This window comes from Olea europaea, unplaced genomic scaffold (assembly GCF_002742605.1).
Source record: "Olea europaea var. sylvestris unplaced genomic scaffold, O_europaea_v1 scaffold1380, whole genome shotgun sequence".
NCBI lineage: Eukaryota > Viridiplantae > Streptophyta > Magnoliopsida > Lamiales > Oleaceae > Olea > Olea europaea.
The window spans coordinates 46044-118132 of NW_019231314.1; the positions used below are offsets into that span (position 1 = coordinate 46044).

The 72089-nt window shown below is 37.0% G+C and overlaps 2 protein-coding genes across 2 annotated transcripts; one reads left to right on the forward strand and one right to left on the reverse strand.

Moving 5' to 3' along the window:
* Positions 1–11567: 11567 nt before the first annotated feature.
* On the forward strand, positions 11568–12728 carry LOC111375511 (protein FAR-RED ELONGATED HYPOCOTYL 3-like). The gene is made up of 4 exons (XM_022998345.1): positions 11568–11739; positions 11795–12147; positions 12237–12449; positions 12597–12728. The coding sequence occupies exons 1-4, from the start codon at positions 11568–11570 to the stop codon at positions 12726–12728; spliced, it is 870 nt and encodes a 289-aa protein (XP_022854113.1).
* Positions 12729–32694: 19966 nt separating this feature from the next.
* On the reverse strand, positions 32695–35136 carry LOC111375512 (60S ribosomal protein L35-like). The gene is made up of 2 exons (XM_022998346.1): positions 34855–35136; positions 32695–32969 (listed from the first exon to the last, which is right to left on the reverse strand). The coding sequence occupies exons 1-2, from the start codon at positions 35134–35136 to the stop codon at positions 32895–32897; spliced, it is 357 nt and encodes a 118-aa protein (XP_022854114.1). The 3' UTR covers positions 32695–32894.
* Positions 35137–72089: the final 36953 nt, after the last annotated feature.

Below are 72089 nucleotides of genomic sequence, written 5' to 3' on the forward strand. Positions count from 1 at the left end.
TGACGCTCCTCTCATCCCTAGGAGAAAGGTAATTGAATTTGTTTATTCGCAAACATACTTTTCTATGTACTAATGGTTTACCTGAATTTCTCAGAAAAGTTCAGCCTCTCCTTCGAAGGCTTTGCTTTTGGCAACTTCTGCTTCACCATCTTCTTCTAAAGCTGCTTCGTCCAAATCAGCTGATGAAGGGACTATGCTTAAAGAGAAACCCTTAGTCCCAGAATCTTCATCACAACTAGTAGAAGGGCCACCTTCTTCGCAGGGCACCGATCCCCCAAATGTCGAACCAGAAGGTAATACATATTTTGATATTTTACCTTTGCTTATGCTACTAGTTTCTGATTCGTTGCTTCTTGAATTATGCAGAGGCTCCCATGGGCCTGCCCGTTGTGGCAGAGTCTTCTCGCCCAGATAAGGGGAAGTCCCCACAGGTGGTAGAGCCAACTGGTGATATGCCTGAACTTCCCAAGATTGCTGATGAGGTAACCTTTTGCTTCACTTTCATTTTCGCTTCGTTTATTGTAGTGAAAACCCTCAATGGCATTTTTCTTTGTAGGGTGCTGATGACATTGTGCATTCTATCAAGGATTTGTTCACTTCCTGGGGACAAGTCAAGACGTCTCGCCCTACTTCAACCGGTCATCCTTCTGCTTCATCTTCTACTTTTTCGGAGGAAAATATGAAATCTCTCAAGCAGTCGGTACTTGAGTATGTGTCTTTTATGGACATGGACATCGACCAGGCTAGTGCTACTAAAAATAAGGATAAGTTTGAGCTATTGAGTGCGAAATTGGCGCAAGCACTTACACTTCCGTCGCTCAATGTTTCTGCTGACTTTAAAGCGACATTGAAGGTTGTCCACTCTGGCATCCTCTCCTTGCTAGCTAAGAATGTTGAACTGAAGGCCAGGAGTACTCAATATCTTCATGCTGCATTTGAAAGAAAGTCTTTACTTTTAGAGATTAACAAAGCCAAGAATGAATTGAAAGAAATCTCTTACGGCGTTATAATCGAAGACTCTTTGATGGTAAGCCTGGCTGCAGAAATGAAGGAGCTTCAAGCAAAGATGAACGACTGTAGGGCTAGAATGACTGCTAAAAAGCGTAATGCTTCCCAAGGAATTGAATGAACTAAGTCTTTGGTTGAGCAGTATAAAAAGCTAGAGGTTGATGACGATTTTGTAACTGAATTAAATGTCGCTTCTTCTCAACAGAGCGAAGATTGGGGAAGACTTAGGGAAAGAATACGTTCGGCTTAGGGTGAATTGTAATTAAGACATCCAATGCCTTAACTTTCCTTTTGTAATTTCGCACTGATTGCCATTGCTAATTTTGAATATAACAGCAGCTATTATCATTAATGAACGACTAATTTGTCTACTTGCATATTAATTGACGTCGTCCTTAATCGTCAACCCCCAAGCATTTAATTGCTTTATGCTAAGATTCATGTACATTTTTTCTTAGTATTCCCATCTCTTTTTCGAAGACTTTGGGCCATTTGATTTCAGTTATTAGGCACGAATGTGGCCGTTCATATTCTATCATTTCACCTTCACGCCTCTATAAATGCGCATGTATTTCGCATTTATCATTTTCATTTTCATTCTTTTCTTCAAAAACTAACTTTCTATCATCGTTTGGTATCTCAACAATTGATCCAAAATTTTCGTCTTTCATAGAAATGGATCATTTGATCCGCCCATTTTGCTATCTGTCTTGACGTCACCTTTGATATGAGAGATACAGGAAATATTCTTTGGCCAGCAAAGGTCTTCCAATCTTCTCCATATTCTTTATAAGGAGTTCAACGATGGAAAGCGATTTTTGAGGATGCCTTTCAAGCCACTTTGCTTACTAAGAGTGCTTCTCAGTTTCTTCGCCCGTTATTGCAGCAATGCGATTAGGCATGCAATTTGAGGGTGCATTTCTTCCTTTTTGCTTGTTGAGAGTGCTTATCGGCCTCTCTACCTGCCCTTGCAGCAGTGTGATCAGGACGGCGATCAAAGTTGGTTCACCCTCTTACTTGGTGATCGACCGAGAAATTAGTTTGCTCTCAATTGTAGCTCATAAAGCTTTTAGTATTTTTGTATCTCATAATTTTTAATGAATATTTGATAACAAAAGAATTTATTTGAATGTATTTTGTTCTTACCTTATTTATTTACGATCGTTCAATGTAATTATATTGATTATGCTTTTATTTGTTCACTTTCCCATAATGAATGAACATACTTTTTTAAATATTTGCTATTAATGAACCTCATGTGCTTGGTGCCATCTAAATCTTCTAAATGATAGGCTCCATTAGGCAACACACTATTTACTTTATATGGCCCTTCCCAATTCGGTGACCACTTGCCATACTTTAGATCCTTCCTATCCAAAGGAAGTATTATTTTCCAAACCAATTTGTCTAGGTTAAATGACTTGGCTTTAACTTTTTTATCTTAGCCGTCTTTTGTTTTTGAACTCGCAATCTATCTAGGACGTTCAACTTTAATTCGTCCAACTCCAATAAATTTCGAACTAGTGATTCAGTATACTCACCATTACTTAACTTATGTTGCAAACACACTCTGATTGATTGCACATTGATTTCCATAAGCAAAACGGCCTCCTGTCCATAAGTAAGTTGGAAAGGAGTAACTTTGGTAATTGACCGAGGCGACATCCTATAAGCCTATAAGGCCTTGTTTAGATATTCGTGTCAATTTCTGGGATTTTCATGTATCATTTTCCTTATGATATTTTTAGAATCTTATTAGAAGATTCTACCTATCCGTTGGATTGAGCGTAATATGGTGTGGAGTTCACTAACTTAACTCCAAACTCGCTCAAGAATTTCTTCACTTGATTTCCATTCAAAGAAGTTCCGTGATCTACCATCAAAGTTTGTGGAATCCCAAATCTATAAATAATATGATTACGGATAAATTCTATGACACTCTTTTGGGTGATCTCCTTTAAAGGTATCGCCTATACCCACTTAGTGAAAAAATCAATTGCAACTATAACAAATGTATGTTGCTTGGACGATGGGAGATAAATCTTCCCTATCAGGTCTATCGCCCAACCCTTGAACGGCCAGGGTTTGACAATGGGTGTCATCTCTCGTGCTGGGGCCCTTTGTATTGGACCATGCTTTTGGCACGCTAGATAACTCTTCGCATATTGAACACATGATTCTCCCATCTTGGGCCAAAAATATCCATTCCTAATAATTAACCATCTCATCTTTTGGCCAACTTGATGAGCTCCACATATCCCTTCATGCATTCAGCCATGATTGTTCTGACTTCTTGCAAACTTACACATTTTAGTAATATACCATCAGAGCGTTTCTTAAACAACTCTTCATCTATCAATGTATAGTTTAGCAAACACAACTTCATTTTTCTACTACCTCTTATATTAGGTTCTTTAAGGAATCTTTTAATCTCTGCCCTCCAATCTATTGCATCTCCATCTTGTATGCAATGAATTTCAATCATTCTCGCCCTTATTTGGACTACGAGCAATATTACTCCATATTCATAAGTAGATTTCCAATTTAAAGCCTTTGAATACCCTGAGTCCATCTGGGCCAACTCATTTGCTATGTCGTTATATACCCTATTAACACATTGAAGCTCTACTTGGTCGAATTCTTCCAATAATTCTTGGGCGATTTCGTATTGACTTATAATGGAATCACTTTGGCACTTAAAATCACCGATCAATTGGTGAATTACCAAGTGAAAATCGCCTCTAACAATCACATTCTTTATCTTCATATCTATCATTAATTCTAAACCCACTATTAAGGCTTCATATTCGGCTTGATTGTTGATGCATATCCTATCAAAAGTAAATGCGAACTTGTAACAAATCCCTAAAGGATTTATCAATGCTACTCCTACTTCTGCACCTTTAGAGGTTTTTGACCCATCGAAATATAAAATCCAAGGTTTAAGTCGAATGAATCGATTTCTAATTCAATTTCTTCAGGCATGTCAAGGCATGGATGATCGGCCAGAAAGTTAGCCAAAGCCTGATTTTTGATTGCCTTTTAGGGTATATATTGTATTTCAAATTCTGATAACGCTAAAGTCCAAAGGCCTACCCTTTGGTGTAAAATAGGGCGAGAGAATATATACTTAGTCAAATTTACTCTAGAAATCAAATAAACGGTTACAAGCTGTAAATAAACCCTTAATTTCGTAGATGCGAAATACAATGCAAGACATAATTTTTCAATGGTAGAGTAATTACATTCACATTTTGTTAACCGTCTACTCAAGTAGTAAATCGCCCTTTCTTCACCAAATTGGTCTTCTTGCACGACCATTCCAGCTATTGATTCTTGTTCAGCCGATATATACACTTTCATTGGCTGTCCTTGGATTGGTAACACCAACACTGGTGGACTTGATAAATATGTCTTTAGGCTTTGAAAAGCCTTTTGATGCTCTTCTTTCCAGACGAACTCGTCTTGATTTTTCAGCTTTAAAAACGGCGAAAAAGTTTTAATTCGCCCTACACAGTTAGAAATAAAGCGTCTTAAAAAGTTTACTTGGCCTATAAATCTTTGCAATTCTTTTTTATTGTTAGGTGGTTTGTCTTCTAAAATGGCCTTCGCTTTATTTTTATCAAGTTCAATCCCCCTTTTGTGTACTAAGAAATCAAGGAAGTTTCCTGCATTGACACCAAATGCACATTTCAAAGGATTCAATTTTAGTTTATATTGCTTTATTTGCTCAAATGAACATCTCAATTGTTCAAAATGGTCCTCTTCTTTAATGGATTTGACCACTATATCATCTATATACACCTCAATAAACTTGCCTATCATATCATGAAAAATCAAGTTCATTGCCCTTCGATAAATCGCTCCTGCATTTTTCAGGCCGAAAGGCATAACTACCCATTCAAAACATCTTAGAGATCCAGGACATCTAAAGGCAGTTTTGTGTATATCTTCCTCAGCTATATAAATTTGATTGTATCCTGAATACCCATCCATGAAGGAATATATTACGTGTCTGGTAGTCGAGTCTACTAAAGAATCTACCGTAGGCATTGGTATTCATCTTTGGGTGTGGCTATGTTTAGGTTCCTAAAGTCTATGTACACCCTTAATTTACCATTCTTTTTTTAGTACTGGCACGATATTGGACAACCACTCGACATATCTGGCTGTTCTAATAAAATCTGCTTTTAATAGTCGCTTTATTTCTTTCTTAATCTCAGGAAGTACATTAGGAGCAAAGCGCCTAGGAGGTTGCTTATAAGGTTTAAAATTTGACTTGGTTGTCAATTTATGTTGGCAATCTATGTTCCACCAAATCTCTATTTAAACCAGGCATATGTTCATATTTCCAAGCAAAACAATCATTATATTCCTTTAATAAAGCGATTAATTTATCACTAACCTCTTAATCGAGCATCTGACTGACGAATGTTGGGCGATCTTCCCCTTCATTGCCAATATTCACTTTAATTAGAGGATCTTGTACTTGAGCGTATCCAGGCTTGGTGATCCTCATTACTTCATCATCCATTTCCCTTATAGGCACTTCTTCTTCTAAACAATCCACCTTGTTGACTTCTCGGCCAATACTTTGTTCCAACTCGAACACTGCCAGTTTGTCTCCCAATGCCTTCAAGGCTGCTTCTTCTTTCGTCTTATCTTTACATTCTTTATTGAAAGTCATTAATTTGGCTTTGAGGTCTGAACATCGGCCATTTGCCTTTGTTGCTTACAACTCATTTAAAACTCCATGATTATTTTTTTGCCAATTATTGGCTTTTCTAGGGTCACTATGTTTGGCCTCATCTGACTGAACATTTCAGTGAGTGCATCTACTGAAAATGGCTCTTCGCTCTATGCAACAATTTGAGTTTCTTTTCCATCTTGGACTACTCTGACAGGTCCGTAATTTCCTTCGTACATGAACCTTTCTACTATATTTGCTTCTGCGACAAAAGATCTATGATCTGCTTGTACCACTTCTGCTTCACCCTTGTCATTCCAGAAAACCAGGCATTGATGGAGCGATGAAGGTATGCAGCGACTTCCGTGTATCCAATCCCTTCCTAATAACACATTGTAGCTAGTAAGACCATTTATTACGAAGAAGACTATGGTCCTAGTAGTTGTCCCTATAGTTATGTCCAATGACATAACCCCTTTAGCTGAAGTTGCTTCTCCATTGAAACTTTAAGGATGACTTCTGTTGGAATCATATCACTTTCTGTCTTTACGAATTTCCTCATCATCCTAGATGGAATGGTGTTTATAACTGCTCCATCATCGATAAGTACTTTTGCCACAGGTATACCGTTAACTAAAGCTTTAACGTACAATGGCCTCAAGTGTTTAGTTAACTTCATGGCTGGTCTCTTAAAAATAACCTTTTCGGCAGCTTCTATTTCCACTTCCTGCTCGTTCTCTGTTGGATTTTTGTGATAAGTCAACGTGCAGTATGTCGCACTGAGCTTCCGCTTCCTGAATTTCCTTTTTATTGTTTTCTAATGCTTCTTCTTCGATTACCCAACCTGTGGGAGGAGGCAATATTCTTGGAGGTGACCCATACTTTTCAGAGTGAGGTACTCTCCTTTTTCTCTTGGGTGTCCCATACAACACATAATAATCGAAAGAACACCCAGATGGTTCTCCTAACAAATCCACTTCACGAACACCTTCTCTATGTAGTTGCTTCAACAGGGTATTGCGCGATACTCCTCTCTTTCTTCTTTCTGCTTTTAGATGAATTTCCTCTTCGATGTCCGTCATACCATCATCCTCTTCATCATTGTAGGTCCCTCTAGAAGTTTGGCCTTTTTCACATTCCAGCACACATCCTTCTTCTTCGTTATCCTCTCTTTCTTCTTTTTCGTACATTTTGTTCTTGAACTCATTAGCTAGTAAATAGTTATTAGCCATGACAGGAGGTAACATACCAAACTGAATAGTAAGAGGCTGACCTAGATCTTCTTCATCCCTTCTGTCTCGGTCAAACTTCGATCTTCCAAAAGAACTCTCTGGCAATTCTTTCATCGATTCACCTGTACCAGTCTCTTCACTGTCTTCGAGAACATTTTAATTTGCTACCTCGAGTAGTTTAGGCGCCTTAGGATGTGGCACTCCCTGTTGTTGCCTCATCATTTGTCCATAATTTCGTTGAAAATGCCTTTGTTGGGTTCTAGTCATCTCGTTGAAGAGTATCACCCTTCTTGCATTATATTGGAACGACTGCCATACATTTGGTTGGCGAGGTTGCGGCCTGAATATTCTCCCATTATTTATTGACCTGAACTGCCTCTCAAAAGGTGATCCTCTATAGAATGATGTACCTCGCCCTCTAACAGGCTGAGCGTTTGGGAAAAAACTAGGGCGATGGTGATGTTGCCATATCCCTAGTTTCTCTGTATTTGCACTCACTTCTCCTTTACATCTTGCACATAGGACGTCTTCATTCTTTTTAGGCTCCTTCCCTTTGATACGTTCAAAGACATTGGGGTATGGCCCAGGGTCCTCCTATCCGTCGTCTATAACCAACTTGAATTTTGGTAACCTGTTTTTGAAACCAGCCGTCACCATGTTCAACCCAAGTGGCTGTAGAAAACGGTTTTCATCCACTGCCATCTTCTTCTTATCTTCGAACATAATTCGTCCTGATTCAATGGCGTCCTGTAACACATGGCGAAAAACCAAACAGTTGTTAGTCAAATGTGACCATGTATTATGCCACTTACAATATTTTTTACACTTGATTTGTTCAGGGCTTTACAACTTATGTTTATTGCTCAGCTTTATCTGTTTTTCCTTATATAGTTTATCAAATATAAGTTCAGCTTTGGTTACATCGAACGAGAACGTTCTAGCCTTTTTGTTTTCATCTTTTATAGGCTCATCCTTACCCGACGATCTAGGCTTAGCCATTATAGGACAAGTATACGCATCTCCTTTGATTAACTCGACCAAACACATTTCGGTTTGATCGTAATACTCGCCATTAATGGTATGAACATCAAAATTTGGGTCTCTATAATAAGTCCCCTTGCTAGAATTTTTCATTTGCTCTTCTTCTCTTATTAATCGTTCATACCTAATCACGTTTGCGCTTAATTGGAAAAGATCAGGAAATTCCCTGTTTTGGAATTTCTTTTTCAAATCAAAGTTTAGACAGTTTTGAGCGATTTTGACAAACTCCTTTTCGGGCAAAGGTACAAAACATTTACTTCTTGCTGTCTTTTGAACCTTTGAAGGAAACCTTCTACCCATTCATTTGGGATTTGATATAGATTCGTCAAATCGGCCAAATTAACTTTAGACTCAGTCTTATAAAACTGAGCATGGAACAATTGCTCCAATTGTTGCCATGTTTGAACAGAGTTCGCTGGCAAATTGATGAACCAGGATAAATCTACTCCTGTTAATGAACTAGGGAACAACCTCATTTTATGGTAGTCGGTTATTTCACCACTTTGCAGTGTGAATCTCCCTATGTGTTCTAGAGTAGATATCTCTCCTAAGCCAGTAAATAATGAGAATCCTGGCACTTTATACCCTCTAGGCCATGGATATGCTTAGTCTACCCAATCAGGATATGGCTTTGTCTAAGTCGACCTTATGACGGGAAGTACTCCAAAAGCCATTTGATCCTGTATTTGATTTCTCAACATGACGTTGGGGTCATATGGAATTCCTACAGGTTGGTTGATCGGTTGATTTGCTTGAGGCCTGATGTTTGGTCTTTGGTTGGCAACAAAGTTGCCATGATTTGGGTCATTGTTACCATTAGCCTGAATATTTATTCCATCATTAACACGTGGGGTGTTCTGTCCATTATTTAGGACATTGTCTCTTACATTTAGGTTACCCCCCAAGTTAGATGTACCATTACCACTATTTTGATTTGGCATTACACCATCCCCTGGTTTGAAGTAGACGGACCAAAAGGTGATTCTATCCCTTAATTTGGACTTAGGATTGGGGAATTATGTCCTACAATTGTCCTAGCTTGAAAGTGACTTGCAATAGGCACAACTGGCTGACAAATTTGTTCTACTAACTTATTCATTATTTCATTTAATGTATTTAGTTGTTTGGCCATGTTGCCATAATGTGCATTCCCATTCTGGGTAAATCTTTTCATATTATGAACATTTCGTAGATTTACCTGTTCAACGACATCCTATGTGAGTTCTCCAAGCAATGCACGCATGGTTCGAGGACTCAACTCTATCATTGGTTCGTAATGACTGAGACTGCTCTGACTCTGTCCCTCTATTCGTGGAGAGCTCTGCTACTCCTCATATCGCTCGATCACAGACTGAACTCCTCCCTAACTTCTGCTTCCTTATCAAATTTGTGAGGCATATTGTTTCACTTTTTGTATCCTCAACACCAAACACCAAGGTTCCACTGGGCGTGCCAAATTGTTTCGCGCGGGTAGTCGCTAACAATTAAAAAAGGGATCAGACGATTGTGTAAGGAGCAGACCTCTTGAGATAAAGTCCAAAAAAGGGGTGTTTTATTTGCGATGATTTACAATTGGAAATAAACAGAATGCCTTCAAGGGGGCAGGCACACGAGTACTAAAAGAAGTGTTTAAATTTAAGCTAAGAAATTAAAATTACATATTCTCTGTTTGAGAGTGTTTGATTCTTTTTTTTTTCTCTATGTCTTCTCTTCATTTTTATATTCCCTTGATGATTTCCTCGTGACAAACCGCTTGGAAACTGCTTGATCGTTTTATAATTACCCACTTTTTTTATGGTGGCTAACTTGTCGTGGAACTACCGTCTCTAACTGTTGTCATTACTCTTTGTCGTTCAACCGCCTTCAGCTGGGCTCCTTGAATCATGGAATGTGATAAGATTACTCAATAACTGCTATTCTGGATAACCATAATATTTTATATTTGTTAAGATCCTAGGCGATTCGAAAGTTTGGGCGAGAACGGGGTCATCGCTCTGGGCGACCGTAAGGCACTCCATTCGCTCAGATTCTGGGCGTCTTGCAAGTTTGGACGATGATGTTACTATGTTTGTGGGCTTCCACTGCATTCATCAATAATCCTGTCTGGACCTTTATCCTGGACTCCCCAATTGGGCTTCACTCTTTAGGCTATTTGATTTGAGCTGCACTTTTAGTGTATCAACAAGAAGAAAAAGTCAGAACCCGATTGGAAAACACATTTCGCCGTTAATTAGTGAGTTTCTAATTTCCTTTGGTTCTTGAAGTAGTAAGTTTCTTATTCTGTCCCCTTTTTCAATTAGTAGGGTTCCTACTTTATTTGGGTTGGAAACTAAAAAAGACATTAATACTGCAGAAGACCTCAACCATTTCTTATTGCGTTCAGTTGGAAAACTAGAGAATAAGGCATTTAATGTTCATTTAATAAACATCAATTCTCTCAAAAGGCAAGCTAGTGGGATTGACATAAATCAACTACTTTATCTCAAGAATGAAAATGTAACAATTGTTAGGACCTATAGATTTTAAATTATTTTAGAGCACTAAATTTTCATTATGTTTAAATTAGATAAGCAAATGTACTCTAGTGTTATTATGGATTATTGATCGTGACCGATTATCTTATTGTAGCAGAGTAAATTATGAATAAAGTGCAAAATGAAGATGATGGTGCTTTGGCGGAATCTAATGATGAGAAACGGTATAAATCCACTAACATAGTGGATGGTGAAACCTCATTGGGAGACAATGTAATTGTGCCTGAGGTGGATATAGAGTTTAAGGATTCATAAAATATATTTGACATGTACAAAAATTATGTATATGCCATTGGGTTTCCAGTTAAGAAAAGAAATTCGAAAGTGGAGACGATTGAAAGTAGAGATATATTACAGTGACATGTAGCTGAGAAGGTCGAGAATCGGTAATATAATAGATCTTTGAAGCCACAACCAACAATACATGTGGGTAGTAAAGCCAGAATTTTTGCTTCTACGGATATTTATGGAGTGTGGATAATTAGCACAACCTACCTTGACCACAATCATGAAACTAGCCCTTCGAAGTCCAGGTTATTCCGATGCAACAAAGAGTTGAGTACACATGTGAAATGCAAGCTACAAGTTAATGATTTGATAAGAATTCTATAGCATAAAAGTTACAATTCTGTAGTTATAGAAATAGGTGATTATTAAAACATAAGTTGCATGGAGAAGGATTGTTGAAATTACATTGAAAAAGTGAGACGATTAAGACTTGGAGAAGGAGAAGCTACAGCAGTACAAACATACTTTTCAAAAATGCAAGCACAGTGCTTGGGATTTTTCTTTAGTATGGATTTGACGATGATTCCCAGCTGAAGAACGTAATTTGGACAGATAATTGTTGTAGGGATACATTTTGATACCACTTACCTGACAAACAATTATGACGTGCATTTATCCTCTTTTGTTGGCGTCAATCATCAAAGGCAATAAAAACTTCTTGGTTGTGGATTGGTATAAAACAAAGACACAAATACTTTTGTCTGATTGTTTAGAACACAGCTCTAGTGTATACATGGTCAAGCATGGCATGGAATAATTACTGATCAAGACAGGGCAATGCAAAATGTAATTCAGTTTGTTTTTTCAAACATAAGACATAGATGGTGTTTGTGGCACATTTTGAAGAAGTTGTCTGAGAAGTTTAGATACTACGATAATAAAGGATTGATATTTGGAGCAATACACAAATTAGTATATGATTCCAAGTTTATTCAGGAATTTGAAGAAGGTTAGGTTGCGATGATTGATACTTATTGCTTGTAGGATAACGATTGGTTGTCCAGGCTGTATGAGAACAGAGGTGTTGGATTTCTTGTTCATAAAGACTAGTTTCTGGGTAGGGATGTTAACGACACAAAGAAGTGAAAGTATGAATGCATTCTTCAATGAGTTTGTACATTCTAAGACATTATTAAACAGGTATGAACAAGCACTGTGCAATAAAGTTGAAGAGTTCCAAGCTAATTTCAAGTCATTTTTTCAAATGTTGCCGTGTGCCACACAATATGAAATGGAGCAGCAATTTCAATCAATTTACACCATTTCTAAATCCAAAAAACCTAAGGCTGAGTTTACGGAGAAGGTTTATTGCGACCTCATCTCTACTTCAGAGGGAAACTTAGGGAAAACGTATGAGGTTCGGGAGGACGTTATGTGTGGCAGGCTATAAAAGAAGAAAATATTCATCGTCTCATTTGATAGACATAATTCTGATATTGTTTGTAGTGCCATTTGTTTGAGTTTTGGGAAATAATTTGTCGGCATGCAATTACAGTACTGATTTGTAGTAACATCACGTTACTTCGCGAGAGGTGCATAATTCGGAGATGGAGGAAAGACGTTAGTAGAGCACACATGAAAATCGTAGTGAATTATGACAATTTGTTTAGTAATCCTAAACAGTTGAGATACGATGATATGTGCCGTGCTTTTGAACAGGTGGTGGACCTTGCAGAAAACGATGAAGGTTGAGCATTTGTGATTATGGACTTGATAAAACTTCAACATCAAGATCTCATGATGTCAAAAAAGTTGTTTAGTGAAAGCAATGCCATGTCTAATAATCCTATTCAATAAGCCGATTAGTGCAGTAATTTTCAAAATCATGATAGCGTGACTGTACGTGATTCGATGTCATCGTGCACAAAGGAAGTGCCCAAGAAACTTCGGAGAAAAGGTCCTTTGGAGTTGAGTTTGAAGAAATGCAAGGTGCATTAAATGCTTAGACTATGAACTTCAAATGTTTCCAATAATCAATACTGATCACATTCTATGCACATTCAGGGAAGTTCAACATCAAACAAAGGAAAGCGACCGAAAACGAGGTAAAAGGGATATGTTAGAGAGTGTTGTCGACATTCAGCAAGCTTAAACACAACAACATTTCGTGCAGACACTGAACTCATATTTACAATACTCCATGTCGGCAACATTCTTGTTATCCTAGTATTCCATCGCGATACCATTCTCCCTTCCAAGAGCATTACCGTCTTCAAATTTGGTCCCCCTTCATCAACAAACTTTATGTATAGTTCACAAGATAAGAACAATGTATGACATTTCAACTTCAGATGTATAGTTATGTCATGCATACACCTATTAATGTTCTCAATGTATTGTAGGTTAAGTAATGCCATACTGTTTTTTGCCTTTATTGTTATGTCATGCATACACCTATTAATGTTCTCAATGTATTGCAGGTTAAGTAATGCCATACTGTTTTTTGCCTTTATTGGACCAAGGTAGCTCAGGCAAGAGAGGGTCAATTTTATTTTCACCACCAATGACAAGGAAGATAGCATCGACATTTACATGCTACTATTCTTATTTTTTTGGATATTGTATGATGCTATAACTTATGGTAAAGTATATATATGAAAGTATGGCTTATCATTTTTTGGTTATTTAGTCTTTTTCTATAAATTGTGCGATTGTTTTGTATTTCTGTGTTTGGTTCGAGTTGATTTTGTATGCATGGTTGATTAAAAGCTATTAAGAAGTTAAAATCTACAGCTGGCCGAGCTGATTGGTTTTAGTACTGCCTCTCAGCAACTTAACGGCTGCATATAATGAAATTCAGTGGCACAAATACTAACTCTTGCCTCTTATAGTTTGGGGAGTTAGATAGACAGGGCCATATATTGAATCAATTTTAGTTAGATAGACAGGGCCATATAGACAGGTAGTAATTTTAGCTTGCCATATCCTTGTTGTTATTCTTTTGGTTGATATTTGAATTTGGAGACGGAAGCTTCGAAATTTGAAGAAAGATTTGGTTTCATACTTGGTTCATTTATGGATTTTGATTTGGGAATGGAAGTTTTTGTGGTGGATTTTTCTCTAATTTTGGGAATGTAATTATTTTGACAAATGGAGTTTTGTGTAGCTCGAAGTTTATTTGCTTCGTTTTCCTTTACTCTGGGTTTAATTTCTCAAATTATGTACTTAATATTTTGAACTTTGCCTGTGATTTTTACATTCACAAATTCAGGGGCACTTACATTTGTAAATTTAGATGCACAACCTAAGATCTAGTGTTATGTTTATCTCTTACCTACTAAGTTTAAAATGGGAAGTACACTGGTAATATAAAGTAGATTGTTCACGAAAATAATATTTCAATTTAAACCACCGTATCATAACAAGTAATAAAGTGAAATTTAGAGTTTTGAATATCGTCTCTTAAAGATTGACTTAGTTAAATTTTACCTATCTCGACCTTAATCGAAACCAAATTATCAAACTTGATTTGTTGTAACTAAATTTAACCCTACTTAGACTAAATAAGCAAATATGTATGATTTGAATGAATTAAAATGCAAAGTGAATGTGTTGAATGCAAGTCGATATACTCAATGAATATGAAGCACACTAGGATCATGAATCCCCAAGCAATCATCACCTTTAACCCTAGTTTCACAATTTGACAACACATTGAATTTTTGAAGAATTAATACTCCTAAATCTATCCAACAATCTCTTTCGAGTAATGTTGAATCTATTCACATATACCATCAGCTTGTATCTCTATAACGGGTACAAATATACAAGAAGACATGTAATATTGTGAGCACTTAAAGATTCACACAAAACATAGCAGTATATCTTTATCCCCTATCGGATCCTACGACATTTATACCCTGTCAAACTTATTCCCCTTCTCTCGAATGCATGAAATAAGTCACCACACTTATATAATTACGTGCACGTAATTATGGAAGCAATTAATTGTATATAAATCATTCAACAATTGCATAACATGTTTACATTTAAATCTAGTCTAACATAGCGGTGGAATTAAACAAATAAAGGGGGAATGACATCAGTGATAATTTGACGGAACGTGATTAATTTTCCAATTTTTCGCAAAAGGATAGATTGATTTTAAACGCATAAAAATTTGGAATTTCCTTCTCCCATGTTCGCCGCCCGTCTCGTGTCTCTGCCGTCTCCTTCAATTGTGGTGCGTAATTGTGTCTTGTTTTTTTAAAATTTTTAGCCTCCTGTTTCTGTATTTTCTGTGCTTGTAAATGTCTTACTGCCCTTTTTTATTTCCCCAAACAGCTGCCCAATGTCTCTCTCCCCAGCTGCGACTTCTATGTTATAATTTTTCCAACTTTCGGCAGTCCACCAATTTTATTCTAATTTTCTCCCCTCTAAAGCTGCCATTTTTTCTGTCTGCATATATGATAATCCCCAACGGCCATTGACTTTACTTGTTCAGCACTTAATTTCCAGCCTCCTCCAATCTACCGACTTGTGTATATGAATAATCCCCAAAAGGGATTCCAATTTTTTGTCCCCATTAGCTTTTTGCTGTGTAGCTGTATATATATATATATATATATAGTACAAGTTGCAGCGGCCAATTGTTTTGTGGAATTAGAATTCTTTTCTTAAAATCCCACTAATTGTATCATTTTTAATTCAGCCACCAATTTTATTATTTAATTCAAAACTCCAATTCCAACCTAATTTGTCTTTTATTTCATCTCCTTCATTCGACAATTTACTTTTGGTTTTACAATTCCCATAGGCCTTTGTGGCCTAAGTGCTCTCAAGGCCCAATTTCAATTCCAATGTATTCTTTCAAGTAATGCATTTTAGTCCTTCGATTTCTATAGTGTAGACTTTGATCCACAAAATTGCAATTTCATTCAATTTCATCATTCTTTCTTTTGCATTTCTTTGTCTACCGAGACCTCGTGTCTTCAATCAATTGGTACTTAACTCTTTCACGTCCTCGATTTTGCTTTTGGGGTCATCTTTTGGTGATTTTTATTTTGGTCCTTGAACTTTTGTTTTCTTACTTTTTGGTCCTTTTTCGTTCATTTTCTCTTAAATTGCGCCATACTCATCAATCTTGTCCTAAAAAATGAAATTATACAGAATTAAGTTATATTCAAACACTTTTGTCAACAATTAGTCATGTTTTTGAACCCTTGCAGGTTTCTTTACTCAAGTTATAAAGACTCGATAAGATGACTGTTTATTAACTTCTCCCCTTTGTGCTTTCTATATGATCCCTGTAGCGAGTTTTAGGCTGATGACTTCCAAACCAGTTGCCTTTGGAGCTCCAGGTTTTTAAACCCTTGTACACTTACTTGCTCGACTCATAAAGGATTTGAAAGAAGTTTTATTTTTACACATATTAATTTTATGCCACTCTTTGTTTTTCTAGACATTTTGTTTTCAAAACGAACCCCCAATTTAAGACTTTCACATAGTTTTCATCTCACTGGTCTAGGCAATCCACACAATAAAAATTCATGCACGAAACCCCTACTTATCTCAAAGTTCCCCTGTAATTTTTCAACCATCTCCAAACTATTCTAAAGTGGTTCACGGGTTAATACAATAGAGATTTTTCTGGTTTCTCCCAATATGTTCATGTATACAATCACTAACCTAACATATAGAGCATGAGTGGCATTCGCAAAGAATGTCAAATCTTACATCAACTATTATCAGTTAATGAAATCATGAACCATATCCACAGTTCCTAACGCATACTTATTCCAATATTCATATCATTGCCGACAAGACTATTAAGCCCACACATGCACACAAAGTCATACAGGAAGCAGTAAATCAACCACATTTACTGATAAATATCAACGGTGCCTTTCCCATATTACAATTTTCCTCCAAATCTTAACCCTGTTCTTCTCCAAGTAGCGTGACGTTCTACCATCACCCATTTCGAACTCAACAATATGCACTTCAATATCTTCATAAGGTTTAATCACAAACTTAATTTATGAGCAAACGATAAAGTCGAGAGATTACGTGCTAATTCTCTCTTCTTTGAATGCTACTAACTCTTTTTGGTCCGTTATGATTAACTTTTCGATCTTTTCATGTTTCTCTTCATTAATCGAAGTTTTATCAAGCTCAATGTTCGTATTCGAAACTTGTGGCAAAGAAACTATGACATGCTCATGGAAAGTCTCTTCCTCTTTTTGTATTTGTTGGAAGGTCAGTAGACATGATTCCCTTAGCTGCGGTTCATTAATGATTGGTGCAAAAAATAATCCAATAGGGAAATCACCCAAATCAAATTGTGTTGGGAGAAATAATGTAGTAGGCAAGTCACCCAAGATAGCTTTATCTAGTTCACGTTTCGATTTTATATCTTATAATCGCTGCCTATAATGAAATCTCCTAAAAACATAACGCCCTCATCAATTTCTTGAGTTGTCAGTTGATGTTGTCTTATGATGAAGTCGCATATGAGCATTTTATTGAAATCAACCACAACCAAGATAAATAAAGTCAAGCTAAAACGCAATCCCCGATAACGGTGCTAAAAACTTGTCGACGAAAAATATATTTCGATTTAAACCCCGCAAGTATATGGCTCGTTAACAAGTAATAAAGTGGATGCTGAGTCCAAGTACCGTCCCACAAGGATTGATTTAGTTCAATTTCTATTACCATGACCTTAATCGAAACGAGAATGATGAGAATGTGTTTGTTGCGAATTGATTATACCTAAACTAGGGTATGTACGCAATTATGTATTAATTTAATGAAATTAAATGTAAAATGATATTTGAATGCAAGTTTGATGAAATCAATGAATATGAAGCGTATTAGGATCACAAATCCCCAAGCAGTGCTTACATTTAACCATAGTTCCACAATTCGACAACACATTGAATTTTTGAAGAATCAATGCTGCTAAATCTATTCAAAAATCTCTCTCGAGTAACGTTGAATCTACTGCCATATACCACTAGCCTATATCTCTATGACGGGGGCAAATATGCAAGAATGCATGTAGTTTTGTGAGCACTTAAAGATTTATGCAAGGTATAGCGATAATCTCTATTCCCTATTGAACGCTACGATGATTTATATCTGTCGAACTTACTCCCCTTCTCTGGAATGCATGAAATAAGTCACCATACTCACACAATTACGTGCACATAATTATGAAAGAAATCAATTGTATATAAATCATTCAACAATTGCATAATGAGTTTTGATGTCAAAATTGCAAAACTAGAGATTAAAAAGTTATATAACAACTTTCATCGATCTCCTAGTACATAAAAATCTAGCCTAGCATGATGGGAAGAAAACAAACTAACTAATAAAGAAAAGACATCACCAATTTAAATCTTGAACTGAATCCTTGCGTCTTCATGTTAATCTTCACGTTTTTGCCTTGTTCTATGCTCTCAAAGTCCTTAGGAATATGTTAGAATGCGTAGTGAATGCTTAGGGGTAGCCCTGGGTTGTAAAATACCTTCCAAAATTTGTTTCCATAAGAATTTCAATCAGAATAGGAAACTGGAACTTTTACATCGCGATTGGCCTAGGGATTTGTCCAGACTAAATTTTTTGCCTCAGTAATTGTTTTAGCTGCCCACTCAAACAATTGGGCTGTCCTCAGTTATAAAAACTCCCGAATGTTGCATTTTAGTCCCCGAATTCAATTCCCTATTCTTTCAAATCCTTTCTCTTTCATTTTCAATTTGACTTTTAATTGCATCCAATTGAACCCACAACATCTTTAATCTTCATTTTGTGGTCCGAATCAACTATTGAAATGTTGCAATTTAGTTCTCATACTTTGGATTTCCCCCCATTTCTTTTCCAATTGCTTAGAAACGAGTCCAACAATGAAATAAATGAAAAGTTACCCAAGTAACAATCAATACTTTCATGACTTAAAAACTTAGTAATACGATCCAAATAAGTGCACAAGATGTACTTATCATAGATTTTAGTGCATTTACTGGTTTTAAGCATTGTAGTTTTATGGTAAAGTTGTGTAACACTTGCAGTTTCTGTTCGGTAGCATTTCAAGTTTTATGTCTATCTAATCGAAATTATCCATATTCTTAATGTTTTCTAACCGCATTTCTATCCATTTGTATAGCCTGTATAACTTCATTAAATGTAACAAAGTTGGATACAATTTAAAGTTATCAGTAATAGATGCAAAAAGTAGCCTTTTAATCAACAACAAAAATAAACAATTCAAATCTCACAATGCTTACATTCCTCATGTGTTGCTTCAGAATTGGCCTTGCATCTTGCAAGGAATGCAGCCTAAGCCTTTCCAATATTTTCGTCCTTTCCAGCCGAAGCCTTGAGGGTGCTTTGCTACAAGCATGCCCAAAAGAGAAAGAATGGGGCGATGATTGAATAGAGATGTTGAAAAAGTTACACGATTTTTGGATACTGTCATGATCAACCACAGTTTTTAGAACTTCCCAAATCTACTTTATTTTTCTTTTGCTGTCAATGTGGTAGCAATGTTCAAAGACATGTATGATTTTGTTCGAAGAAGTGGCAACAACATTAAAATATTTTTTATTATTTTTGCTTCATAATTATATGAAAGACTTGTATTGTATATTGTATACTAGACAATTGCACATCATATATGCAAGGCTAAAAATATACAATGCAACTAGTTGACCTTCAAATAGTTTACAGAGTTCAAATAGATTTGGTCATAATAATCCTACATATACAAAATTTTATGTAATAAACCGTTCGAATCATAACTGTTAATCAAGTCGACCCCTTTCCTTGTGCATTCCACTTTGTCCTACCTTCTGTCTTGCATATCGTCACGTTCATTGAAATTCGAAGGTCTACTTCATCATTGAAACGAATATGAGATTGGAGCATACATGACATATCGTCAGCTCTTTCGTTTGTCGCATGATTAATTGAGAAAGTACTACTAGAGGATTGACCGCTTGATTTTTCTTTGACGACCTATTTCCAAAAACCACATTTGTCACTCCAGTAAAGAAATAAATGACTTTTATTGGTAGTCTCCTTCTTGACCACGAAGCACATCTTCAATCTATGCTTGCATGATGAATATCGGCGTTTTCTTGGGCATTCGACAAAGAAGTGAGTTTTAGATCTACAACTATGACAGATTCCATAATTTCTTCCAGGCATTTTGAGATGGGAATAAACCACGGATTTGGTATAACTAAACCCATATAAAGCTAAAAATAAAAAAAAAAAATAATAATAATAATAAAAATAAAAAATAATGCACGCTAACTCCTGTCGTTGGAATTTTTGAGTAATTTATTCAAATTTCAACAATTTGAGAGTGAAAAAGACGTGAATAGGAACTGCAAAGATAAAAAAAAAAAAAAAAAAAAAAAAAAAAAAAAAAAAAAAAAAATATTCAAATTTCAACAATTTGAGAGTGAAAAAGACGTGAATAGGAACTGCAAAGATTAAAAAAAAAAATCTACAACATAAACAAACAAATATTATTGTTCAAACCCAAAATGTTCACAGCTTAAGCTCCACATCTCTTCTCGATTAAAAAATTTGCTCTTCATAAAACAAACACTTTCTGAACTCTTCTCAAAAAATTCTAAGCAAACTCCATAATAATTCAAAACTATAAAACTCAATCAAAATCTTCTCTTTCTCCTTGTTTAATTCACGAGAAATCACTTTGAAATCCAACTTTTTTACACAAAATTGATAACCCCTCACTTTAAAATTATTTGATATCACTCCTTAGTAGAAACATCAACTTTACAACATTCCCATCCATCTTCAAAAACCCACCTGTGTAAAGCATAAAAGTTAAATTTGTCGTAAGTGAGGGAAATCTGGTGCTGACTTAGCTACCGGCCAGAGATGGTCAAGCGTGCAGATGTGAAACCATGGATGGTAGAGCAGCCAAAATGGACGCAAAAATTCTGGTGGAGTGCAACCGTATATCCAAAATAGTCAAATGATAGAATAGTAGATGGAAGTGCCGCGGGAGGAACAGTAGTACCTTCGATTGCAGCCGAAGATGGTGAGCCATGGGAGAGGTCTTGGCAGTGTGTGAGTTCCTTCGGGTGAAATGTATTGTGTGGGCGACGGGTGTAGAATTGAGGGAAAGAGGCCAGGACGTTGAGTTAGATTAATTGGTCATTTTTTTTTTTTTTGGGCCAGGTAAGCCAGGATTTTGGACCTGGCCTTGTAATGGGACTGGTCATTAAAATCGAATTGGACCAATCGGTCCGGATCGCGAACTAATAAATCAGACAATGGTCCTTTCTTGTTTGAATTAATTAGTTCATTATCATATTTAACTGTACTAGTCGGAGTTAAACGTGCTTTGCACATTATTGTAAAATTAATTGATGTAAAAATAATATTTAATATCAATTTGTTTGGAGGATTTTATGAGTTTCAAATGAACTAAAGAAAATAAAATTTAGAACTGAAATTTAAGAGAAGAAAATTAAAATCTCTAAACTAAACTTCTATGATTTAAATTTTTTGTGATGATGAAACATTACAAACGAGCAACCTTTTTTCTACATTTCATACATAAGAATTAATTGCTTATACATGAATTTAAGCTCCCATTAAATTCCTAGATATATGAATATAAATAAATTCATCAATAATAATTTTAGACTCATGTAGATCAAAATTCATCAAATTAAGATTCATTAAGTATATATTAATATGAATGTTAATTGATTGAAAATTATAACACGAAATTCATACTTGACGAGAATTTTGTAGTACTTAGAACATATCGAAAAATGAAAAATAGGATATTATTTAAATAATTGAGTTGTAGTATGATTAAAATCTTCTAAAAAATAATTCTCAATTAATGTGATATTTAACATATTAAAAATTAAAAATGGCACAAATGATCACATGCAAGACATACTGCGTCACACTTCTACACCGTTATTTATCTCATATAGATGGATGATTTGGCATAACTCATACGTTTATAATAAATAGAAAGAAGTAATATAATGGAGAGGAACATCCAATCTTATCCATGATTACAAAGTGTGAACTTACAAAAGATACACACACACTCTCTAAAAATACCACTCTCATTACATGATTCCTAAAACATAATTAAGATTACTTCGAAATTTACTAATAGAGCTATTTAGTAATTGATTTTCTTCAAGAAATTAGTTAAGTAAATTAGTTGATTTGCGTCGTAACACTTGCTAAATTAACTTTTAAGTTAAATAATAACTTGAGTAATGCTATTTAGTATCAGTTGTGTCATCGGTTTACGTGACAATCGCATGACACTAAATGATAAATTCAATTAAATGCAATGTCATGTAATTCATTTATATGAATCTGTCAGTTATGACCACCTAAATTGATACTATAGCATCACTGGTACTAGATGATATTATTCTAACAAATCACATTGGAAAATCTTTAGATAAGGAGTCTTCTATCATGACTCAAAGGTCCTTTAATTCTTCAATTATCTGTTCGTCAATTATTACTTTGTCTTTCCTATATATAAATATTCCTCATAGTAAGATAATTAGAAGTTGAGTTTATTTCTATTAATTTGGGGAATTTCCCTTTGTGATTGGGTTGTTTTGCTTGAAAGTAATAATACATCTTCATCTCCACAGGAACAAGTTGTTATGAAATGGGGAGGTTATATGAAACAGTATGAAGTATTGATCGTACAAACAAGAACAATATTAAAACCAAAAGAGAGATTAGTGAAGGAACCTAGTAATTTATTAATTGACAACAAATTAAGAGAAAAATACAATTTCAACAATCTTAGCAATATCAAAACTGAATGAAGAGGCTACTATTTAATGGGACATGTCAAAACCCTGTAAGTAATTTTAAAGATGGAAATTAGGTCAAAATACGAGTAAAATCGATATATAGTGAAATACCCGGACGGTTCTATTGCTCAAGCGCCGTCTAGCAGTAGGTGAGATACAGCCTTGTCACTCAAGCGAGAGCTTGGTGACATGCAGGCGATAGTTCCCTCTCCAAAAAAGTTTCTTTCTTGCTCGAGTGGCTAGCTAGCGATAAGTTAGCTAAAATTTGACGACTTTTTTTCTGATCCATAACTTTGATCTCTTCATAACCACTTCAACTAAAAATTCAATACTTACTAAAATTTGGGTCACATTACAACAAATCTGCACCTTGAAACAAATTTTGGTCAACGATAAAAGTTTCAAAATTTCTCTACTAGAAAAAATAAGTCCGACTGCAATGAAATAGACTGAACTCTTTAATCAAAACCAAACTTCTCCACTTCACAAAAAATTACTCTTCCTCTTCCACAGTATCCATAAATGCTACCCAAACCCAAACAATGGGTTCCCAAAATTTTCACGAGGAATTCAAGATTTACCAAACAAGATCGAAACACACTTCGTAGCAGAATCAACTTCAAATGTTTTAACTGAAGCCCCTTTGCTAGTATCGACATCTTTAAAAAAAACATACTTAACCAAATCAACATTCCTATGCCTATCCTTAATGGATCCTTCCCTAGCAGTTGAAGACGATTGCACCTCAAACAATGGTGGCAAAGCAAAATTATCCATATCCTCCGAACTCATCCAAGTAGTGTTTTTCAATAATGACCCAGAGCCAACTCCCAAAGGTATTGTACCAAACTATATATCTAGCACGACACTAAATTTGTGCTAATGATTCTTTATCGATTCTGCACAACCTTGCAAGTTGTACAACATGGACTTCTCTCGCCATTACAGTACCGTATGAACATCATTCCGGGCCTTCAAGACTCTACCTCTTCCAGAACTCATAACCCTTAGAATCAAGGGTACTTAGTAAGATGAAATTCTTCTTCAAATATGGAACATTTCGAACCTAGCCATAATGTTCTAATTGTTCCATCCAACAACTTCAATCTAACCCTGCCAATATCAGCTACCAAACAAGATCGGTTGTTACCCGTGACAATGACACCTTATGTCACCACTTCATATATTTCCAATAATCCTGATTGGAATACATATGAAATGCACAAACTATATCCAAAAATTCACTCCTCGTCAAGTTTGGATTGCACCTCAAAAATCATCAATCTCCATCATTCAAGTAGTTCTCAGTTATGTTGGCCTTGTCCAACGTATTTGATTGCTTCCCATAAGTTACAGTAGAATTATCTTTGCTTTGCAGCTTCTCGCAACCCCTCTTGATATGTCTTTTCTTCTTGCAATAAAAACATACCAGATTGCTGTAACTCGACCTCGACTTACCTCCATCATCGATCACTATAAACACAAGAGCTTCTTCACCTCTGGACTCATTTCCAACTAGACGCTTCATCTTTTCCTTAGAGAACAAAGCATCATACATGTCTTCATTGGTGAGCGTGTCAAGAATGTACAAAATTGTATCACTGAACGATGAAAAGGAAGCAGGCCATGAACACAAAAGGATCAAAGCCAAGTCCTCTTCATCATATTTTACCTCTAACGTTTCCAAATCAGTGATGATCTCCTTGAACACGGCCAAATGGTTTTCCAATGATCCTCCTTCTACTATGCAATGAGAATTTAACCTATGCTTCAAATGCATTTTACTCATCAAAACCTTTGGTCATGCACAGTTGTCCCAACTTCAACTTCAATGCAGTAGCTATCTTTTCCTTCAAAATATCCTAAAGAATGTTATTAGATAAATGAAAATGAATCTACGAAAGTTCCTTCTGATCCTTCTGTTGCTAATTCTCTGTTGTCCAAGTTATGTGCATCTCGTCAAATTCTAACAACGCATCATCCAAATCCATCTTTGGCAATACAGCTTGCATCTTCACTTGCCACAAAGAAAATCGTGTATTGCGATCCAAAAGTAGAATTTTATAATTCATGGCTGCCATTAATAACAGAAACTTTAAACAAAATCACAACCTTACTCTTATATCACTTGTAACGAGACGGGGAGGTTATATGACACAAAATTATATTCTCCCTGTACTCGCCCCATTACCTGTTTAAGGCAGGACGATTTGAATGCTCTATTTACATACCCATTTAATTTTTTATAATTATTTTAATTACCCTCATTCATTTAAGCGAGACAATAATATAATTATTAAAATTTTTAATTAATTTTTAAAAATTAAATTATTCAAATATATTTGGTAAACTAAGGATTTTATTATTTACTATATTCCTTAGATAATCTTAGTTGTCATGTTCTATTAGAATTAATGAAATTTCGTGGAGTTATTAATTTAAAGTATTGAATTCTATATAAAAAAAATTAAACGCGGCGGGGGCGGAACGGGCCATAAGTATTGAGTTTGACGGATATTTTTGTTATCCCTACCTAAATTGAATGAAGAGCCTACTATTTATAAGAAACATATCAAAACCCTAGAAGTAACATAAAAGATGAAAATTAGGTCAAAACACGCGTGAAACCGACATAAAGTGAAAAACCTGGATGGCACTGTCACTCGAGTGCCGTCTAGCAGTAGGCAAGCGACAGAAATGTTTCCCAATTGCTCGAGTGGCCAGCTAGCGAAAATTCGACGTTTTCTTCTCGATCAATAATCTTAATCTCTTCATGACAAATTCAACTTTTAGATTCGTGTATTTTAATTTTTCGTAACGAGAAAATATAAAATACAATAAGAAAAGATGAAGAGTGGATTTATAGAAGAAACCCGAAACACTCAAAAGTACTGATTTTCGAAAAACTAATAAACTGTTGAGACAAACAGTACTTTATAAAAATAATTAATCCATGCTTCCATTCGTCTACTGCTTATGTTTTAAATTAACAATATTTACATCATATATCTTAAAACCAAGGAGTGCATATTGAAATTGCTTCCATTCCTCCATATGATCCACAATCTATGATTTATTAAATATCACATCACATCAAGTGAAAAATATTTTTTAAATGATTTTAATTCTACTACATTTCAATTATTTCAATAATATTTTACTTTTTGTTTTTCAATATGTAACAAATATTACAAAATCCTTGTCATGTATGAATTTCGTGTTATTGATTTTCAATTAATTAATATTCACATTAATCTTGACTTAATGAATCTTGATCTACTTGAATCAAGAGTTCTTATAAATGAATTTATATCTATTCATATATCTAAGAATTTCAATGGGTGTTTAATTCATGTATTAGAAATTAATTCTTTTTGTACCAAATATGGTAAAATGTTGCTCATTTGTAGTATTTTATTATCACAAAAAATTTGAATCATAAAAGTTGAATTTTGAGAGTATAATTTTTTTTCTTAAATTTCTATCATAAATTTTATTTTATTTAGTTCGTTTGAAACTCATCAAATCCTATCAACAATTTAGCATCAAAATTAAATTTATAACATTTATAAAGTATTTTAGAATGACGTACAATATACACTCAACTCTAACTAATCTCCTATAATAATGAGAAAAAAATTACACATAATCACCACTACGATTAATTTAACCACTTCAAAATAAATAAAATATAAAATTAAAATAAATATCATTTCTCCTTGAAAATACCAATATCCTCAAAAGTTGGATTTTCTGAAAAGTATTCGTGTTTTCTCACTTCTTCAATTTATAATTAAATATTATTATTCTTCGATTCTTAATAACAATAATGCTAAATCCACATTCTTTCTCTTATATTGATTTTGATATCTCCTTTATTTTCAGAAGAGTAATGCAATTTAACCTCAACGGTTGTATTCTCAATTTAGGTGGCGCTTATGCGACATTAATTGATAGATAACATTAAATAACTCATTTAATTTCACATTTTATTTAAACTATCACTAGTGTCATCTAGGGATGTAAACGAGCCGGATCGAGCCGGCTCGCAAGCCTAAAGTTTCGGCTCGGGCTCGGCCCGATTAAAATGGCCGAGTTTTTTTGTGGGCTCGAGTGCTCGGCCAAAAAAAATAGGCTCGACCTGAGCTGGGCAGGCTCTCTCTCTCTCTCTCTCTCTCTTTTTTTCCCCCTTCTCTTCCTGCTCCTAAACTGCTGCCTTTTAAGGTAGCGAATGGCTGCCTTTAAAAGGCAGTAGTTTAGACATCAAATTTATTTTTTTTATTTTTTTAAAAAGCTCGCGAGCTCACAGGTTGGCTCGGACAAAGCCCGTGTCCCCAAAATGGGATTCGACCCGAGCCGAGCCACGGGCGGTCCGAGCCGACGAACTCGATTGCCATCCCTAGTGTCATCTAAACAGAGGCTGCAACTCCAATGGGGCTATATATCATTACTCTTTTCAAAATATTGTGAGCAGAAAATCTATTCTTTTAAAACTGTCCAATGGTGTGTTGTTGTGTGGCACAATATGTATAATGATGTAAAAGATGATATACATATAGTATGATTGTTTTAATAAAGGGTAAATAGCACTTAACGTCCCTACTTTACATTGTCATTGTGCAAAACGTTCATACCTTTCATTTTTGGCATTTTAACTCCTATTTCCACATTTCAATGCGCAAAAAGTCATTTTCATCTATTTTTCCAATAAAAATATAATTTTACCCTCCTATTCAAATAATAAAAAAAAAAGAAACTAAATAAAAGGATAAATAACTAATTGCAACAATAGTCCCAAATTTTCAAAAAATTACAAATTAATCACAAATATATAATTAAAAATCAAAATTAAAAAAGAAAAAGAATCATTCATTTTCTTCCTCCAATTTATTTATTTACTTATTATTATTATTATTATTATTATTATTATTATTATTATTATTATTATTATTATTATTCTTATTTTGGATTTGGATTCTTCGAAAATAATATTGAAAGGAAGGGATATTTTGTGCTATTTATCCTTTTAATAAACTTATCAATCTCACAAAAGTCACATCATGACTTGACTATTTCAAGCTTTTTATCTTTCAATTTGAATCATGTTATTTGTACAAATTAGTCTAACAAACTTGATTTAAAAACTATGTGTCGGCAAACCTGTTCCAATTATTTCAAAAACAATTTCTGAAATCAATGAAAATAAATAACCTAAATCTTGTCAACACTTAATTTGTAAACAAATTTTGTAATTTGTACAAAATTTGTACAACTAGATTAATTATTCAATTGAGCCTCGTACAAGATAAGCACTTCATGTAATGAGATTTGAGAACTTTCCAGCATATGCTCTATTGACGTGGCCGACGAAGAATGTCTCGTCATGGTGATTTTCGAGTGCTCTTACCAAGTAATCAAATAGTGCACCACCTTCTTCTATTGCAAACGCATACGTCTACACATTTTTAAAATTTTCGTCATTACAAAGTACTAACTATCCAACTAACTACCGTATTGCCTTATCTTTTATACCGTTAACTCGAAACCATTGAGTTTACAAGGACACCGCATCATTATCTCTTTGTTAAACATTTTCATTATGCATAAACAACGTCAAATTGCCACATTGTTGGGGACCTTGACCTTCAATCCAAGATGTGAACTTTTGTGCTAGATGTTTGATATCATGGTAGCTTGATGATAAATTTAACTTTTCTATCCAACATTCTTGATATTCCATCCATCTTGGAGTTAATTCTTCGATGAATTTCCATTGTTAAAAACTCGTGAATGTTGCCAAGATCTGAACTTGCCTCGTGAGATCAAGCTGGACCGGACCACCCAAGTGGAGCCACAAGGTAAAAAAATAGAAGGGTCTGAACTGCCAACACATACATTGAGGGAGAACCAAAGACTTGAGTTTAGACGTATTTAGCCCTTGTTTGAGCCACTTTTTGAGAGAAAAAATGAATTTTTGAATAGTGTATTGATCGGAAATGTTTGCTTAAAAAATAAGAAAAAGTTCTAAATTTACGTGTAATATTATTTTATTGAAGAATATATTGTTGAAATTATATCACACTTTAGAAGAATTCATTTTCTCCAAAGAATGGGAATCAAACTAGGGCTTAATAAAGAAATTAACAATTCCATTAAAGCAAAATTAGTAGATTCATCATTTCTTGCACTGTGATTTGTCCCCTATGACGGCTCCATAAGATAGGTTATTTCTCGCTTTTCCTCCTCACAACAAAATAAATCAAAGTAGAGACTCAAGGAGCAAAATAAGCACTAGAGCAAGGAGAAACAATGTTGAAATCCCACTTAATTTTCGAGGACGTTATGGGTGTAAAACTTTACTTCAGTAGGAAGAGATGATCCATAAGTGACTACGTTCATGAAGGCTCTGAAGAATCTTACCAATATTATGTACAACATAGAGCAAAACCAAACTACTAATGCATCTAGTCGTTGAGAAAGAATCTGCAATTTTCAGAATGAGTCCTCCCAAAGCCGAACCAACGGGACTAGTGAACTTTCAAGTAGGGATGAGGGTCTCTGACAGGAGGGCAACGTGTCTGACTGCCTTAGAAGGACTAATCTTCCGAGAAGGAAAGATTTTTAATGATACAACACTAATGGATGCTCTTCTTAGGCCTCACAACGAGGACAAACTAAATTTCTACTATGAATTTCTCAATCGAGTTGAGAAGCATATAAGACAAGAATATGCTAGTTCAGATCACAAATAAGAAAGGGAAAATACGAGGAGCCTCATTCTTCATGTTAAAAAAGACAAAAGAATAGACTTCCATTGCACAGAATACCTCTTGTCGTGCTCACAGACGAGCTTCAACCTAGACTTCTATCTCAAGGTATGCATAGCCTACGAAGACCTGGCATCTCTGGAACCCAGGTTGGATTTCGCAAAACGAAGGCTGAATTGGTAGAAGAAATAGACAAAATTAAGGTAAGTGATGAATATCTAGAAATATATCTGCGAATTGGACAGGAGCTACGAGAACCCTTTGATCTAGGTTGAAGATCTTCTTAAGAGATAACTCGGACATTTTTCTAGAAGTCATGAAGATTTGAAAGGAACTGACACAAAAATCGCATGCCACATGCTCAACATCAGTTTGGAGCTATGAACTAAGAAGCGAAGAAGACAACCTCTCAACCTAATAAGATATGAAAATGCGGAGAACTAGAAAAAAATACCAAGGAATAACTTTATTAAATCCTAAGCCGGTAGCCAATCTAGTTTTGGTAAAGAAAAGCAATGGGGGGTTGGAGAGTCTGTATTGGTTTCATCAATGTGAAAAAAGTGTGCACAGAAGATGACTTCCTCATCCCATAATAGATCAGACATTGGACATCATAACTGGACACAAAGCTACTGTTTCATGGACGCGTATTCAAGGTACAATATATCCCCATGTAATAGGGTGTTAAAAGGAATACCTCCTAAAATCACATATTGAAGTCTGTACCGCTAGAAAGTAATACAATTCGGGCTAAAAAATGAAGGACCGACCTGCCAACAGCAAGTGAATGCAATATCTGCCAATTTCATTAGAAAAACTATTTTAAGTCTATGTAGACATGTTTGTGAAAAGCTCGAAAACAATGGAACACATCCGACACATAGTCAAAGTGTTTGCTACTCAACCTACTTAAATGTGCATTTGGGATTAACTCTCGGGAAATTCTTCGGATACAATCGAACCAAATTCAAAAAACATAAAGGAAATGAAGGCCTCAACAAAACCAATGTAAATGCAGAGCCTAATAGTGTGGATTGTCGTTCTTAGTTGCTTCATGTTGAGAGCAATAGATAAATATATACAACATTCTTCGATATGTTCCGAGGAAAAGAGCAGTTCCAGTAGACGGAAGATGTTAGACAACCTTCAAAGCCCTAAAGTCCCAACACACCACTGCTATTGAGCTGGGGAAATAATCTTTCTACTTAGCAATATCCAACTACAGAATCAGCATCGTGCTTATGAGAGGTGAGCATGGAATCTAGCATCCTGTCTACTACGTAATCCAAGCACTCTACAAGGCTCAACTTTGATACACCCCAATGGAAAAGCTAGCGTATGTCTCAGTCGTGTCCTCCAGAAACTGAAGTCCATATTTTCGAGAACACACAATAGAAATACTTACCTTTTACCATTTACGGCAACTGCTCAGAAGTTGGTAACTTACAGTCGACTAGTAAAATAGGAAATTGAAATGAGCATTTCAACCTCATTTAAAAACCGAAAACTTCAATTAAAGGCTACGCACTCGCAAACTTCACTATGGAATTTAGCGGGAAGCCGTTAAGAGGTCCAACGACATGAGGAGGTCCCTTGGGAACTCTACGTAGATTGTTTCTTGATCGAGCTTGAAAACATCATTTCAACCTCATTAAAAGACTGAAAACTTCAATTAAAGGCTAAGCACTCGCAAACTTCATCATGGAATTTAGTTTGGAACCCTTAAGAGGTCCAACGACGTAATGAGGTCCCTTGGGTACTCTTCTTAGATTGATCTTTGATCAAGGCTTGAGTGAGCAAAGGTAGTATTGGTGAGACAGTTCGCTATCATCTACGTTAAGCAATAAGATATTAATTTAAAGCCTCTAACAACAATACAAGGCCTTGATAGCTAAACTTAAAATGGCAAAGAAAATGAAATTCAACCAAGTTGTCGCACACAATGACTCACAACTCATTATTGTCCAAATAAAAGGATCTTACTTAGTAAATGAAAGGATGATGTCGTATCTTCAAGCAGTGTAATGGGAGTTCAACAATTTCGTCGATGTGGAGATCAAGGAAATCCTTAGATTTTGAAACAACCATGCAGACGCTCTAACTAGGCTGGCTACTAGTGAGGGAGCGAAAGAACTAGATAGCATCCCCTTAGGAAGAATAAGGTGGGTGGAATGCAATACTTTGAGTGGCCATATATCCGAAATCGACCTGGATGGTGACATCATCCAATTTCTAATGGATGGTAGGATGTGTCTGATAGTACAAAGGTAAGTAAATTAAGAATAAGAGCCGCAATTTATACCTTAATGAACAATATTCTTCTACAAGCAAGGATATGCTGTACCATTTCTCTTATGCCTAGATGAAGAGGAAGCCTACTATACCTTGAGAGTAGTTCACGAAGGAATAGGCAGTAATCATTCTAAGCAGTACTCATTGGCTCACAAAATCTTGAGACGGAGATACCAATGGCCAACCTTAATGAATGATTCTCTCAAGTTTGTACGGACATGTTGTTTTGCAAAATAAAGCTTATAAACTCTCCCATCTGCCTTTCTATACAGATTGGTCGAAAGGCAAAGACGAAATTCTAGAATGACCAGAAAGTGTGCAAGAAAACCAAAAGACACTAAGATAACTCCAAATTGGATAAAATTACTCTATCTGAAATAAGACAGGAATATAATGAAATAGACCAAATCAGTAGAAGCAAGACCAGTGTCCCCAAATACAACAATAAAAAACCACACAATTAATATAAGAAAATGACATTCTCTCACAAAATAGATGGGCAATACATTATCAGAAAGTCACTTATCAGGGGAAATCTAAGCCATGTCAAAAACAAAAGACAGGTAAAATTCTAAAAAATGAATAAGTATTAGGTGATTGCCTATCCAGTATACATTAATGTGTAACAGTAAATAGGATTAGACAATCGTAGAAATTAAAGATATAGACCAGCTTAGAAACTCGAACAAACAACCTCATGATAAATGAGGCAACATGGGTCTTTTCCTCCAGCATAACACAATCTGGCAACTACAAAAATGGTAAAACATGTAGGATCACCCTCAAAACAAATCTGGACATCTATACTAACAAGATGTAACAAGATGCTTTTGGAGAGCAAATAACACTGCCATTTTCATACACTACAAAACCTTGCAAACCATCAACCTATATTACGATCTAATAGCATGTTAACTATATTCCAGTTAGGTCCTCATTAGCAACATCCCCTTCTGGCCAAAAACCTTGTGCAAAAGAACCTACACGTGGACACATTAAATACATTCCACTCATCGCTATTGGATAGTGGGAATGCCTACAAGTGAAGCGAGATAAAAGGAAGAAACCATTCACATTCCATGTCATGTGTGAAATAAGGACTTAACTAATCATTAGTTGAGGAGAAATAATGATACTCGAAAAAAATGATCTCAATCCATAACATTTCAGCCTAACTAGTAGTCCATCCAACATGAAAAATCCTCCAAGATAACAAAGATGAAGTACCAAAATCTCTTCCAGCATAAATCAGCTTAAACTTTGATGGCGTACTTTCTCAATGGGAAGTACATCTCTTTCTTTTTCTCCCTTTCAGTCTTCAAAGATGCCTAAAAAGATGGAAATGTAAAATCTGTGAACACATTGTAGGAAGGAGACGTGGGGATAAAATTAAAATCACGTTATAACTGATAATTCCAGTAGCAGGAAAAAGAGAAGACAAAACAAAACAGCTAGACATATAGCACGCTAAACTGAAAATTTTAAAGTTGAAGTCAAGAAGCCAACATTGATGTTTAAGTAATAGGCACAACATTATACATAGAGTGTACTCATCTTTTTCTGAGCTAGATAAATTTAACAGTGGCCTGACATTCCAATCTCACTCAAATTGCATAATTCTTATATCATATCAGGAATACATTGTATTTTTTAAAGAGAAGCAGAAACTGTATTTAAGTTTTCTAAAAACTATGGTCAGAATTTATATGTTAAATCTGTCAACATCACTATGCAAGAAGATCCTACAGATACAAATAATTGTAGTTTGTTGCAAATCCAGGATTCTCAACGAAAATTAAAACAAGCAAGCTGGACATATAGATATATCTAAAAGTTCTCATGAGAAGGCATGTATCTAAGTTGCATAGACATGAACACGAAAATGGACACACCGACACAATTTTTCTAAAAAGCAGCACAGACATGTCAGTGACACGTTCATTTAAATTCTTTAAAATCTTAAATTCATATATGATAACTTCATTTCTATAACATTTTATGTAGGAAACGGTGCATGGCATGTAGGACACTTGCCTAAGGGGTGACACTAAAGTATCCCTTTAGTATTGGTAATTTAAAAAATATATAAAAAATGGGACACACCCACTTGGCATATTGGATATAAATCCTTGAGTGTACGAAGAATGCTGGGATTCAACACAACACGACATGTATCGGACATGGAATAGCTGTCCTAGTAAGAGTGCCCATGCCTCATGGGCATGCTTATTAATTCCTTAATCCTCACTTGGTTGAGCATGAAATCAACAAAAGTGACCAAGAAAAATGACTACATATAGTAAAATAGTTATTAATAAACTAATCCCTTGTTTGATGGAGATTAAAATAAATTTTTAGTAGATTTGATAGAAGTTGTTGAAATGTGTAGTTGAGAATTTGTGGCACTCATAAAATATGTGGTTGAAATTAATTGTTGACTTTGACTTAGATTAAAATCTAGATATTAATGGGCTAAGTCTACAGCAAAAAAGCTGGTTAACAGGATTCGTTCTGCAGTGAAAATTTTTGAAGGTGTATATTTTCCACGGATACAATCAGTCAGCAAACCATGCGGATATATCACAGAAGTCCCAGCTTATATTGAAGATATCACAAAATTACATTCGGCAGAAAAGAATTTGGAACTCAAATCTTTTGGATGCACCAGACTAGGATAAGCCCTTTAAGAATTAATATAAACGCGATCATATAACAATTGAGATTAGTACTCATCCGGAAGGTAAAAGGCTTACACTAACCAACTATATAAACCATGAAGCAATGAAGCAGAGTGAGAGAAAAGTCCCACAAACAACTCATGAATCACGTAACATTGTAGATTAACCCGTCAATTTATTGATTGTAACAATTCAAAGAGAGAATAATCCACACAACTTTTATTGTGATAATCCATTTATCAGTTACCCTTGGTTTGTGAACAATCAATTTCATAATCAGGGTAAAAGTCAATGCTCACACGAATTAAGTATCCAAAGAATGCGATGGACTAGGAAACACCAATTATTAAATCAAAAACTAACGAGAATCAGAATTAATTTCTTTCAACTGCAAAAAAATGATCATTAATCAATCTAATGTTTAAACACCATATAAAACTCAAATCCAAGTACCAAAAAATAAAAAATAAAAAATAAAAAGCAGGATAATTAACACCGTAAAGATAAAAAGGGGTATTTTAGGAACGGGATGTACCTGGTGCTTTGTGAGGCGCCTGCGAATGGCGCGGGTCTTCTTAGGGCGGAGATCCAGAGGTAAGTACTTCTTATTCTTGTAAGCTTCCCTGAGAGCGGCCTTCTGCTTCTGAGAAATCACGGTAAGCACTTGGGCTATGGAGAGCCTCACTACCTTGATCTTTGACAGCTTATTGGCGGCGCCAGCTGTCGCCTTGGCCACCCTTAGCAAGGCTAACAATGGTGTGTTGAGGGTGCGTTGTTTGGCAAAGTTTATAATATTTGCAGGGTGTTTGACACCCATTTTTTTTTTTTTTTCTAAAAATGAATTTTAGAAAAAATTTTGATTTTTGTGTAATATTATTTTAATAAAAAATATGTAATTAAAAAAAGAAAAAAGAAAAATGTATTTAGAGAAAAATGGGAATCAAACAGGACATATATGGTTCAAATTAATCCCCCATTTGGCCCCATTAAATTAAGCTCCCGTTTAGCCCCATTCTTATTCTCATTTTTTTTCTCTCTTATTTTCAATCACACAATCTTCCATAAAATAATATTACACGCAAATAACAAAAATTTCATTCTTTTTCAATCATACATTTTAAAAAACATATTATTCAAAACATTAAAATTTGGCAATAATGAGGGCCAAACGGGGGCTAAATTTCATTTTTCTCTATCGTATTTTCAATCACATAAATTTTCATAAAATAATATTATACGCAAACAGAAATCTTTTCCATTTTTAACCACTCATTCTCCAAAAAAATACTATTTCTCCATTTTAATTTCAAAAATTGGGAGCCAAGCAAGGGCTAACAATTGATAAAAATTTTAATTGGGGAATTTTGAAAAATGGTCAATTACATGCTTCACAATTAAAAAGTGTCCAATTTTAATAACTATTGCAAAAATAACCAAATTTATTATCAAATTATCTTTTATACCCTCAATGAAAATTAAATAAATTTTTTTGTCTTTTCAATGTTTCACAAATTTCTAAAAAGACTAATATAGCTTCCATGAGAAGTTACATTAATAACAAGGTAATGTTTAATGGGTAAATGTCCTCTCATTATCTATTAGGTAATGATCAATGATCTTAAGTAGAATTGAAGATGATGAAGTGGAAAAAAATATCAAAAAAAATCTACATACTCCTAAATTCATAAGAAAATCATATAATTACATTTCGAGAAATTTCAAATCCACCTCAAATTTAAAGTCTCGAACATGAATTTTGTGAAACTACGATTTCAAGGGTATTACACATCCACATACTAAATTCTAAACAACACCAAAGAGAAATCATATTGAAGAGTTGGTAAACTACCAAACAACATAAACTTCACCATTTCGTCAATATAAATCATGACAATGATAATGAGTTTCTTATTTGAAGTGGTCACAAAATTACGATGTACAAAGACATCTATATGTCATCAACAATTGATAGAAAAAATATATCACTATCATCATCGTCGTCATAGCAACATCTCCGATGACATTTGAACCCGATCCAACATTGTTGACCAACTCGTTGATGTGTTGAATGTCAAATAAAAGATGGTGTTCATCCGATGGGATTTCGATCGAGATGATCTCAGTGTCAGTATTATGATCACCAACTGTATGTCACTTGGCTCACCTTCATTTCCCAAATCAGGAAATGGAATTGGATGAACACTCATCTGACGGCGATGGTTCCCGGATTGAGGAATGTAGGGAACATCAGCATGTATTTGTTCATCATCGTCCGAGTCGATAATGATTGAATTATCCGTCGAAGACCTGGGCAGGGAGAGGTTTGCAACAATATTGGTACGAGTTGTTTCTTCAGTTGAAGAAGACAAGTTGAAAGAAGCTTTTCCTTTTAGAAAATTTTTATGAAGAATTGTATTTGAACATTGTCTTTCAACTCATTTGCATACTTGTATAGAGGTATAAAACATGGTTAATGAAGTGTAATTGCATTACAAAACTACATACCAACTCCCACTCCATGTATTTACAATTGATTGACATTTGTTTGACACTATAGGTTGTAGACCTTGTGATTGTCACGTGAATAGCGAAATTGAATTTATTATCAGCATGGATTTATAACATAACTTTCGTTAAAATCGTATAAGGAAACTTCTATGTCTAATCGATTTGTTGTAAGTTTTTTTTAAATCTTATTGTCACTTGTCCTTTCGTTGAATAGTTCTAATTTGTTCTCGACATTTCATGATGTTTTCGTCATTTGGAAAGTCGTTATCCACATTTGGACCCTATTTATCTCGACACTTGACAGTTCATATATCTAGAACAAGATTTCAATCCATTTCCTAGAGTTCTATACATTTCAAACATTTATCGACATTTAAAGTGTTGTTCTCAACATACCAAGTGGACATTTTATGTATGAATTGACATGGTACTTTTTCAAATTAATAGTATAGGTTATGTGTCAAATTCTTATTGGCCAACACAATTTTAAATTGTATGAAAATTTTTGTCTTCAGTGTGGAGTTAAAAATGTTAATAAGGGTATTTTGGTTTAAATTATTGCAAAATTGGCATTGAAGAAATTTTGGACATTTTTGCAAATAATCAAGTGAAAATGGCTATTTCTTGCAATTTCCTCAATTTTTAATTCAAAGTTAACAATTAATTTTAATCATATATATATGAGTTTAACAATTTTTCAATTACATTTTCATTAATTTCTACAAAAATCTACTAAACATCTTATTTTAATTTACACTAAAAAGGGGCTTAACTTTATTTATAAGCATATGATTCAATTTTATTTGTTTTTGAATTGTTTACAAACAAAAACTTTACTTTTTAAACTAAAGGGAAGTATTTGTAAACACTCCTCAAATATATTGGTAGTAATAAAACTTTGAACTTTTTTTGGGCCAAATTAGCCCTTGTTTGGTAGTTGTTTAATTTATACATTTTGTCAAATATATATTTTATTCACACATTTCGTAATGCTCATAAAATAATATTTAATTATTTATCATTTATTTCTATCTATTTATGAATTAAACTATTTATAATCACCTATCAGACACGCTTTTAATTGTATGCAACTCAATGATTTGCCATTGTGATGAGAAAATAATGTTATAAATTATGGTAAGTGGTGCAAAATTTCTTTGACATTTGCCACTGTTGCAGAATATTTTATATCCTTTCAAATTGGTGAAAAACTCTCTTGGATGACCTTTTCGATGCAAAAGAAGTTCTTTAGTTGAGGCATTAAATAAGGCCAATTTTTTGAAAACAAAAAAATGATAATTGCAACTGTGATCTCAAATTTTCTTCTTGTTTTGCATTTTATACTTAAACTTTGCATTTGTGTCATCCGCTGTCTCAAACCTTTTAAGGAATTGATTTTTCACCTTCTTTTTCCCCAAATCTCTCACCGCCCACCTATTTCTTTTTCTTTTTCTGACATAGTGGGTTTAGATAATTTTTCCTAAATTTAATTTTCAAATATTGCCTTGTCAACAAAAATAATCAAGATTTACCTAATATTTGATTGCTTAATTATAAAATTGTCATGAAAGAGTTAATAAACCAACCCATTCAAGCACAATAAGGATGTGCATGAAAATTATTAATTAAATGTGTTTTAATGATTTAATTTTTAATATAGAAAATATTATGCTTGTCCATATTTTTATTGGTAGGTAAATGACAAAGAGAGAGGGGAGAGAGGGTGATTTGTCTAGAAAGAACCTATATGGACAATGGTGGAGAAGAGGGTTTACATGATGCCTAGATTTAATATACTGATGATGATGAAATCGCGATCAAAGCGTTGCAAGTGATGCCTTTCCAAGTGCAATGGATGGTGAAAGTGCTCCAGGAGGCCAGAAAGGACAATGTGTCATCAATGATGGCATATTTTATGGAGAGTAGGGCCCTAGATTTCGTGCGGTAGAATGATGGTTTTTCTGGGTCCTTAACTCGTTATGATTTGTTCATTTCTATATTAACCATCAAATTCATGTACACTAAATGTATGTATAACTATAACTCTTGCAAATATAGTGGGGTAGAGGTTAGAAATTTGGAGAAGAAAAAGATAAAGATGAAAAATTAATTCCTTAAAAGGTTTGGGATTGTGACAAATGAAATATTATGGTACAATATGTAAAATAAGAAGAATATTTAGGACCGTAGTTACAATTATCCTTTTTTTGGGGCCCTACTTAACGCCCCAACCATAGTTATTAAACCTAGACCGGATGGGTCAATTCAACCTGGAAACCATCGAACCAGACTATGGTCCAATCCGAACCACCTAATATTTTAACTATGTCGCTGACCCAATAAAAATCCAAAAGAACCGCCGATTTTTTACCCAAACCTCTGGCCCAATTACACAGAAACCACCCAGTCTACATACATTTATATAAAAACCCATTATCTCATCCTCCTTCATGTTTAGAAAGAGTAAATTTAACCAATAATCATTGAACTTTACACTTGATTACTACTTGCTCACTCATCTTTCACATATTACTGAATGCTCACTCATCTTTTCATATAATTACTCATTCACCACTCATCTTTTTAAATAATTGGGTTACTTTTACAGCAAATTTTCGACAACTTTCGACAACAAAGAATGTTGAATTTTGATACCGTTGGAAAGCCCACGATGTCCTCTTCAATTACCACCCAAAATCTCATTATAACTCCAAGGGATTCGATCGAAAAATTGCCTTAAAAGTAGCCCAAAAATTCTGAAAATCTGCCCAGATTTTCAGATTTTTTGGACGACTTTTAAGGCAATTTTTCGGCAACTTTCGACCATCAAAACTATCTAATTTTGATACCATTGGAAAGCCCACAACGTCTTCTTCAATTACCACCCAAAATTTCTCGATAACTCCAAAGGATTCGGTCGGAATAAACTCACAAATTCAGCATCCCGAACTTTGTCCAGATTTTCGTCTTTTCAAGATGCTAATTTTGTGGGTTTATTCCGACCGAATCCTTTGGAGTTATGGGAAAATTTTGGATGGTAATTGAAGAGGACATTGTGGGCTTTCCAATGGTATCAAAATTCAATAGTTTTGATGGTCGAAAGTTGCCGAAAAATTGCCTTAAAAGTCGCCCAAAAAATCTGAAAATCTGGGCAGATTTTCAAAATTTTTGGGCAACTTTTAAGGCAATTTTTCAATCGAATCCCTTGGAGTTATAATGAGATTTTGGGTGGTAATTGAAGAGGAAATCGTGGGCTTTCCAACGGTATCAAAATTCGACATTCTTTGTGGTCGAAAGTTGTCGAAAATTTGCCGTAAAAGTAGCACAATTATTTGAAAAGACGAGTGGTGAATGAGTAATTATATGAAAAGATGAGTGAGCATTCAGTAATATGTGAAAGATGAGTGAGCAAGTAGTAATCAAGTGTAAAGTTCAGTGATTATTGGTTAAATTTACTCGTTTAGAAATCAAAATCGACGCCCTACCTGTAGCAGAGAACCCCGTCAGCCGTCCCTTTCAACTTGCAAATTCACTCCCAAAAATCCAAACCTTCAAATTTCAAGCTATATTAGATGGAAGTAGAAGATATAAGTTTAAATTTTATAATTTTCTTTGTAAATTTCAGTTTTTTGTCAAATTATGCGCAAAATATATATCTCCAGATTGGTGATTTTTGAAAGAATTTTACCTGAATTTCAATGTCATACCACTCTGAATTTTGTATACTTAATTGATTCAATGCCCTACCTGTCTGAATTTCATACTTTATTGTATACTTTATCATGCCCTACCTATATGTTGTATACTTTACCTTTACCTGAATTTCATGCGAAAAATATATCTCAATGAAGTATGAATGAATTAAGTTTAGGTGAATATTTAATTATTTATGTACCTCGAACTTTTTCCGAATTGCTGCAAAATTGTGAGGGATGGTTGGACAACATGGAAGACGACTGGTTGATTTTCTCATCTTTTCAAAAATCGTTTATGAGATTAGTGGTCAATCTCTTACGAATGAATTAAATTCAGATTGCTGGTCAATTTTGTAAGTTAAGATTAAGTTTAGCTGGGTGATTTTCTCTTCTATTAAAAAATGCTAAGAAGAAGCTATTACAGATCATGATCATCCACCATACAACTAATGATGGTTTACACTTTCATTAAGTTGGGAAATGCTTCCATTTCCATTAGAATTAGGTGGAATTCCCACTGCTCTAGTTTTTCCAATGCTGGTGTAGTCACAGCCTACTGCTAATTTAACTAGGTCATACAAGGTTGTGGAAGTAAAAAAGTTCAATTGAAATTATGGCAAAAACAAGAAGAAAATTAGAGAATCGGTTGACAACACTAGTTAGACCAATTAGTAGATTGGTCATTATATTATTATGTGCTACCCCAGTAACCCTTTGTAATTTTTCTTAAGATTCTCAATTACTGGGCTACATGTAGCAGTTCTTGTTGATGAAGGTAATCCATGACCTGCTATAATTGGCTAAATATATTATTTTCTTAGTCTTTGAATGCTTCATTTTTATGCTTCTTTTAATAAATTTCAGTTTCTTCATCTACATCTAATTTTATGAACAAAAATGTCCCATGGTGTTATCACATTTCACAATTAATGCGGACTATGTTTGAATAACCAATTAATGCAAATGATTTGCTTTTGGTGGATTTTTCACTAGTTTCATTACATCTTTTGTTTGGTAAACTTGAATCGAAAATATCACAATTCATTGTACCAATGTTGAATACTAGTCATGACTTGTATATATGAGGTCACCACTTGATAAGTAATTTACCCTGTGGATTAGTTCTTATTACTATTAGAATATCATTCATTGGTGAACACTAAACATTTGTACTTGAACTTGTTGTTTTCTTTGTATAGTTCAATGGTGTTACTAATGCACCGCATAGTTCTTCTCTAACAAAGAATCATGCTAGATGAAAAACTGATTAGCAGGGGACATTATAGAGAGGTTTTAAAAAATGGTAATAATGTAAATAAAAAAACGTTTTAGCTTGTATTGTGGAAAGACTTTTGGTGGAATTGGTATTGATCAAGTCAAACAACACTTAGCGGGATTAAAAGGTGATGTAGATTCTTGTTGTAGAGTACCTCCTAATATTAAATTTAAAATGGAAGAAAACTTGGACATATTTGCTGCAAAGAAGCATAGAACTCAAGAAGTTCTTAATAAGTGTAAGCTACATAGCTCTTATTATCGGGAACAAGAAGACCATATGTATAGACATCTGGGTGATAATGCTGTTCAAGAGATCATCCCTCCTAGTTCTCAAGGAAAGCATATAGCTATTGAGAAAAGTCGAAGAAAATGAATGGGAGCTAAACATTTAAAAGAACAAAAATGAATTGGTTCTTACTTTATGCCGAGAATAAGACCTGGTAACCAACCTATTGTCAAACGTGTTCTTCAGAGCAAAGAAGCTATACAAAAATGTGATCTTACTATATCAAAATGGATTATTGATTCATGTATTCCTTTCAATGCTATAAATTCTGTGTATTATCAATAAAGTATAGATGCCATAGCTAGCATGGGCCCTGACTATAAAGGTCCAAACTTTCACAGTCTTCGTGGTTATTTATTCGCTAAAAATGTTGAGGAGGTACATAATTATGTTGAAAGCTATCACTCAACGTGGAAGACCACTAGTTGTAAAATTATGGCAGATGGTTGGACAAACGGAACAATATTCTTAAAATCCATGATGCTTCAGATGAATCAAAAAGTACTGATATGTTATACAAGTTATTTCGAGATGTTGTGTTATTTGTAGGATCAGAATATGTGGTCCATATGGTGACGGACAATGCTACAAACTATGTTGCCACTAGTAGGCTATTGGAGCGAGAGTTTCAAACATTGTTTTGGTCTCCATGTGCAGCTCATTGCATTAATCTAATGTTTCTAATATTGGTAATCTTGATGAAGTTAGTAATATCGTATTTCAAGCATCAAAAATCACAAAATACATATACAACCATCGCTACCTATTGCATTTGATGAGAAAGTTTATTGGAACAAAGGAAATACTTCGACCCGTTCCTACTCGTTTTGCCATTAACTTTATTGCTTTACAAAGCATATTGGCCCAAAAGGATCCATTAAGAGCAATGGTGACATCTTAGAAATGGACTTTATCAGCATATGTAAATGAAAGTAGAGGAAAAAGATTTATTGATGACGTACTTGATTCTACGTTTTAGAAAGAGTGTGCTACTATTGTGCAACTTACTAAGCACCTCATTCGTGTTCTATGGATTGTTGATAGTGATGAAAATCTTTCGATGGGCTACTTGTATGAAGCTATTCATTCGTGTGGCAAAAAGTGAGATGGAGGGTAGATTTCAAAGAAGAAAGAATAGAGTGGCTCCTTATTTGCAAATTATTCAGAATCTATGGGATAGCCAATTACGTAAAATCTTCATGCTGCGAGGTATTGGTTAAACCTTCTTTCCAATACTCATAAACAAACTATTTCAGGACTTTTAGATGTAATCGAGAGATATGCTTATGGTCAACCTGATTTAAGAAGCGAATTGACTAGTGAAATGAGATTATTTAGACAAGCACATGGTGACTTTAGACGTTTATCTACAGTAGCTGATCGTCATAGAATGGCTCCTGGTAAATTGTTATTCTCATGTTATGTACTTTATTATGTTATAATTCAAATTTTAGTTTATGTAACGTACGCCTATTTTATTTTCTCTTTGTTTTGGTACAGATGAATGGTGGATTTGTTATGGTAGTAGTGCACCAAATCTACGAACACTTGCAATTCGAGTATTAAGTCAAACGTGTAGTTCTTCATGTTGCGAGAGAAATTAGAGTATGTTTGAACATATTCATTCTAAAAAGAGAAATAGACTGGAGTACAAAAGGTTTAATGATCTTGTTTATGTTCACTACAATTTATGATTACAACAACGGTATATTATTTAAATAAATCTTTTCATCCTTTCGTGATTTTTTTTTATTTTAAGATTTTGCTTTCTTGTACTAGAATTACATTTTGATTCATTATAAATTAAATAATAAACTTTATTCAGGAATTATTTCAAAAATTAAAATTATGATCGTATCGACTTTGAATGGTTTGGCATTTATGGCAACTGGGTATTAGAGGAGGAGCCACTGAATTTGGTAGATGATGAGTTGGAGACATTTCGTCGAGATTTGGATGCATGCTCTATACAAAATGATAAAAATGATGATAACTGTTTGATTGACGCTATTGTTTCTTCTTTTTATTAAAGTATATTTGATATAACGTTGAACTTTAAAATTATTTTCAAATGAATTATATTTTGATGACTTGATCTTGTTTGTGATGGAAATGACGACAATAGAAATGATAAAAACAATGGAAACGAGGATTTTGATATGCCCGAGACTCCATCATTGGTACAAAGCAAAGGAATTGAAAAAATTATGTCCGAAACCCTAGCATAGATACGCTTTAACTCTTCTTAATTGAGAAAAAATTGCCTTATTTCAAATAATTTACTTTGTTAGTGTGTTCTTTATCCACGTTTAACTTTTAGTTGATAGTTTTACTTTTGCAAGAATATTTTTAAAGTATATGGAGCTATCTTGTTGAATCTTGCCATATGGAGTAGGTTTTATTATCATCATCATCGATTGTTGTTTTTATTATTTCAAGTCCATATTTGACTATATGATCTAAAACTTGTGAAATTGGGATACAAATTGATATTTAATTAACAACAATAATATGAAGTTAATTTAGTTATCAGTAGAAAATGAAAAAAAAAATTATTATTTAATGAAAATAGAGAATAGTATTTTTTTATAGGAATTGATCAAACCGGTTGAACCACCGAGTCACTGGTTAAACCACTGACTCGTTGATCCAGTGTATTATCCAGGTTGGGTTTGACAACTATAGCCCCAACTAATGGACTTGGATGGTAGGGAATCTTCCACACGAAAAGGTTATCTAGGGGATTTTAAGTCAATCTGAAAGGATATGAGGTATTCCGCAATAAAGGCAAAAGTTATGGGTTTTGAGCTAATTATCTAGAAATTATAGACAAATGTGTGATCAAAATGACTTAACAAAAATAAAAAAATAAAAAAAATAAATCCATAAACACTTGACATGGTCTCTTGTAGCCATGTGTTCCCAAAAAACCAAACCAAATCGAGAATTAATGATAATTTTATATATGAAACTTCTAATATAGCTGTCGAATCGAAATGTTCGATTCGATTCAATTCAATTCTATATATATTAAAAAAAGAACTATGTCCATTGATAAGTGTATTAATACAATTATTCAGGCTTATGTTCTTTATTATTCCTATGATTTAATACATTTTTACATGTTTGCATTTGGGATAAAGGATTATCAAACCACATGAGAGCGTATGTTTTATTCTACTAGATAGAAATTATTGGACATAATATGAATATTAATCTTCATATTCAAATAAATATTGTCAAATTGTGGGACTGATGTTAAGATGGAAGAGTATAGGGGGTTTGAGTTCCTAATGTTTGTTCTTTAATCGAGTATTCATATATGCTTCCATACCACTTAGTTTGATTTGTTAATTAGTATTATGATTAATCAGTAAATACAATCTATCTCATTATACAATTGTTTGTTATAGTCGATTAAAGCTAGATTTATTAGAGGCTGGATTGGATACTTAGATATCATGGGATCCATACTTGGTCTCACACCTTCTTTATTACTTGGTTGCGACATATACACTTACAGATGTTAAAATCAACAACACCCATTATTGTGATTTTTTTCTTATTTCCAAATTTATTGTTTATCCTTTATTTTAAAAATTATAGTATATTAATCTAAAATCACACGCACAAACAAACCTTAGCACTACTCATCCATCATTGTTTAAGTTTTAGACGATATCACCTCTACCACAACCACGTACATAGATTTGAATGCTAATTAACAACATAGTCAAAATTGAAAGATATGCTATGGATTGATTGTCAACATAGACCTTTACCAAACGATTATGTAACATAGTTAGCATACGCCTATTTGAGATAATATGATTGATAAGCCAAAAGATAAAGCAATTATAATAAGTTATGGATTGGTCCTCAGTATAGACCTTTCCAAATTGTATATATGGCCGTCTGCATAATATTCTAATGATTTACATGATCGTCAATATAGTCCTTAAAGAGCATTCAGTACACGATTGGTATAGTTTTCGTGGCCTAAAAGTTGGAAGACTAACAAAATTTAAAAAATATTTCTGCTGGGTTTTGTGACCCATATTTGGACTAGGATTTGCATGGTTTGGAGTATTGGACTTGAAGATGCGTAAATAGGGTTAGAGGAGGAAAATAATTGTTGCGGAAGCTCTCTCAAAAGGATCTTCAAACGGTGGTTTTTCAGGCTCAGTCCAACGCACCTTTCTCAACCAACAATCAGTCCAATCGGCTCCAAACCACAACCAATTGATTCACCTTGGTTGCTATGCAATCTTACTCACGTAGGACAAGAAAGGATGATGATTTATGGCCACAAAGGCTAGGAGAAGACACCACAAAAGTATACTATGAAAGAACCACCAATTGCACACGTTATACAAGCGTTCTCGACACTTCTGGACACCTTTTTCTCACACAAAAGGGGGGCAACCGGGATTCACTATTTCTTCTCTCAAAATCGCACAATCATCATATAAAAGTGGCTAGGGTTATAGCCAAATATATACTCTAGGGTTAGGTTTTAAGTTGGGCCAATAAAGGGGTAAACGGGCCAAGATTCAAGCCATCCATAAGGAATACAATTGGGCTGAGTGTAGCTCATGGACTTGATTGTTGGACTTATTTCATTCATCGGCCTATGCCTATGAAATAATATTAACCCACGTTAACATCATAGCCCGAGATTTATTGGATATCAAAAACCCAACAAATCTCCACCTTGATGCCCAATAAATCTGTAAGCAATCAAAACACACAGTTAACACTTGCATAATTAAGGTAGCCAATAAAATTGGATCACAGACCTTACCTTATATTTCCAACTTGAAACACATACCATACCTGCTCCATGTACTCACTGGGGCTAAGGTCAAAAAACACCCAAGTAGAAGCAAATATTTAACAGTAAACAATCAAGAGCAAATACACATACGATGACGATATACTATAGGGTAACACACACAGATCTTTTCAGAAACACGTTCACATAGAATCATAGATTAACACCAAGTCAATCAAACCACGATCAACCACATATGCAACACATGCATAAATGACCCTAAGAAAAGATCTCACCACATTTATCCTATCCCATTCCATGTTGCTCACACCTCGAGAACACATATCTCCTCTCATCTCCCACCACGCTTACTAGACAGATCAATCAACTCATGTCTAACTGGTAAATCACAATAGATCCTAAGTCCACGGGATAATCCTCTATCTCCACATCACTTCTTCCAACCTACATGGATAATGGGTCACCACCTAACAAAAGTGATAGAAGTGTCTCTCTCACACTCCACCTGATCAGGGTCTCTTTCCAGATAAAGGATCCTAGACATTTGATCACATCTCCACTCGTGATCCAAATGTCACACTCCACATCCCCGGTACAAACCACCATGTACCTCTAGGCATCTATACTCCACCTTACCAAAAGACACACAACACACTGTTAATGCATCTCAAACTCACTATGGCAAATTAACACCTTTCAGTGACCACAAAGGTTACTCCAATCACCAAAGCTCCAAAAAATCCATAAAGAAAATGGCGAAGGTGGCACTCACAAAGAAAAATCGAAGAAAGAGTCGGTTATTTCACAACACTCACAAAGGAGGCTCACAAAGATAAAGAAAGTAACTTTAACATGGCTGCCTCACATAATCTCACAAAACCACACAGGCTCACAAAGATAAAGGAGAGAAACGGCTGCCCAACTTTCTTCTCACTACCACACTCTCACACCATTCACAGAGCAAATAGAGTACACCACAAAACTTAACCCACTATGCATGAAAACATATTACACAAAGTAATAAGTCACTCTAATTCATGCAATTACACACATCAAATATATTGAAAGTATAAACTCAACATTGCAACAGAATTAAGTGACCACATACATGCAGAAAGGATTACACACAGATGCAATGCAGTAATCATGTTTATTCTCTCAATAAACATCACTAGGATCACTACTCGACCCTAAAGTCACATTCGCCTTGTCTCTATCCTCATCTTTCCTTTTATTATCATCCTAGAACAATCTCTTTCAACTATATCCAAATTTTACCACAGTTAAAATATATGTTATTTTTCGCACTTACTTTAGACCTACATTTGCCACCAATGTCAAATAATGACCACGAGTAAACTATGAACATAATTCACATAAAATAGTTCAGTAAACTTTTCTAAGACCACATGCAATTCTAATAATGTAGAAAAACTGACAGCAAATTCATAAAAAATTGAAGGCAAATAATTAACAAATAATTCCTAGGTCTAGCAACAGGCAATAGTTACCCCTTCATAGTAACCCCAAACCTAATGTCACCCCACACGATGACCTCTAATGCAAAAAACAAATAATTAACCTACACATTTATTTTTAACTGCAATAATAAAAAACAAAGAATACGATACCGAGTGGACCACGTCTGAAGGTTCATAAATTATGAGACATGTGAATTTAACACTTTAGGACCACCACTATTCGTCCTAAAATCTCTGGAAACTGTAGCAATCAAGAAATCACGATCGAGTCCCGAACGCCCGAAGAACAACGCTATCCAGATTCTTCTGCATACCCTGAAACAGAAAACTTTCAACATGAAAAATGTCAAAAATAATGAGAGGAACAAACTTCCTAAAGAGACCATCGCCAGAAAATTCTCCACGCGCCCTCACGCGCGTCTCATTCCCTTTGTGCGTGGGCCTCACACGCCACCACACACGTCGTCGTCGACTGACACGAGCTGGCCTATAGGGTTCGCCTCCTCCTACACATTACGCCAGTGGTCTCCGTTTCCTCAAACCCTTCTGGATTGATCAGAAAGCACGAAAAACAGATACTGATTTTAACAGTTTTTGGACAGCTTCTTCGATCTGATTTCTGCTGCGTTTCTGCTGATTTTCTGGACGATTTCTGGTAGATTTCACGAGCCAAAACCTTCACCTTGAAGCTCTGATACCAATTGTTGCGGAGGCTCTCTCAAAAGGATCTTCAAACGGTGGTTTTTTAGGCTCAGTTCAACGCACCTTTCTCAACCAACAACCAGTCCAATTGGCTCCAAACCACAACCAATTGATTCACCTTGGTTGCTATGCAATCTTACCCACGTAGGACAAGAAAGGATGATGATTTATGGCCACAAAGGCTAGGAGAAGACACCACAAAGGTATACTATGAAAGAACCACCAATTGCACACGTTATACAAGCGTTCTCGACACTTCTGGACACCTTTTTCTCACACAAAAGGGGGGCAACCGGGATTCACTATTTCTTCTCTCAAAATCACACAATCATCATATGAAAGTGGTTAGGGTTATAGCCAAATATATACTCTAGCGTTAGGCTTTAAGTTGGGCCAATAAAGGGGTAAACGGGCTAAGATTCAAGCCATCCATAAGGAATACAATTGGGCCAGGTGTAGCTCGTGGACTTGGTTGTTGGACTTATTTCATTCATCAACCTATGCCTATGAAATAATATTAACCCACGTTAACATCATAGTCCTGGATTTATTGGGTATCAAAAACCTAACAATAAGCGTTGACAACGTTAGCCTATCGCTAGCTCGATGATCGAGTAGATAGGTAGAATTTTCAACAGATTGTCGTCGCCTGCCTACGGCTAGAAATGACGCTCGAGTGGTGCAACTGGCGCTTGATCGTCGTCGTCCTATTTTTTTCTTATTTCATTTTTTTCAATCATTTTTTTCCTAGTTTCCATCTTTTGAGCTATTATTAGGGTTTGAAATGAGCCCTTATAAATAGTAGACTCTTCTTTACAATTAGATTATTACTGAATGATAGAGTCATTGCGTAGGAACAAAATTATTCTTTTTCTCCATTATAGTCATTGAATAAAATCTCCAATTCCTCTACTAAATTAAATTCTTATCTTTTATGTTCATCTTGTTGTGATGATCAATATTTCATATCATTTTGTACAACCTCGTCCTGTTCCTAACAAGTGGTATCAGAGCTTTGGTTTGATTTGTTCGAGGTTTCTTGTTCTTAATGACAATCATGAAGTATGATATTTCACTTTTGGATCACAGCATTAGATTGTTGTTGTGATAGGTGAAGCTATAAGTAATACTTACTTAGATGAATTTGGATGATGCATTATTGGGATTTGATAAGAAACCCACAGCTTAGACAATAGAGGGAAACAATAGAAGGATCAGAAGTCACTTTCACAAATTGATCTCCATCTTTCGAAGAATATTATTCAGGATGTTTTGAAGGAGAAAACGAAAACTGCGTTGTGGTTGAAGTTTGAGCAATTGTGTATAACTAAGAGTCTAACAAGTAAATTGCATCTGAAGCAGAGGTATATTTTCATCGCATAACAAAAGGTGGATTGTTGGAACATCATCTGGCTATTTTTAAGGAGATCATGATGATTTGGACACCTTGGAGGTAAAATATGATGAAAAAGATTTGGCTTTAATTCTTTTGTGTTCATTGCTCACTTCATTTACCTTGTTTAGCAACACAACTTTATATAGTTATGATACTCTCACTATAGATGATATGTATGATGCTTTATTTTCAAAGGAGATGATGAAACATCTTATTAGATCTGATTCTAGTGATGGAAAAGGCCATGTTGTTCATGATGGTCACGAAAGGGAAAGGTCAAAATCAAATTTCAGTAATCAAGTTTATTTTTATAGCAAGAAGAAATGGCACATCAAGAGGGATTGCAACAAGTTGCAGAATAAAAGAAATTTGGTTGCAAATCAAAATGGAAGGTAATCAGAAGCTTTCGGTAAAGTCGATGAGATAACTATTTGAGTAATGAAGATATCTTGACTGTTTCTGCCAGCAACTCCAATCTTGATTTTGAATTTAGCTTGTCTTTTCATGTGTCCTAATTGGGATTTGTTTGCAACACATGAAATAGTTTTGAAAGGTGTCGTAGTCATGGAAAATAATGTACCTTGTCGTGCAGTTGATATTGGTTAAGTAAGATTGAAGCTGTTGGATGGGACAGTTAGAATACTTGGCTAAGTTCGACATGTTCCAGATTAGAAGAAGAATCTTATCTCTTTAGCTACTCTTGATTAAAAAAGGTACGAGTTTATTGGTGGAAGTGGAGCGTTGAAAGTTTGTGAAGGTGTCTGAGTGTATTGGAGGGACGGAAAAGGTCTCAACTATATATATTGCAAAGTCATGCACAATCATTGAAGATTAATCAACAAGGGTTTGGTAGTGTGGTAGATATTCAATTTGGTATGGTGCTGTTCGAATTTGGTTTGGAGTCTATGTTGAAGAATGTAGCTTGGTTGAGTTCAGAGGGTATGGATAATACCACTTTACCATCATCACCTATCTAGGGACATATCCTTTAGAAGAAAGTACGAGAAAATAGATTTTGTTGCGCATACTTTAAGTGTATTTGAAGGTGTTCAGTATAGCAAGGGGTCCTTCTACAAAAAGCATTTAGTGTTGACTCTGTTTTAGGGTGTGTTATGTCCTTGTTTGGTAAACTTTAAATCATTTGTGATGTTTACAAACTTAAGGTAATTCTGCGGAGCAGTGTTTGGATTCAAGTATCCTAATTCGATATTGTGGAAGAGCTGGAATATTTTTGGTTCGTTGGATAAGTTAGTTTAGTTATTATTGAAGAGTTCAATTAAATCTTTGCAATTAGATTTTTCCTCCAGATGTGGAAATTTTAGAGCCTTGTTCATTACAATGGAATTTGTGTAAAGATGGAGATTGTTGAGTTTTGTTACCTAAATTCATTCTAGGGATTTGGGTGATTTAGAGTATTGGGCTTGAAGACTTCTAAATAGGGTCAAAGGAGAAAAATAGGAGTTGAGGTGCTAGCTGGACACTCAAGTGGTGATGTGGAATTTTCAAGAAATTGTTACACACCTATCGCTGGATTGGCGCTCGAGCACCTCCCTATCCTATTTTTTACTAATTTTCTTTTTCCACGTATTTTTTGACATAGTTTCTGTCTTTTGGACTGTTATTAATGTTTGACATGTACTCCAATTAATAATAAACTCTTCCTTACAGTTAGATTATTACTGCAAGTTAGAGTCAACATGTAGGAACACAATTATTCTTTTTCTCCATTATAGCCATTGAATAAAATCTTCAATTCCTCTACCAAATTAAATTCTTATCTTTTTATGTTCATCTTGTTGTGATGATTAATACTTCACCGCTTCGTATAACCTCGTCCTACTCCTAACAATTCATGTAGACACTTATGTGCAATTCTCACACGTAAATCGTTGTACTCACTAATAGTGCAGTTGTTCCTTCTTTTATATAAATTATTATAGTTGGAACTATTGGAAGTTGACACAATCTCTCAGAAGATTTGTAGATATTTGTAGAAAAATCGTAGCATGCTTTGACGTGAATTTTGGGTCAATAAACTTACTTGAAATGATGAATTTCAAGATCTTTGTGTAGTTGAATCACCTTGCTTTCAAATCTCCAAAATTTGCATTTTCTTGTACTCCTATGGTCCAAATCCCGATCACATTGGAAGATGATTATTATTCACATTTCAAGTGTCATTTCTTGTGAAATTTCATGCCAAAAATGTGATTCGATGGACTTTTCAATTTTAGGGTGTATTTACATACGAATTTATTTGCTTTTACCATTTTTTCTCTTGCCACTTTTTTTTTTTCCATAACTTCTATATGGAAGTTTCAAGTGATTACTTGGGAGGTTCGAATTCTAAATTCAAACCACTCCCTCCAATCCTTTTGAAATTCTGCGGGTCGGGTCACCCCACATAGACAACGTATTATCCGTATTTCCAACATCTCCTACTCGCACATGATGGGGTTGATCCGAACCATAAGTGGCAACAAATGTCACACCTTAGATCCTTCTCAAGATCTATCTCACAAAGATTTATACGGCAAATAGATCGTGCGACCAACGAATAATATTAGAGCTCACCGTACTATAAACTTATTAGGAATATATAGTAACTCTACTAGAGGAGGAACATCACATCTCGCTATATCCCAAACTTATTTTTCAACATTAATTTAAGTATTTCTGATCCGTCAAGTATTTGTGGAACATACTTGAACCACACATCATATCATTGTATTCACAATTGCATTCTATACCCCAAATGGTTATACACAATTGTCTGACCGGTGAATACAAACATAACTATTGGTCAAAATAGTTTTCCTTTTCTACTTGAATCCTTCGATTTTAAATTAGCTGCTTTGACATGCCCCATCAAACTGAATCAATCATAGTAATTGACAACATGCTAAAGTAGCAACACTGAAATAAAACTTCAAGAAACAGTCATAAGTCATAAGGGTATATATGATGTTACATAAACCTCAGGGTCTCGCACTTGAGGAAGTAGGGATCCATTCACTCATTTACCCAATATTGATCGTAAAAGCACACGCGCTATAAAACACGTGCTACGATATTTTCTCCCTTTTTTAGGGTGTATGTCATATTCTTTGTCAACAAATAACATCATACAGATCATAGTTCAAGTATTCTTCGATACCTAACTTGAGTTCTCCTTATGTTCATTCCTCCAAGCATTCTCAAATCGAAAACTTGATCTGGCTACTAAATGGGTTTAATGGATAGTGAAATCCATTTCGATTATTTGTTGTAATATCATCTTGATACCTTATTAAAGTGACTGGATCATGTAAACAAAATGATCACTATCAAGGCGACTAGATCATGTACACAACATGATCACTGTGTCTCATCTCTTTTGTTAATATGAAATAAACAGATTTTTTGCAACGTTTATTGAGTATTGCGAAAAGATTGATTAAGCATTGCCAAAAAATGATAAATAAATAAAAAAATTCAGCACAAGTGTAATTTCAATCAATCCTACCTATTAATTAAAAATTCAATTTACAAAAAAACCAAAAAATTGTTTTTGAATAAAATATACAAAAATTTCAATATATATATAGCTACTTAAGGTTCACTGTTCATTTTTTTAACCTTCATTTTCATACTTGAAGAGTTCATTTACTGTTCATTAATTGGTTTTTTACTATTCATTAATAGCGTGCTACCGACTCAAAGACTTTCATACTAACCATAATTTTCTCTCTTGGCGATAGTAGAAATGGGGCGAAAGAGACGATTACATCTTGCTTCGATTTACAGCACCTTCTCTGCCTACTTGCAAATGCTAATGAGTGACGATCCTTCAAAATAATGACCATAGTAGTCACGACCCAATTTAATTATCTAGGTCTATTGTAGCTTGACTTCTCTTCTCTTCGTCCTCTTTTCCTTCTCAAATGGTTGATTAATTGGTAATTGACATTTGACATTAGTACAAGAATCAATATAAAAAGTCATGTGATGGTAGGAAGGAGATTGTGAATGCACTGAAAGTGTTGGAGTGAGATTCATTAGCAATTGCCGAGAGTTTCACCTCTGTCTTTTCTTCTCTCTGTTTAGTCCTCTCACAGGTCTCTATTAGCGTAATCAGTTCTTTATTGATTTATATTACTAACTTTATAGATGATTAATTTACATAACAGAAATTGTAGGTTTTCTATCCTTTGATCGTATTTTTTGGAGCAATATTCATGAAAGGTAATTTGTAAGTAAAAAATGAGTTGGTTTTTCTTTCCTTTTTTCCCCCCATAATATTCATTCGGCCTTTATTGAGTAAGAGTTGAACATATGTCTATTTTAATTGAAAATAGTGTTCAGCTGACAAATATAATGCAGTAATGAAATGCATTTATAAAAACTCGTTTCCTGATAAACGCCCATCCGTTTTTTAGTTAAATGGAACAATTAGGAATCATAATTTGTAAAAAAATTGAATTTAAATTTGGATTGAATCATAGCTTGTTCCAATTCTGAAGCCAGTTTATGCCACCAAATGCAGAAGCTGGAATAATTATCTTCAATATTAAAGGAGAATGGAATCGGATATATATAGAGTTTACTTTTCATTTGATGTTTCTTTTTAGTGTTTATTTTATGTTTTCAACATGGAAATCTGATTTTAGGTTACCAGCATAGCACGTCAGTTGATCATATCAAATGCTTAAGTGGTGCAGCTGGTGGCCTTCAAGAATGTGGTAAATATGATAATATTCTGTATTCCATCTCATTGAAAAAATTAATGTGGTTACTTATAGGTGTTAGATTTTTCATCAAGATTGTTCTTTTCATCTTTCATTTTTGTTTTTGGTCTTCTTTTTGTCCAATTTTTTCTTTGGATAGGATTGTTGCAGGGGTATATCTCTACCTTTCTGAGAAAAAGAAGCTCTTCTTAGGGTCTTTATAAATGAATCTCCTGCATCGCTTTTTGTTCCACGCATTTCTTACTATTCCTTCTCCTCAATCCATTCACAGTACCTTGTGTCCTTTCTCATTGACAAGTTCTTCCCTACTATGAGAGATTTCCTTCTTCGAAATGATTTTTTTTGTAGTGTAAATTAATGGGTTGTTAATGTGTTGCAAAGTACTTTTTGAATCAATATTTGATGTATTGTTACATTTTGGAGTATTAATAATGATTATTGGAGTTGTTTGATATTGTTATTTTCTATTTTATTTTTTGGTTGATTTATATAAATCGCTTTACAAATAAAAAAAATACAAAATTTAAAAAAAAAATGTAAAATGACCTACGGTGACTATCAACAAAATGTTGCCAAAAATAAGGATATAATTATAAACAACAGGCAAAAAATATTGCAAAAATGCTATTTGCAATACTGAAAAAATGTTGCGAAAATGTCATTTGCAACATTCAAAAAACGTTCCAGAAAGATCATTCTCAATGATTAAAAAATATTGCAAAAATGTTATTATTAATGTTCAAAAAATGTTACAAAAAAAGTTAATTGCAACACTTAAAAAACATTGCAAAAAGTTATTTGTAACATTTAAAAAACTTGCAAAAAATTATTCGCAATATTCATAAAACGTTATAAGAAGGTTTTTCACAACATTCATAAAACATTTATGTATCCTTTTTTTCTACAGTAACATCGAGATTTGTAACATATGCTAAACGTTGCAAAAAGCCTTCGACAATTGCAAGATGATGTTTTTGTTGTAATGACTATGATATTAATTTTCAGCTATTAATTTTCACATGTAGATTTAAGAAAAAACTGAAATTAAAGATAAGATAATAGCATAACAGAAAATTTTCTTGAATTATATACATGTTATATTCCAATTTGCATTTTAAAAGTATGTATATCAATGGAAACATTTTCGGATTTTTATTGGTGTCTATTGAAGACAGATTAAAAGAATAGCTACTTTTTATGGGGAAATTTGAGTGAAATTTTCATTGTTTTGTGGAATATACAAAAGTATCTACTATTCATAATTTAATGAAATTGTTCAAAATAGAATACTAAAAGTGTTAGTTCCTTTTGCATAAATATCCATATTAATATACATTGTAGATGCTGTTGCGGGTTGTCACACCAGGCCCACCTACCTGGGACAATGGCTCACTCATGGCGATCCACGTGGCATTCCTGTCGAGGTGGCACACAATGCCGAGGTGGGCTACATCCGAACTGCTTTCGAGCCGAAGTCCATCTGTCGAGGCTCCTTTTTGTCCAAGGCCTACTAACCAAAGTCAGGCTGCTGGAACCTGCTGAGAGCAGCTGAGGCCCTCGAGTGGAAGTGTCATGACAAATGGCCGAAGCCCCGAAGCTGATGCGCGAGCCTCTGAACCATAAAGAAACATCCTCCATGGTCACTTCTCCCAAGAGATCACCTGCACAGATCTTATTTGAATGATTGATGGAACGTTTGTCATAAGCATAAATGTTAAGTCTTGTCACTAGCATGGAGGCCCTGCACAAGCAATAAATGCGCCGTAAGCTAGCAAGTCAAGTCCCATACCTAGGAAAAGATGTTTGAACTAAAGAGATGAAGCCACGTGCCACTTCATCCAAGGGCTCCCATTTCATATGTACTACTATAAATACTCCCTTGTGTAATATCAAAAGACTAATGCAAGAATTAATACCAAGAACTACATTTACTCAACTCTCTCTCAGTTTACTTGCAATACACAAATCGAGTTTATATACATTTACATATACATTTATGAACACCGATCGGTAATTATTGTACAATCGGATTACGTACAACCCGCCGGATTCCGAACGTCACCGTCCCGCATCATAGGGCTACTACCACGCCCTTTGAACCGCTCGTTTTAGACCGTCCATGTGTCTTAACGTGTTGGACGTTCACCCACGCAAGCGCGGGTGGAACGGCATCTGTTGGCGCACTTTTTGGGGTCAACAAATTGGCACCGTCTGTGGAAAACCATACCATAACCACGAGCAACCTTGTGGTAAAAGCTTACTGAAAAACATTTGGGCAACCCCCCTTGAAAAAGGATTTGTTCTCGAAAAAGAACAAGAGAAACCCCTATTACTTGGACAAATCTGAGTTTGATAAAAGAAATATGAGTTCTAACGAAGATACCCCCAGGAGGGTAAGAGAAAGCACGAATGTGCCTCCCCAGCCTGCTGCCCCAGCAGCTCGGTTGAGGCTCCACCACCACCAAAGGAGAGGTAGAATGCGTGCGACAACACGACTATCAAGAGAAATGGCTACCATGGCAGCCAACATGAGGGATATTACCAACCAAAACTTAACCATGAGGGAGCTCATGGCCCAAATGCAAGGCCAGGGAGGCTTCCCCATTCCTCTATACGCCCCCCACGGGCACTATCAGCAAGAGGATGAGGTTCAGAGTCACAGGGCTGCCTCACCAGACTATGGCCGAGGTGGAAGCCCGTTCGAGAGGGAAGTGGGAGTTGACATTTCCTCCAACTATGCTTTTGGCCGACCCACCGAGGTCCAAATGAGCCACGATGATTTTTCACCTCCATATGAGCAAGATCCAAGACATAGGAGAGCTGACAGTGTTTTTGACAGAATCAGCCCCGTCGAACCGAGGCTCAGTCAACAGCAGGCTCAGCAGCCTCGGACGAGGCCACAGTCTCCACCTCCAATGCCCCAACAGCCTGAGAGAAGGCATGAAAATGCCCCCCGCACTGCCCCGCAAAGGAGGGAGGAAGAGGCTAGGAACCGGTCCGGACCCTCTCACCAACAACCAAGGTACGAGGCCGATGACTACGATTCTGATGAGCAGCAGAGGTCCTGTGACTTGGATGATGATGATGAGAACCTGCCATTCTCAAAAGAACTAAGGAATACCCAGGTCCCGAGCCACTACATCATGCCAAAAATACCAAAGTATGACCGGAGAGGCGACCCAGAGAAGCACCTCAACGCTTACAAAACTCACATGAGCCTGAGGGGTGCCACCCCAGCCATGAAGTGTAGGGCTTTCCACTTAACCCTCAGTGGAGCGGCTGAAATCTGGTATAGCAGGTTGCCACTTGGGAGCATCCGAAGCTAGCCCGAGTTCAAGACAACATTCTTGAAGCGATTAGCAGTGAGCAAGGAAGAAGAGGCCCCCATCCAGCGTCTCGAAGATATGAGACAGGCACATGGGGAGTCCCTAAAGAGCTTCCTATAGTGCTTCATCGACGAGATGACTTACTGCGTACAAGTCACCGACAAAGAAACACTATCTGCATTGAGGGAAGGCCTGAACATGAACACCCTATTCTGGAGGGATGTGCAGAATCAAGACCCCACCACCTATGACGCCCTACTAGAGATGATGAGAAGGGAGATAATCAATGAGGAATTGATTGAGCATAGGAACAGGGTAAACAGAGGCCTCCCACCTCCTCAAAGGCAGCGAGGTAGGGGTCCAACCTCCCACCTCATGGACTACCAGATGAACCAGACCGAAAATGAGAACTCTGGACAAGCGCTGGCCACCACAACTCTGAACGTGGTTCCTACCTTGACATATGAGGATGTCAACCCAATCGCTGACCTACACCAGATGGAGGCCCAGCGGGGACCCCGCAGAGGGAGAGGCCGAGGCCGAGGCTTTGCACCTAGAAACAGGTCTAATCCGAACCTCCCAGGATACTATTTGCACCACAGGTCCTACGGGCATAACACCGGGGATTGCAGAGACTATGCACACCGCTCTTGGTAGGAGCCCACCAGAGATAGACATGATTCGCCCTAGGCGAACAGGCCCCCGCCCGGGCACGAAAACCGACGTGGACGTGAGGAGGCCGCTCCCCGTCAAAGGGATGAATCCCTACGACGAAGGGAGCATGATGCAGAGAGGCCCAGGGAAGGGCGTAGGCACCGAAGAAATCGGCACGCTCAAGATGAGGCCCCTATCCACGAGGTGGATACCATATTTGGGGGCCCTTATGTTGGTGGTGAAACACGAAATGCCAAAAGAAATTATGCTCGGGAGGCTAAACACCCCCCTTTGACGAGTTACATTGTGGACAATAGCTCCCGAAGAAACCAAGTACCACCCATTGTCTTCACCCAGGAAGACGCCGAAGGAGTTCATTACCCCCATTGCGATGCGCTTGTGGTGAGGGCTGTCAAAGCCCGGAATGGGCTCAAACGAATGCTAGTCGACAATGACAGCTCCGTCAACATCCTGTTTGGGTCCGCCTTTGACAAAATGATATTGGACCATCAGTTGACGCCCACAATCACTCCATTGTAAGGATTTACCTAGGATAGCATCACTCCGAGGGGAAAGATAACACTGGCGGTAGAGATGGGATGGTCTCCTCAAACTACGATGAACTTCATGAAATTCTTCATAGTTGACAGCCGGTGGGCTTACCACGGAGTCTTGGGCAGACCGGCCCTAAAGGAATTGGAAGCAGTCACTTCCATCCACCACCTATGCATGAAATTCCCGACAAAAAATGGGGTAAGAATGGTGAGAGGCTCGAGAGAGTGCTATCTAAGCTCTATTAAGAAGAAAGAGCCCCGGGACGTCCACGTGATCTTGGCTGATGTGGTCATGACGGATGTCCCAGGTGACGCTCCCACTGAACAAGAAGATGTTGATATGATTGACGCGCCGCTTAATCCGGAGGTGCTAATCATTGATGAGATTGACCCCCGCATAATGGAACATGAGCCTCAAGCATCCCCTGTAGAGAAACTTGAAAGCTTCTCGGCCGACCCCCAAGATCCTTCCAAGGTGCTGAAGGTAGGCAAGGGCCTATCCAACATTTTGAGAGAAAAGATTAAGGACTTCCTAGGCAAGAACCTTGACGTCTTTGCTTGGAGGCATGAGGACATGGTGGGCATTGACCCTAAGATCAGCTGCCACCACTTGAAAATTGATCCTAAGGTTGTCCCGCATAGACAAAAAAGGAGAGCCCTCAACCCTGAGAGGTATGAGGCCCTGAAGGAAGAGTTTCAGAAGCTCATCCAAAATGGCTTCATCAGGGAGGCCACCTATCCGAGGTAGGTTTCCAACCCAGTCCTGGTTAAGAAATACAATGGCAAATGGAGGGTATGCATCGACTTTACCAACCTCAATAGAGCTTGCCCGAAAGACAGCTTTCCACTTCCAAGGATTGACCAATTGGTAGACTCCACGGCCAGACACGAGTTGTTGAGCTTCATGGATGCATACTCTGGCTACAACCAAATCCCCATGCATCCGGCCGATGAAGAGCACACCTCTTTCATCACGGACCGAGGTCTCTATTGCTATAGAATTATGCCCTTCGGATTGAAAAATGCCGGAATAACCTACCAAAGACTCGTGAACAAAATGTTTACAGACCTCATTGGCAAGACAATGGAGGTCTACGTGGATGACATGCTGGTGAAGAGTTTAGAAGCAGAGAACCACATAGCGCACCTCAACGATACCTTCCAAATCTTCAGAAGGTACAGGATGAGGCTCAACCCGCTTAAATGTGCCTTTGGGGTGGCTTCCGGCAAGTTCTTGGGGTACATGGTCAACCAACGAGGAATCGAGGCCAACCCCGAGAAGATTGAGGCTTTGTGCCAGATGAGGTCCCCTCAAAAGTCAAAGGAAATACGAAGCTTAACTGGACGAGTGGCAGCACTTAGTCGCTTCGTCTCCAAAGCGACTGACAAGTGCCTCCCATTTTTCAAAGTGCTCCAAGGGTAGGAAGAAGTTCCAATGGACTGACGAATGTGAAGAGGCCTTCCAAGGCCTGAAAAGGCACCTGGGACAAGCCCCCCTTCTCTCCAAGCCGAAGCCCGGTGATATCTTGCAATTATATTTGGCCGTTTCCAATGAGGCCATCAGTTCGGTTCTGATTTGAGAAGAAGGGCCCACCTAACTCCCCGTCTACTATACGAGTAAAGCGTTCCTATCGCCGAAAACCCGTTACCCCGATATGGAGAAGCTCGCTCTGGCCTTAATCACGGCCTCCAGGAAATTGAGACCCTACTTCCAAGCTCATACCATCCTTGTACTTACAAATTTTTCCCTGAGGCAGGTACTCCAAAAGCCCGATGCCTCAGGAAGACTATTGAAATGGGTAGTGGAACTAAGTGAATTCGACCTTGTGTTCAAGGCTAGGGCAGCCATCAAGGGGCAAGCCTTAGCTGACTTTGTCACTGAATTCGCCAACCTTCCCGAGGTGGATGCAATTATGGAACCCATTGAGCCCCCCGCGTGGGCCTCTTCATCGATGGTTCAGCTGGGGAGCTCGGCTCAGGCGTCGGTGTGGTCCTCATCAGCCCCGAGGGTCACAAGCTCACCTCGACGGTGAGATTTGGATTCAAAGCCACCAATAATGTAGCGGAGTATGAGGCACTCCTTGCGGGGCTCAGACTGGCCAAGGAAATGCAAGTAAAGAGGCTACTCATCAGTAGCGACTCCCAGCTAGTTGTTAGCCAGGTCAATGGTAACTTCTTAGCCAAAGGCAAAACGATGGCCTCCTATCTGAAAACGGTGATGAACCTCATCCCGTAATTTGAAAAGTTCGAGTTAATCCAGATTCCCCACATCGAAAACACACATGCGGATGCACTCTCGAAGCTTGCTAGTAGCAAAGACTCAGAGCTACTCACAGTAGTGCCTATTGAGCACCTCTTCCTGCCTTCTACCGAGGCCCCTAATGTCATGTGGGTCGCGAAAACTCCCACCTGGATGCAACCGATAATAGCATATCTGAAGGACGAGGTGCTGCCCACCAACAAGAATGAGGCCTATAAGTTACGGAGGAGATCGGCCCACTTCCTCTTCATTGATGACATTCTCTACAAGAGACGCTTTTCCTCTCCACTCTTACGATGCGTCGGAGGAGAAGAGGCTACCTACATACTAAGAGAAATCCACGAGGGAGTGTGTGGCAACCACTCCAGAGGCCTATCTCTAGCACAAAAAATACTGAGGCAAGGGTACTACTGGCCTACCCTAAAACGGGACGCCCTCGAATTCGTACGAAAATGCGATAAATGCCAGCGGTTCTCTCCCGTGCAAAGACAACCATCACAGGACTTGACTGTAGTCTCCAGCCCCTAGCCTTTCTCAAAATGGGGCGTGGACCTCATAGGTCCCCTACCTAAGGGTAGAGGAGGTGCAAGTTTCGCAATAGTGGCCATTGATTACTTCACAAAGTGGGTCGAAGCTAAACCACTGGCAAAAATCACAGAAGCTAACACTTCCAAGTTCTTATGGAAAAATATTATTTGTCGGTTCGAAATTCCCTACTCGATCGTCTCAGACAATGGCAGACAGTTCGACAACAAAAGGGTCAGACAACTATGTGAGGAGCTCGGCATAAAGAAGCACTTCTCCACACCTCACCATCCTCAAGCAAATAGCCAAGTGGAAGCCGTAAACAAGACCATCAAGCTCGTCCTAAAAAGGATGCTTGATGTATCCAAAGGAGCTTGGGCTGATGAGCTGCCCCGAGTACTTTGGGCGATCCGAACCACCACTAGGACCCCAACCGGGGAGACCCCTTTTCTCATGGCATATGGAATTGAGGCGATGAGCCCCGTGGAGGTCGGACTTCAATCTCCACGACGTCTGCACTTCAGCGAAGTAACTAACGACGAGTTTCGGAGGCTCGACTTCGATTTCATTGAAGAAAGAAGAGACGACTCCCAGTTGAAGCTTGGCACCTATCAAAGAAAAATGACAAGGTACTTCAACTCCAAAGTCAAGAAAAAGTCATTCTGAATCAACGACCTTGTACTCAGAAAGGTCTTCCTATCTTCAAAAGAACCTAGTTCCGGTTCCCTAGGCTCGAATTGGGAAGGCCCATACAAGATCAAAGAGGAAGTTTGACCTGGCACCTACTGGATTGAAGACATGGATGGCAAGTCACAACCCCGTCCATGAAACATTGAGCACCTCAGGATCTATTATCAATAAATTGTACCAACATGCTGGATGATATTCCCCAGCCTTTGTAATATTTCTATGGTCCAATAAAATTCATTGGTTAAATCAGCGTGTTGTATTGCGTCGTCACCTCGGAGGAGAGGCTCGTGACCCACCTCTGGGCCACCTCGCTTGAACTCCGAGACTCTAGTACATGCCTCCCTTTGGCCTTGCTGAATGCCAAGGGGAGAAGCCTTGACATGGCTGCACCATCCACCATGTCTGGGATGCGTCGTCACCTCGGAGGAGAGGCTCGCGACCCACCTCTGAGCCACCTCGTTTGAACTTCGAGGCGCTAGCATATGCCTCCCTTTGGCCCTGCTGAACGCCAAGGGAAGAACCCTCAACATGGCTGCACCATCCACCATATCTGGGATGCGTCGTCACCTCGGAGGAGAGGCTCGTGACCCACCTCTGGGCCATCTAGCTTGAATTCCAAGGGCTAGCACATGCCTCCCTTTGGCCCTGCTGAACGCCAAGGGGAGAAGCCTCATTATGGCTGCACCATCTACCATGTTTGGGATGCGTCGCCGCCTCGAATGAAAGGCATGGGACCCACCTCTGGGCCACCTCGCTCGAAATCCGAGGCGCTAGCACATGCCTCCGCTGAACGCAAATGGGAGAAGCCACCAACGCCATAGTCCGAGGCTCACACAGTTCATCTCCTCAAGTTATGTTCATTTGCTTAAGTCCGAGGCCCATACAGTTCATCTCCTTAAGTTATGTTCATTTGCTTAAGTCCGAGGCCCACACAGTTTATCTCCTTAAGTTTTTCATTTGCTTTAGTCCGAGGCTCATACAGTTGAATGATTAAAGTCAAGGTACCAAGTTAAAGTTATTTAGTTCGTGCTCTTATCAAGTTCCAGTTCGTTTGTTTCAACGAGGCACAAAAACTTGGATTAAAAAAACAACAATGAATGAAGAAAAACATTATATTAATATTCAAAAGGGATTACAAAGGAGGGCCTCTGGCCATTACATTCAAAGTACTAAAAAGGAAAACCTAGTCTAAGCCTGGCTAGATGGCGGAGGTGCCTCAGCACTTGGGGCTTCGGCATCTGCTGCCTCATCACCTTGTACCTTCTCAGCTGGGGTCTGAGGAACCTCATCCACAAATTCAGACCTGAGTTGAGTCAGATCCAAGTTGGGATACAGCTCCTCCGCCCGCTCCATCACCTCGGCATAGGCGAAGTTCCTCCAGTATGCACTAAAGCTCTTATATTCCTCAGTTGTATGGAAGTTGGCGATGTACTTCTTCACCGCCTCCTCCCCTGCAGTTCGGGTCTCTTCCCTTGCATAAGAAGCGTCGTCCACATACCACTTTATCTGGCCCTCCAGATACTTATAAGCGTCCTGAGCACCTGTCAAAGAGAGGTTTGCCTTCTCCAGGGCCTCAGCAGTCACCTTTTGATGCTCATTGGAGACTTCCACCTTCTTTGTTAAGGAGGCCACCTCACACTGTGACTCATATACTTCCTTTTTTAAGGCCTCGATCTGGGCCAGTGCAGACTCAAGCTTCGCCGATTCTTCGACTTTTAGGGCCTTGGCTTCTTCAGCCTCAGCCTTAGCAGCTTTCAGCTCCTCTGCAAGGGAGGCCATCTTTCCCTCTGAGGCCTGGGTCCTTGTTTGAAATTCACTAAGGGCCTCCCTGCATTCAAGCGCGAAGCCAAAAGTCCTGACACTCTGGCTCACTAATGCCCTCGTCAGATCAGTGGCATTGCAAGCGGAGGTGTGCAGCTGCCACCTCGCTGTCCAGAGCTTGTAGAAGTTCTCAGTGGCACTTTGGATCTCTTCAGGGAGAGCCTCCACCAAGGCGGGGGCCAGTGCCTCCTCCCTCCCAGCTAAGAAGCTCGGAGACTTCCCCTTCTCACGAACCGACTTTTACTTCGCAGCCTCCTCCTCGACAGCCTCCGAAGCTCGCCTCGCAGCATCCGCTCTAACCTCCTCGGCCTCTGCCTCTCTAACCATCTCAATTTTGATGGCCTTTGAGGCGGCGGCAAGCAACTTCGGCTCGCCAGTTCGCTTTGCCTCATGGGACACAGAGGTCCCAAATTTCCCTGTCGAGCTGGAGATATGCACCAGCTTCCTCCTTTTTAGCTCCTCAGTAACCTTCTCCTTCCCCCGAGGCTCCTTCGGCTTCTCCTGCCTCTGAGGTGTTGCCTCATCCGAGGCCCGCTGAGTACAGTCCTTGGACAGGAGTTCAACCCTGCCTCGGACTTCCTTCGCCCGCTGGAGCCCGGCGTCAGAGGTCTTGCCTTCACAGTAGAAGGGGCCTTCAAAAGGGAAGCCATATCTGGAGCTGGATACTCCCTCTTCTTGAATTTATCTGCACAAGACATTAGGTCAGCATCAGTATCAGAACAAAGGGACAAGAAAATTGTAACTGTTTGAGCTTCGTACCTCTGGATGCCATCAGCTCAAAGTCCAAAAAATAACGACTCCTGTCAATCAAATGGTCGAAGTGGCGAAGCTTCAGAGGCCTCCTGTAGATGTCCTCTATCACCTCGAACTCCTCACGGCTGAGCTCGAACCTCGTACTACTATCTGCAAAGGAAGTCCCAACAGTTAGACAAATTCAAACCTTGGCTTCAGAAAACAAGTAGGGTCTGGGAGACTTACGAGTTTCGTAGTACTGGGTCGACACGGTGCAAGTAAGGGCTTTGTCCCCCTCCACTGCTTGCCACTTACCTCGCACCCAGAACCAAGACTCCTTCTACCCCTTGATAGAGGAAGGAAGTCCCACCATAAAAGGTACGTGAGCCCCCCAAGGCGTGAGGTAGTACCACTCCTTAGACTCCTTCCCAATCACCCGAGGTTGGAACAGGGTCATAAATACATGGAGAGGCACGTCCTCCCCAAGTGACACTTCCTTCCATAGGAAGTACGAGCCGACCAGCTGGCTCCACCCATTCGGCAGAACCTGGGTCGAGGACAGCATAAAGGTCCTAATCACCGCCCTGAAGAAGGGGTGCAGAGGTAGACGCATACCTGCCTTGAACAGGTATTCACTGACAGCCATGCAGCCGGGCCTCGGATAGCAGGCCCGCTCGTTTGGCTCGGGGACTAACATTTCTATGGAGTGGGGTACACTATACCTCTCCCTAAGTTCCCCCAACCTCTTCCACGTCATGTTCGAAGGTACCCTAGATGCCCCCACTCCTGGGTATAATCTACAGGGTCCTCGATCATGGCATACCTATCCACCTCGGACTCCCCCATCTGATCGACCCCATGGTCTGAAGACGCCACTGTCACTAGCTCCCTACCCGAAGTAGACTCCATTTTTCCAATAAAAAAGGACAGTAAAATGGAATTTTCTGCAAAAAATACCTAACGAATTCGACACAAACGGAGATTGGCCGGAAATTGAAATTACAGTCAACCTCGACGCCGGAAAATTTTGAAGATTTGAGAGAATATTAGAGTGCAAGTGTTCGAAAATCCTGAAAAATGGGATTTCCTCACCTTTTATAGGGGTCCAAGACGAACCTCGACCGTTAGATCGAATCTCACTCAATCTGACCAATTTCAGATCCAATCCGAGGCGTTGAATTCAAAGGGTTTTTTCAATCCTACGCCTCATATTCATGCGTACCCCCCACGCACCTCTTCCAGCGCGTCTGTTTCTAGAAGCACCAGCTGCCCTCATAATTGCGTTGTTAATACAGTGGCGGCAGGCGCCTTGGAAGTCATAACGGTTCAGCCACTTTTCCTCGAAAACAAGCACAAGACATCAAATCATTGGCTCAACTATCAAGGCACAATCATTACCATTGGGCCTCGGCTCTCTCTTCATCATTCAGCAACAAGCCTCGCAGGTTCGGTTCCTCAACCACCTCGGCTCCCTCTTCATCATTCAGCAACAAGCCTCGTAGGTTCGGTTCCTCAACCACCTCGGTTCCTCTTCATCATTCAGCATGAAGCCTCGCAGGTTCGGTCCCCTCAACCACCTCGGCTCCCTCTTCATCATTCAGCAACGAGCCTCGCAGGTTCGGTCCCTCAACCACCTCGGCTCCCTCTTCATCATTCAGCAACAATCCTCGCAGGTTCGGTTCCTCAACCACTTCGGCTTCATCTTCAAAAGTTCAACACCTCGCCTACTTCATCGCAAACCCACAGTAACACTTCTCTAACTCCAACCATGATATAAATATCTATACTTAGACTTGGGGGACTATTATTTGGGGTTCAAAAATTCTTTCAATTTTTTTACTCCATTAAAGTCCACGCATTACATAAATGAATATACTTAGACTTGGGGGACTATTGTTGCGGGTTGTCACACCAAGCTCACCTACCTGGGACAATGGCCCACTCATGACGATCCACGTGGCATTCCTGCCGAGGTGGCACACAATGCCGAGGTGGGGTACATCCGAACTGCTTCGAGCCGAAGTCCATCTGCTGAGTCTCCTTTTTGTCCGAGGCCTACTAACCGAAGCCAGGCTGCTGGAACCTGTTGAGAGCAGCTGAGGCCCTCGAGTGGAAGTATCATGACAAATGGCCGAAGCTCCGAAACTGATGCACGAGCCTCTGAACCACAAAGAAACATCCTCCATGGTCATTTCTCCCAAGAGATCACCTGCACATATCTTATTTGAATGATTGATGGAACGTTTGTCATAAGCATAAATGTTAAGTCTTGTCACTAGCATGGAGGCCCTGCACATGCAATAAATGCTCCGTAAGCTAGCAAATCAAGCCCTATACCTAGGAAAAAATGTTTGAACTAAAGAGATGAGGACATGTGCCACTTCATCCAATGGCTCCCATTTCATATGTACTACTATAAATACTCCCTTGTGTAATATCAAAAGACTAATGTAAGAATTACATTTACTCAACTCTCTCTCAGTTTATTTGCAATACACAAATCGAGTTTATACACGTTTACATATACATTTATGAACACCGATTGGTAATTATTGTACAATCGGATTACGAACAACCCGTCGGATTCCGAACGTCACCATCCCGCGTCGTAGGGCTACTCCCACGTCCTTTGAACCGCTCATTTTAGATCGTCCACGTGTCTTAGCGTGTTGGACGTTCGCCCACGCAAGCGCGGGTGGAACCGGCATCTGTTGGCGTACTTTTTGGGGTCAACAGATGCCATCCACAACATAGGTCAGGACACTATTGTTTCGCAGAGATTTCAAGTGCTGTGATTGTAATGCAACACTACTTCAGTTTCATTAAAATATTGTAATTAGTAATTTTTATATACATTATTATATGTTAAATTATAAGGTTTTATTATGAACTAACGATTATTGCTTTAGACTATCCTAAGTTTCTATGATAACATCACGCGTCCAATTGACGAGTAGTTATCACATTTAAATGTGTAGTGAGCATGTCACGTTATTAAAGAAAAAAATGTTTCTTTGATAGTGAACTATATTTGACTTTGCGTTTACTTGACTTAATATTCTAAGTAAATAAGATGATGAAATATCTATTGATTCTTAAGAATTATCTTAAGTAATTAAATTTAGTATTAATGGTCTTTATTATTTAATGTGTAATTAATAATTATGCATGTATACTCATGATCCGATTTAATTGTCCGTCATATTCGTTAGTGCCTTCTTTATTTTGGGGTTAAGTATTATTTTAATTAGAAATGACAAAATTTTGTTAAGGTACGGATTTTAACTAGTATATTATAATTAAAATAATATGTATTTCATTCATCTAATATATATTTTTGGACAACAAGTGAAATTTTAGTAAAATCAATTTAAGGATTTCAATATGTTAATAAGAGAAATAAGGGCTCTCATTTATTTATTTGCACAAAAATTCTTGCATTTAGCCTTTATTAGGTTACAAAGTCACGAGTTTTCCTTATTTATACAGCTCGTCGCAAACTAAAACAGGCTAGACCCGAAACCCGCTTCCCATGCATTACGTCTAGGACCGGGATTTTATCCCGCGAGAAGGTAGTGTGCTTTTTTTCTAGGTTATTGTTTTATTTTTTTTTAATGTATGGATGACAATAAAACCCGCCCTGCCCTGACCCATTGGGGGCCCACCTCAAATGGGGCAAAAAAACCACTTCGAATGGGTTGGTCGAGTGGAGCTCCCCGTCGTGGGGCGGGGATGCCTCGCCCCGAACCCACCCTGTAAAGAAAAAAATTAAATTTTTTTTTAATTTCTAGACAATTCACCCGTTAAAATTCATTTTGAATTAGTATTTTATTTTTTAATAATAACATAACTTGAAACTTTGAAAATGTAAAAAAATAAAAAATAAAAATAAAATAAAATAAACGGAGCAAAAAGTTGCCCTTTCCCAATCTATCCCGCCCCATTGCGGGGCGGGGTGGAGACGCCCTATCCCGTTGCCATCACTATTTTAACGTGATTTGAATTTGGAGTTCTCACATTTTCGTAAGCCTTCTACATTCTGCTTTGAATCCAAGCAATAATATTTTTGAGTTATGATCGATATTCATGTCCTCTGTGTATATGTATGTTTTTGTGATTTCAAGAAATTTGTCATATTAGTCATTAACACCATCATTGTCCTATTGAATTGGAAATACCCCGCTTGAACACAGATTTGGGGGTTTTTTTTTTTTTCCTGGTAATTTAAATGACCTTAAAATTTGCTCTTTTGCCGGGGTGGTTATTAGTTATTAATTAATACTTTAAATGAATAATTATTTCATAGTTATTTACCCTTTTCAACGAAGTCAATATATATGTTGTTACTTAGTGAGTTAAATGGAATGGAATTGGATTCTAATAAATAAGTAATTGTCATAATTCATGTGCTAATAGAATGTAATAATTAATTAATAAAAATGGCTCTTTGACTTTTCTTTTGCAAGATTGTTTCTAAAAGAGGATTTGAACATTTGTACAGTGTGAATACAGTACCTTAAATTATAAATGGTTCAAAATCAATTCTATGGAAAATTGGCTTTTATATAGCATTTGTGTTCACCTTAATTCCTAGGATCTATTAGTATTGTTTACTTCATCAATAAAATATATGCATTCATGATTTATGTGTCACCAGAAAGTGAGAATGGAAATCAAGTGTCGACCTTGAAGGTTTTAACTATAGTTAATTCATATAGTTACTCTTGTACACCACTAAATTTATACACGTTGATGTTTCTTCCTAGCTACAAAATTCATATTGATAAACAAAGAATTGAGAATGTTGGAATTCCTAAATAAGTCGTAATGGTTTAGGATCCTTGACGTGTTGATCTTATGGGCAGCTAGGGACATTTCTACTTGTTATTTAAAAATTATATTGTTAAGCATTCCAAGTAAGTAAACCTCACCTATTTTCACACGTATGTCATATGGTTAAATGTATTAATGTGTTATCTTATCTACCATTATGTTAACACGATATTTGATTATTATATTTTATGTCATTAATGCTTGTCATTACATATTTATACACGTGAATGCATCCATAAGCATACATGAAATTTCAAGAAATAAAAGTTTCCAAATGTTAGTGAGTCAAGAAATGTTTTTAGAAATATATATCCTGAATGTTGTTATAAGGTGTAAGTCTATGCTATGAAAGGTGTGAGTGAGAAAGTTGTAAGCTTATGCCATGAAAAGTGTGAAAGGTATCACTGAAAAATGGGCGTGGGAAATGTTCAATGATAATGTTAATATTTACTGCTTTGTGGAACCAATGGTAGGAGTCGACTTGGTTTCAAGTAATAATTCCCACTGCATTTTGATTGGCTATACAATACACCAAGTGAGATCACGGCATCAGTGTTAAGGTCTTAAAGAAATGAAAAAAAGGGAATACATATTGAGGAACACTTTTATTTTTAAGTACTATGCATATCATAAGCATGTACCATATGCATGAGGTTTGCTTATTGAGAGTTAGGTCACTCCACGTTATCCTCCCCATTTTCAGATGATGACGGCATGATGATTCAAGACGACTACTTGTGGTGTGATAGACTCAGTACTAATACATTTAAACATCGACTTCTTTTAGAAATTAAAGTTGACAATTAGTTTTATTGTGTTTTTCTTTAGTGCAAAAGTTTTCTACAAGTTATATTCCTAAATAAGTCAATGATTTTCATTATTTTCAATAAAAATTTAATTGCTTTTGCTTTTATGATTTTCAGAGTAAATTAATGTTGGAAAAATTGGCCGACTTTGGCACGAGTTTTGAGTGCGACCCGATTGTTCAATTTGGAAGATGAAAGCTGATTTGTGTTCTCCTCCGTGAGTACATCGAAATCATATAGTTACTTACCAAAGTTGATGCTCGGGTGAATGAGAAATTGAGGCTCAAAGTGTGCCACTCAAAAGGGAGTTTATGTGGAAAAAATGAATTTGTCCCACATAGGAAAAAGATGAGGAACTCCAAAGGTCATTGCCCTTAATGGTAGCCTAGCCTACAAATAGTGGCTCATTTTTCTCATTTCAACACAAAAAAAAAAAAAAAAAACAAAAGCTTTCAAGTTTAGAATATACTAGAAATTCATTTGCATAGAGTTCTCTCTTGGTGGTGGTGTAGTTCGGGCACTAGTTCAGTTCGCCGGAGTGGTTTCTGCGGTGCTCAGAAGTTACTGATTTTACCGTTGTATCCTGGGAAACGGACGCTCGTATTAAACCTCAAATACGGACGGTGAGGGGGTGAATCTGTTTTAAAGAAACTGTGTGTAACACAGGCCTCGAGTTAAAATTCTATGTTTCAGTTGTTTAA

What these genes read in the sequence shown, in the direction of transcription:
- LOC111375511 (XM_022998345.1), top strand. Translation starts at nt 11,568, where the DNA reads ATGCAAAATGTAATTCAGTTTGTTTTTTCAAACATAAGACATAGATGG. An exon ending in ACTTAGGGAAAACGTATGAG is followed by an intron (nt 12,148 to 12,236) that starts GTTCGGGAGGAC and finishes TATTGTTTGTAG; the next exon opens with TGCCATTTGTTTGAGTTTTG. An exon ending in TGTGCCGTGCTTTTGAACAG is followed by an intron (nt 12,450 to 12,596) that starts GTGGTGGACCTT and finishes TAAGCCGATTAG; the next exon opens with TGCAGTAATTTTCAAAATCA.
- LOC111375512 (XM_022998346.1), bottom strand. Translation starts at nt 35,136, where the DNA reads ATGGGTGTCAAACACCCTGCAAATATTATAAACTTTGCCAAACAACGC. An exon ending in GGCGCCTCACAAAGCACCAG is followed by an intron (nt 32,970 to 34,854) that starts GTACATCCCGTT and finishes CCATCTTTTTAG; the next exon opens with GCATCTTTGAAGACTGAAAG.